Source organism: Dipteris shenzhenensis, chromosome 24, assembly GCF_047967505.1.
Source record: "Dipteris shenzhenensis isolate YYH24624 ecotype China chromosome 24, Dip_SZ_1.0, whole genome shotgun sequence".
NCBI classification, from domain to species: Eukaryota; Viridiplantae; Streptophyta; class Polypodiopsida; order Gleicheniales; family Dipteridaceae; genus Dipteris; species Dipteris shenzhenensis.
Window position 1 is genome coordinate 9,474,408 of NC_141619.1, and position 72,089 is coordinate 9,546,496.

The following is a 72,089-nucleotide window of genomic DNA, read 5'->3' on the forward strand; positions in this document are numbered from 1 at the left end:
ACAACAATCTACAATAGAGGTTGCGTATATCTCTACTAACATGTGCAGCCATTTAGTTAAGATGGCTCTTAGAGGATTGCAAATGCTTACTATCCCTAAAGTATCATCGGAGTTCCATAGTTTGCATTCAGTCTTAAGCGAGCATTTAAACTTTCAGCATTGTTGTCATCATCTCCTCCTCTCTCTCTCTCTCTCTCTCACACACACACACACACATTTTTTTTGGGGTGAAACCACTATATTTACATTAAGAAAATATTTTTACAATGTGAAGTCTTTGGAAAAGACTATTGTGAAAAATCAAAAGCAATGGAAAAACACCTCTAGACAAGAGACATCCAAATCATCCTACTGACAAGCATCATATTGTCTCAATGACACTCTGATTCCTTAGCATATGCTCCTCGTCACTTGGAACCGAATGATAGCAAGCACATGAGTTGATCCAGGCTTCATGCTTTATCACTGTGCTCTTGGCACGTCCAAATATGAGATGGGATACAATCTGGGGGCTCTAGCATTAGCATTATTCAGCCAAATCATACAATAACAACAATTCACGAAGTGAAGGAGAAATAATATTGAAAAGCACCAAAACAGACATGATCGTAAGACAATGATGAGTCAGAGACGTGCCGAAGGGAGGTGCCGTCACAAGATGGAAGAGTTTGCTCGACTAAATCGAGGCGGCAATTCGGTTGCTGCAACAACCCCCCCCCCCCCCCCAAATAAAAACGCATTCAACCACAAATATCGACCATGGAAAGGGAAGGGGACCATCTATCTCCCTTACCCTCTTTACAGCCATCTTTCTACTTTCACAAGACCGCAGTCCACACAACCTGTGTCATATTCGACTTGATGCAAATCTAGCTTTGATATCACATGACTTTGGCATTGATAGGACGTACACTACTCACACATTCTGCGATTTGTGAAATATGCAAAACGGTGGACATAAGCTTTGTTAAAAAAGAATTGCAATACGTTGCTTCCGGATGTGTGCTAGCTCCCAGCATCAAATGGTCATACAATTTGTACTCTCCATGTGATCTGCATGGGGGGGGGGGGAAAAAGCCTACAAAAAGCACAACACCCATTGCCGACCCTATCATCATAGGGATGGATGGATCAGAAATTTTAACCTCATTTAAAAAATCACCTGTGAAGCCTCCTTAAGCTGTCTATGTTATCTTTGCTGAGCTGAATTTTACCGTGGGAAACTGTTTCGGATCCCCCCATGTGTCAATAGAAAGCTTGCTGGCAGCTTCATTATCCACAAACCAACTCATAATACCATTGGATGGCCTTACTAGCTGTGCAGGTAGTGCCCCAGGAAGAGCAGGTCTTTCTAGGACCCGCTGCAAAATTTCCGCCTTATTAGACCCAACGACCACAAATGCAATCTGCTCACAAAAACACGCTTTCATCAGCAGAACATTCTTGCACACATGGTTCCTTGACTGAACTCTTAGGCATAGCAACTCTATAATTTTTTCCCTATTGACGCACTCTTAATCTATGAGACCACACAGTATAAAAGAACATAAAAGGCTCTTGCAAGGGTACCATGAGTCTCCAGGTGAAACCCATATCCAGTAAAGACTGAATGAGTGTTTCGTTTCATTCCTCTCTCTCTCTCTCTCTCTCGCGCGCGCATGCACACACAATGTGATCTCCAGGTGAAAACAGGAAGATGCAAGGACATAATCCATGAAATGAGGAGCTGCAAGTTATGCTGAGGCATTTGTCAAAGGTGAAGCGCCCCTCTTGCAGCAATATTAGAATCAAGTTTTAGAAGTATCACCTGCATCCTCCTATCCTCTGCAGCATTTTTAACCATTGGAAACTTGGAAAGCACAGAAAGCCTTTGGAAAGGAAATCATAGAGCTGCAGCAAGTAAACGATTTACTGATATGGTATCTAACTGTCCTAAAGATCCTGCTGGGTCTCCCCTGGGACATTTATACAAAATAGAATAATTAGTTTATTCCCTCTCAAGCTGTGTGGTTAACTCACATTGGCTATTTCATTAATTCCAGTGAGTCTAATAGGTCTTCAAAAAACATTTAAAAATCATTTATAGCTCCACTAAGATCTACAGTGAATGGCAAGACCCATAGAGGCTGCTTCCCATGAAAGTAATGGGCCTAACATCTTCATTGCAGTAGTGTTGAGTCTCCTAAAACAGCTATAATGATCAGACAAGCAGTCATCAACAAGAACATCATGGTGAAATAGAGGTAACTCTCTACCTCATCTTGAGTCAAGTGGAGGTAGCTTTCCACCCCAATACACTACAAGAGATTTGCTCCATTTACAAGAGCATCAGAAATTGGTGTGTCCCGCCTAATGGGCAGCATGCAAGCTACCACGTGGGTGGCATGCAGGCTTCCAGACTGCAACAGAGGCAGGAGCAGCCTGGAGCAAAGAAGCCCTTGCAAGGACAGCCAAACTGGGCCGTCAGGAACAAGTCAAAGGGCTGCAGACAGACCTGCAGACGTGCACAGGTTCCAGGAGCCAGGCAGGAAACCTGCAGAAGATAGCCAAGGCTAAGGCGTCAAGTTTTGTAGGAGTTGTCTGCAGATCTGGGTCGGGCCAGTCTGTAGACTGGTTGGGCAATTTCCAGGGGCTTCCAAGCCCTATATAAAGGGCCCCAGAGGGGGCATTACTTATTCTCTTCTTCAAGGTTTCAGGTGATGAATATTTCTCTCTTGGGAATCTGCTCATTAGAAGGTTATTGTCCTCATATTGGGCTACCTACACAGAAGCAAGGAGGTCCAGAACACCTACAGAAGGCCCTCATATCAGGCTGCCTACACAGCAGCAAGGAGGACAGGAATCAAGGGAGACTTGTGCCTCACAATCGGCTGCAGACGGAAGCAGCAAGGAGATCAAGAATCACGGAGCAAACAGCACCTCACCATTGTCTGTCCATCGGAGCAGCGAGGAAGTGTGTTTGCAGGGCATCACTATGCAACCCACTAAATATCTAGGAGACCACGCAGGCTGACTGTGTTTTGAAGGTGCCCGGCGGAGGTAGGAGAACAGTCTTGTCGTCATCACAGGGGTCCATATCTACACAGCACCTTGCTGCTAGATGGTGGCACATTGTGCACACCTTTTGTACAATGTTCTTTGTCACAATGTAAATTTACTGTTTCTACTCTCTCTCTCTCTCTCTCTCTCTCTCTCTCTCTCTCTCTCTCTGTGCACATGTACACATAAAGGAAAGAAGTGTGATTTGAATTAGCAATGTGTGGTTTCTGGGAATACGCTTTCATTATCTTCAGCAGTGAGGAGAGCGTTGGCGGCAGCAAGAAACGTCCACCTCTGTTTTCTTACATCGTATCAGAGCCCTGAGGAAGACTCACAAATGCTAGAAGCTCGAGGGTGAGAAGCTTTGAAAGGAGATATCGGTTCAAGCCTCTAGAAATTGACTTCTACATTTGAAGGACGGCTACCCTTGCGAGAAGGAGGCTGATCCAGATCCAGATAGATGTACCCCTCCTAAGCCCTTCATTGCCTCATCATGGCTGCTAGACTGCCCATTCCAAGCTTTATGGAATTGGGTAAGCTCAACGGAAGCAACTGACCTCTCTGAAAGATGAAGATCTGGAGCCACCTAGTGGTTCGCTGATCATAATGAGATGAGAACACAAAATATCAAAAATGAGCTCGGGTATTGGTGACACCAGCGGATCTAGTTGCAGTCGGGGATTGAGATGTAGAGGCGTCGGCCAAATTTATTGGCATGACTGCAGACTCAGTCCTCCGTCACATTCAACTGGCACACATGGCATTTTCAGCAGACCACCCTGAATGATATGTACAAGATCAACAACGCAGCCAGAATCCTTGACCTGGAAACGGAACCCTACAACATGAGGAAGGAGGCAGCGAACACAGTGGGGGATCACATCACCAAGATGAAGGTGGTGAGGGATCAGATAACAAACAAGGTACTGACCTCTAAGAAGATCCCGCTAGCTGAATTTGCATCTGTTCCGCTCTGGGACTTCCCTCCATTTCCACGTCGCATTTTGAGACTACCATCTCAGCCATCCGACGATCCTTAATTCGTGGACAATCTTTTCACTAATGAGGCTGAAGGCAACCAAAACACAAGCCTTCTCTCCTCGCTTTTTCTCTTTGCTCTGGGTTTAAGGGAGACTTTGACTAAGCCCGGGCTGCCATTGGCGTTACTTTCCTCTTCACTCCAATGGTGGTACTTGATTTAGGAGTTTCAACTCGTTTCGCCTGCTTGGCTTGACCACTCGGCTAAGAACCACTCCCTTTACTAATCCACTTCTTCTTAAACCCAGTTTTCTTCTGGTACCCATACTGGGTTCCGACCTGTGCAAACCCACTTGGCCTGCTGCCCTTGGCATCTTCATAGTTCAGGGCTATGGCTATTGCATCATCCAACGTGTTCGCATACATAGCCTGAACTTCCATTTTAATCCGATCATTCAATCCAAATATGAAATCTTTCACTTGGATTGATTGAGATAGGGGTTCATTAACCTTCATTACGCTCTCTCGAAACTTATCAGTGTATTCTGCCACTGACAAATTTCTCTAACGAAGGTTTCTATACTGATCCCAAGCTCGGGATGCTTCGTCATGAAGTAAGAAGTGTTTCCTAAATTCCCTTTTAAACCCCTCCCAGGTAGTGGATGCAATACCATCTTTCTGTTGTTTAATCCACCACCGATCTGCTGCCTCACTAAACATGTGGGTGGCCTCGCGGATTTTCTTGATATCATTTCTGATTTCACAAATGGCGAACGCCTCGTCCCATTTGTGTAACCAGGTCTCAATGACATCAGAACTATGGTCATTCATCCGACCAGAATACTTTTTCGGCCTATAATTGGCAATATTAGGTACTTTAGCCCTCCTAGGCTCGACTGTATGGACACTAGACTCCGGTTCCATCGGAGCCTTTCCTTTCTCATCTCGAGAAGGTCTGGCAGACATACTATGTATCATTCTTCTAAGTTCAGACTGCCCTGCATTTGCCTGTAACTGTTGCGCTAATAACTGCTGCAAGACATCCTCAAGTGATGCAATCCTGCGAGATAAGGTGTGAACTACTGGGCGCAATACCTGCTGGGTCGGCCGGACTCCTAACTCTACAAGGTCCATCCTAGAAGCTCCTTCTTCTGCTTCCATTCATGTCAATGGGTGTTTTGTTTTATTTTGTGTTTTTTTTTTTTTAAACACCGCTAGAACACTGTATTTATAAACTGACAAAATTCAGTGTACTGGCACTCTGACACAATTCCCTATTCTAGGGAATACCGACTAGGCATTTGACACAGGCATAACCCAAATACCGCTTTTCCCAATTCTAGGGAAATTCCTGCAAATCAACTCTGACTGAAGCACACAAGCATAGTCTCAAAGACTGTCCACAAATTTTTTTTGGAGAAGCCAAAAAAAATTCCCAAGTCTGCTACAACTACTAACACATCTATGGCATCTTCTCCTTCATTCAACTTGGGAACCCACGAAAACCTAATCTGTTTCTAACAAAACAGAAATGACAAAAACAAAGGGAAAAATGGGTAAAGTGCTCCCTGGTCTATGAATTCGATGTTAAGGAACCCCAATCAGATCGTGATTTCTCTGCCTCCTTATCAAACTGGTGGTTGAATGCCAAACCATTAACCATCCGTTGAATCTCTGTTTAAGCAACGATCGATGACCAACAATAAACCATAATCCGCTACTCCATCGTCTCTTGAATCGTGATCTTGCGCCGTCAACCTACTGGTACCTAGGAACACAGAAGACCATACGGGCTTCTGCTACGCCCTAATCATCCGAAGGTCTTACACCTCCACGAACTATCTACAAGCCCTTTGAACTCGTAACCTTCGAATCTCTTTATTCATGCTGCGGTGACCACCACGCTATCACAACTGGCCGAACATATATATAGCGCTCCTGCTCTTCCACTACGTAGCTCCTCGTCAATCTATTGGATGCTATTCGTCGAAATCTGCCCGCTGTATTACGAGTCGCTATATCCTAGAACTAGGGAGCAGGTCAAGCCTGCGAGCCTTCGCTGCAGCTTTGCTACGTCACTCCTGCACCACCGTCGACCAACGCAATCTGCTGACGAATTGCTATGAAGGCAGATCGCTCGACCCTTCAATTCCATTCGCTTCTCAACCCACGAACTCGTAGTCAACCTCTACGCTACTTTGATGGCGATCTGTTCTCTCAGTTGCATGCCAAGCTATTTCGATGTATCTGAGACGGACTGCTCGTCACGTCGCTCCAAGTTTCATCACAGCCTACTACGCTGGTACCGTCTCCAACGCTCTGCATCACGTCACGCTGGCCACAGTGAAGCCTCACACTATCACTTCACAAGCTCGCCTCCCCGAGCTCTGATTACCAAATATTACAGACTCTCAACTAACTACTGATAATCACGGGAGCTAGCACCATAACTTTCCACCCAGTCAACCTTGTTGGAGCGTGAGAGTACACACAGAGAAAATCAAAATCTGAAAACATACATGAAGGTCCCTTCTCATTCTCTCACTAACTCCAACAAGCCCCATCTCCCTAGATGGATCTAGATGCCACATGCCATCATTATAGGGCCTTTCCTAATGCATCTTTTTTTTTAACCCCTACTTGGGATACTTTGAAATCCTTTGCCCCTAGGCACATTTCTTGCATTAGGCCCTTAGCCTTAAATCCACCTAGTCTAGAGCTATCAGCCCTCACCTAGGACCTTGACATTAATTCCCTCCCGATCATTTACATGAAGCGCAAACACATATATTACAAACGTAGATCCTTAAGGGAAATGTCAACTGATTCTTCCGAGGTCATGCCACCTCAGCTAGAGCGTAACAGCTGTCACCAGTTGGTAAGCAGAAGCATTCAGCACGAATTGCTAGGCTTTTGCTTGGCATGCTCACCAAGAGCTATAAAGGGTTTGTAACGACCATTGTTGCAGGACAATGGTTGACACCGGTTACTTTCGAGGAGCTAGAGCCTTCACTTTTTACAAGAAGCAGCTTGGAGAGAAAGTACGACGAGTTCAACAACAAGGCCTTTGTTGCACAAGACGAGCAAGGGCACGAGGAAGGGCAAGCCTAGCAACGGCAAGCTTGACAATAAAAATGACAACCCTGATAAGGAGGAGTCGCCTTCAAGCGTTCATATCTAGGCAACACCTTCCTGCTAAATGGTGGCACATTGTGTACACCTTTTGTACAAGGTTTTTCGTCATCTTTGGAACAATACATATTTACTGTTTCTACCCTCTTGAGCATAGTTCAACAACTGTTTGCAACTCTCTCTCTCTCTCTCTCTCTTTAGTTATCTTTAGTCTCATAGACCTTCACGGTCTCCCGAAGACTTTAATAAACTTTCTTTCTTTCTTTCTTTCTGCACATTGACACATTAAGGCAAGAAGTGTGATTTGAATTAGCACTGTGTGATTTCTGGGCATACGCTTTCATTATCCTCTGCTGCAGGGAGCATTGGCTGTAGCAAGCAACCTCCACCTCTGTTTTCTAGCATAAGGAGCCTTGTAAATCCATACCTACACATGCTACAGATCTATCATGACTAACAATACTTAAAAACTACAAAACGATGATCTTCTTACTTTGATGATATAACCAGAGAAAAAAAAGGACAAAAAGGATGAAGTTACCTAAACAAAGGCAAAACAGTAATACTTGATAATGCAACACTCACATGAGAGGCTGAGTTGATACACGGTAGCGTGAATGATATTCTTTCTGGTGGGGGCTTTGGAGAGTTCGAAACAGCTACAACCCACTGCTTTTCCTCTGCCAAAGCTAAACTATTTGGAAATAAGGAGGCAACATGGCCATCTGGCCCTATTCCTAGCAGTATCTGCACAAATTTCGCTTGAGAATGGAGCAACAAAACTGAAAAAGCATTTATGGTTCTCTGTTAAAGACTAAACTGAATAACAAGAACTTGCAAACCTTAAAAGATCATTCCAAGAGGAAACAAAATCAACAATTACTATCCATTTTTATAGACTTACCAAATCAAAACAAGGGAATTTGTTTGTACTATCTAAGCTCAGTATTTGTTTTCTGGCCAACTTCCTGCCAACATTCAATCTAAATACAATTTAGCAGACATACTATATTCCCTTCTGGGATTTATCACTCTAAAAGAGACCTTTGCAAAAACTATTGAACTACTGCATCTCACGCATACCTTATCAAGTAAGCATATCTTCCAGCAACCACACTTGCATTACGAGAATATTGGACAGCATGGATTTGAGCTGTGGGTAGATTGAGCTTTGAAAGGAATGTCTCCTGTACGGCATAACACTTTGCTCCAAGCATTAATTGAGAAACTACCAAATCACACAAGAAACGGCTTCACAAAAGAGGGAATTAAATAGCATACATCAGGGAAAAAACATTAGTAGATAAGAAACTAGAAATTTCAGTAGGCATATGATTCCAAACATCAAGCAACTACTCTACCACAAGAGGCATATCTTAAGCGCAATATAATGCTGCCAGTAAAAGGATTTATGCAAAGTCTACAACAGCATAATGAAAACGAAAAATATGATTTCAGGGCCTTGTTAGCGGAATGTATCGGTTTGTTTTAAAATAACTTAACCAACATTGCCAACAAGCCCTTCAAGGAGGTTAGTCATTATTTTTCAACTGGCCACACACCTTATTACTTGGAGGTCTATCACCTATCACTTGCCTTTTTTTCTGCAGGATAAACCAAATAACTGGTCTCCTTCATCTTATAAATAATGCACTTTTGTAACATTACTTGAGATGCCCAGTTAATAAAAGCTCAAATAGAAATAGGAAAAACAGCTCCACCAATTTCCTTTACTTTATTTCTCGTTAAACACCTTTTTTTTAATAAATAAATTGGAGTACATGTAACATACCCCATTCTTTACTAACAAAAGGGATATTGCTTGATGGGATTAGGACAAAAATTATTTGGAAATGTCATTCAGGAAATGGAAAGAGAGAACAAGATGGGACTCCACATAGCTAATCTTTATGTAATTGAATGGAAGATCAAAGGAAGTTTTGATTAAAGCAAAATATGATTTTAATTTGGTTAAATTAAAGGGACTTCATTGAAACAGTTAGGCCTGATGTGTTGATTTGACCTTTGATGTACTGCAAGGTAATCAAGGCAGGCCAAGATCGAACTAAGGATGAGCGTGCATGGGTTAGTGCAAAAGGATTGGAAAAGAACCTCCATATGGACAGGAAGAAGACCATGCATTGGACCACCAGTCAGTCCGTTTTAGTGAAGCATAGGAGAAAAAGAAGGCAAAGGGAGAAAGAGAGCAGATTATTCATTCACGAATGCTGTGAATGAGACCAAAGAAGCAGACAAAGAAGAGAAAACAAGGGATATTGCTATTTCCCTGCATCCTTTGCTTGGCTGGTGTGATCCTTTTGGACCTCCTCGCTGTTATACTTTGCAGGACTGCGGCCCATGTTTTATCAGGGAGTCTGCGGATTCGCGGCGATTCATTTGTTTTTTATGATTGGGGCTGCCGTCCTTGTTTCCAGGAGCTGAGATAAGCTTGCAGTGAATTGTTCAGACAGCCAGCCTAAGGGTTAGCAACTTTCCAAAGAGTTGGAATCTTGGATCTGCTTTGAGGAGGCTACTCTCACCTGAGGGTGAGAAGACTCAAACCAGGTGAGAGTGAGAAGACTCAAACCATCATAACTCTCTGGACATGGGTCGCTAGGAGGTAGAATCCTGCCTTGGGACTTACAAGAACTGGGCAAGGCTTTCAGACAAGCTGTGATGAGCAGCCCAGTACTGAACAACGCACTGAGTGGTTCCCACATCACTAGAGTTTCATTTATTTAGTTGGTTTGTTCTATTAATATCACAATTGCATGCAATGTTTACGTAATGGAAGAACTCGTCTGAACACTCTCAGATAACTGCGAAAGCATATTGTCTGACCTAATGATTCTCTTAGGGATGAGAAAAGAGTATCATCGTTTGGGTATTAATAAGGCGTTGCATGCGGATGAAATTGCGGTACTGAATTGCATGAGGTTACTATGAATATGTTTTGAGTTTTTCGTGCAGACTAACAAACGAATTATGTAGAAAAACGAAGTTATTCTAAGTACTATGCCAAAAAGTGTATTATATGCATATCACTACTATGAATGATAGATTGATGCTATAGTATCTTATGGCAATCAAATGAATATGTTGGACATATTCTAATACGTGTTGTCCACTTTCACAAGGATCTCGAAGACGTGTAAACTCAAATCGATTCCCACTCAAAAGAGAATGTAATGAGATAAGTTAATGGAAGGGCAGTGATCTATCCATATGGAGTCCTAGACTATCAAACCATATGCGTGTACGCCCTCAGTTGAGAATCAAGATAAGGCCATCCATGGTGACCTGCATCTACTTGAGGTCGAGGAATCATAATCCCTGACTCAATAGAGATATGTAATCACCTGGAATGATGCGTAAATCTGTAGTGGAGATGCCTCAAACTCAACCAAAACTATCTGTGTGGACCAATGGCTTACTATGGATCATACGTGATGACAAGAGAACCTGAAGCCTCTTCACTCGGGCACGATCTGCCTAAATAACTAAGGCCCCAACTGTCACAAGGACATAAAAAGTGATGTAAAGTATCTTCATAACTCAACCTACTCTTAACCCAAGGTTAACCATCGTTAAGTGTTGTTGGCCGTGAGAGACTAGCTACAGGAAGTGCACACTTCTTAGAAGTTCCTAGGGGCAAAGTCTAGGTGCACCACTAGGTCCTAGGGACAAGGCAAAGGCTTTAAAAGAGGCGTTTAAAAGTTGGGCCCAAGGACAACCAGCATTGTCCTTGGTGTGGGGGTTAAGACTTTAATGAAGGGACAAATGGCAAGAAGGAGGTGCCATTTGTCATGCATGTGTATGCATGCCCTTCCCCCACCTTCCATCTCTCTCCCCTCATTCTCCTAGAGGTGCTAGACATTTCCAGTTGTTCTTGTGCAGTTTTTGAGCTGCTTCAAGCCTGTTTTCAGCTATTTTAAGCTTGTTTCAGCTGTTCCAAGGCTAGTATGCACTTCTAGGAAGTGCTAAAAGTCAATTTTTAAGTTTTTGAAAATTTTCATACAGACTATACGGACGTGTGCGGCTGCCCCCAACAGGTGCCCGAGGTCGTCTTTTTCTATTCTCGACCTTTCTGCAAATGTTTCTAGCTGCGTGGTGGCTTCTGGAGCTGTTATGGACCAGTGCAAGCTATAGGAGGAACTTTCCCTGCTGCTTTTGCCATGCTCTCTTAGGAGGACTCAAGCACAAAACCTGAGACAATCATTTCGAGGCAGATTTGTGGACCATCTTTCTTCTACACACCTTTCTTGTTCACCCTCCGCTCTCTACTTTCATTTCTCTCTTATCCTGATTGCTGGAAGTCACCTGCACCCTGCGAGGAGCCTGGACAGAGGATAGGTGCGAGGAAGGAGCTCGTCCCTCTGCCACAGATAGCGGGAATTGATTCTAAGTTCTGGCTTCTTCCTTGATTTGCACCTTTTTGCAGTGCATGTGTGTTGTTTGCAGTCCTTTCAGGACTCCTACAGGTTCTAGCAAGCACCCAGAGGCAAGAGTGTTCCTCTGGTAGGCCCAAGGATAGTGTGGATGCATGTGATAGCCTTGAGGCTGCTTGAGCTCAGTTTGCCATTGGTTTGGATGCCTGAATGCCTCTCAGTTGGGTCAGAAAGTGGATGCCTGAGTATGCCTTGCCAGTGGGAATTCTAGTGGTGCACTTGAATTAGATGCCCTGAAGACAAGTAGAGGATTTGAAGAGAGGAACAGTGCAAGGGTGAAACCCACTTGTAAAGCATTTTCATTCAGAAGCATTAAATAAATACCGTAAGGCGCGCCAAGGCCTTTGGGCCAGAGGGTGCACTGTGTACTGTATTATGTAATATTTTAGACAAAGTTTTATTGAGTGCTTAGACAAACATTTCAAGTGATCTAAGACGTGACGAACATTTTGCAGCTGCCATAGCAAACGTTTTCAACATGGTTTAGATTTCTATGAAAAAGTCCAAAAAAAGGATGAGACATACTAATATATGCCTAAATTTGACGTCACTGGGTTGTTTCTTTGTCAATAACCAATGGCTCGAAATCCTAGATGTCAAATGAAGAAAGTTGTTTTCATTTTTTCACATAAAGTAGATATATATGATGTATTTTTTTAGATAAAATCTACCCTAGGACAAAGCTTGTCATTAGAAAAAGAGGCTCATTTTGAAATTTAGGCCTTGCTCGTGCATGGAAAAGAGGCTCATTTTGAAATTTAGGCCTTGCATGAATGAGTAGAAGAAGATCACTGTCCTTTTAGTTATTGAAGGCTGGTTCCAGCGATACATGACCGTGAGGACAAACAAAACAGTCAGATAGGAGACATGGTCAGAAGATCTTGGAAATGAGAGTGAAAGGACTACCGCTTGCATCTAGCAAGCACAGCATGTCCCTGCTCAGCCGAGCCTATGTCGTTGGTCCCATTCTAAAAATCGGGCTAGAGAAAGAACCCCCAAGTATGTGTAGGATATAACAACATCCACCAGTAATCCGTCTAGCGTGAACTACTCTTTGTGCAAGGCTACTCGACCTTAGTTTTACTAAGGTTGACCTTCAAATCATGTGTCTCACAAAAGATATGCAGTGCATCCAAGTGTTGTTGGAGGCCACTCGTTGAAGATGAGAGTAAGACTAGAACATATGCATAGAGGAGAATCTAATCAAGGAGCTAGTGAGAGAGTAATCTGCTCCCCCTAGTGTCCCCATGAAAGTCTCATGATGTCCACTGTCCACCCTGTACCAATCTAAACTCCGCCCGAGACCCTCTCATAGGATGCCACAACTGCCCAAATGATCTCATGACCATACCCTAGATCCTAAAAGCATTTGATAAGGCGATCTCCCGTCACTGTGTCAAAAGCTTCGCGACAATCCACAAAGCACCAATGAACCCTCTGTCTATGTGCTCTGGCCTCTTCAATGATGATCTACAGTCGCATGATCAGTCCAAAAGCGGGCCTGTCCCTCGGCCCTAGTTCTAAAGCTCTACAAACTCGCTAAATTATGTTGAGCACTGATACATAGATCTTGGACATGACATGCCCAATCATAATGATCCTACAACTTTTCAGCTCATGGGATCCCCTACCTTGTGAATGGGAGCGATAGTACACATGTGAGGGAAACCACTTTGTTAAAAAGCTTTGCAAGAACAAGGCCATAGTACTTCTTCCATATGCAATGTATTCAATACATAAGCCTTCGTGATGTCTCGCTCGGTCGTTAATGAAGATTCAAAGCTGCATGTTTCACGCCATTGGCAGTGAAAAGTGTGTAAAACACAGGACGGGATAATTTTGAGAGGTCAAGTGATGGCTGGTACAGAATGTCATATAGTGTACATGCATAAGAGTGCCATAGTGTGGTGTCCGTGAGAGGAGAGAGGGCTCGTCACTCAAGAAACTTCTACCAAAAGTCCTAACAGTTGTTAACTAAGTAGAATGCTTATTAAGTAGTGGTTCTAACGGACCACGCTGCAATATTCATGCATCATCTATGCCTCACTTGGAAGCTGATGCTTAGTCTCAAATCGGAGTTTACGGCGTAGAGTCTTACACTCATCATCGTACAAGCAATAGCACGGTATCAAGCCAAGAGGAGGTGGGCAAGTGGAGCGGGTTGTGTGCGTGAAGGTGTGTATGGCAACCTCATGGAGAGAGTGATAGATCAAAGCGGTTCGATCTTCGACGCACGACATGTCCTCCAAATCTGCGAGTAAAGTAAAAATGTGTGCAGAGTACTCAGGGGAGAGGCTATCATCAAAGTGCATGTCATGACATGAAGTGTGTGTGTGTAGTGTCGTGATATGCATCATGAGACCGAGGATGGATATACCAAAGAGGAGACAAGTATGATCAGCTCCTGAAGGTGGAGGCAAGACGAAGAAGTCGCTGATATGTGAGGCAAAGGCAAGCGGTCCCATGAGGCAAAGTTGATGATATGCAAGGCAAAGGCAGGAGATCCCATGAGGTAGTCAACCACACTAGAGCCCCCTCTATGTGGAAAACAAGTCAATCCACCCAAAGAGGACCATCGATCCAAACCATTATAAATGATAAGATCATGTATCCTATCCATATCTAAGAGAGCATGCCTGTAAGATGTGACCAAGGCTTGCCCGTCTGCGAAGACTCGAGACATCTCCACCTCATCTAGACCAACATCTTGCAATAAGATAGAGTCATCAGAAAAAGCGATACATAAACGTACCCGTCCTCGCATTGAAGTCCCAACAAGGAGGACTTTCTTGCGTGTAATGAAGGGGACAAAGGGGCCAAGTTAGAGATCCTTTAGGTAAAAAATGTTGAGGGACTATATAAGTCCCCATCCACCCCCGGAGGAGGGGGAGATAAGAAGAGGGAGAAGGAGAGAGAAGTGTGGAAAGGGGGGAAGAGGGAGAGGAAGAGAGAGATTAGGAGAGAAAGGAGAAGGGAGGAGAGAGAGATAGAGAGAGATTGGGAGAGAGAGTGTACGGAGCACGTAGGAGGAAGGAGAAGGAAGTAGATAGGAATTAGATGTCACGTCAAAAAGTACATAGTAGGAGGTGGATGGGGACTTCGATAGTCCCTCCACATTTTCCACCTAAAGGACCTCTAACTTGGCCCCTTTGTCCCCTTCATTACAGCCATCCCTTCCAATAGAATTTTGCCCTCAAAATTTCACAACATGGCTGTCAAAAGTGCAGCAAATAGCAACTACTAATCAATCCGGTAGGAGATAGGGGTGGTCCTCGACAATGCTTTCTGGCTGCCATGAATTTTCATCCTCAGGGAGTCCCCACCACTTGATAAGATACTCTACGTAGGCCTTGTTTCGGAGTACATGGTCTCTGAAACCCACGATGCGCTCCAGAACATAGAGGATGTGGCCCTCTTCATCCATAGGTGGCAACTCTGGAAGAACATGGACATGCTGTCCAACATGTGGTTTCAGCAAAGACACATGGAAAACATAATGGAACTTGGAGGTATTGGGTAGCTCCAACTGATATGCTACATCTCCAACCTTGCGGATGATCCTGTAAGGACCGTAATACCTATGAGCAAGCTTTGTGCTCGTATTACCTTTCAGCGAGGCATAACGGTTCTTATGGAGCCGCAAATGCACATAATCTCCCTCTTTGAAAGGCAAATTTCTCCTACGTTCATCCGCATATTTCTTTTGCTTGGCATGGGCGTCCTACATATTCCTTTTTGCCAACTACAGAAGGGCATCCATCCTCTCCAAGTCATTTCGTGCTTGCTGATTTTTCACAGCCATGTCAGCAATTGAAGAAGGCATCCTGACCTTGCATCCGTACATTGCCTCAAACGGGCTCATGCCAATGGAGAGATGCTTGGTACTATTGTAGAAAATTCAGCAAGTGACAACCATTTAACCATTTATCCCAAGACTTCTGAGTATCATGACAAAAATGCCTCAAATATTCCTCCACCCATTTGTTCACCCTTTCCGACTACCCATCAGTCTCAGGATGGTAAGCAATGCTAGGTGAGAGTAAAGTTCCCATTGCTATAAATATCTCCTGCCAAAAGCGACCCCTAAACTTTGCATCTCTATCACTGACAATTTCCTAAGGGAAACCATGATTCTTAAAGACATGCTCAATGAATTGCCAAGCAACCTGTGATGCTGAATATTGGGTCTTAGTGGGTATGAAATGGGCCTGTTTTATCATTCTATCCACCACAGAAGGCAATCCTGTGATGAAATCCATTGCTATGTCCGTCCATTTTCCCTCTGGAAAGGGTAATGGCTGCAAGAGACCTGAGGGTAATTTGCTGTCCACTTTATTCTGTTGGCAAGGCAAGCATTCAGCCACGTCTTTAACCACATCTCTCCACATGCCTTCCCAGGTAAAGCTCTACTTGATTCTTTCATATGTTTTAGTGATACCTGCATGTCCAGCCATGGGAGAAGAGTGCATTTCTTGCAAAACCAGCTAGCGGTATTTTGAGTCTGGCACTAAATAAATCATGTCTTGGCACCACAACAACCCATTATGCAATTTGAAATCCGGATGACCCTGACTAGAAGGCTTTTGCAAATCTGAAAATATGGGAGATGCTTTAGAATTCTGCATATACTCTTCTTGAATGCCATGAATCCACTCTTGATATATGGTAGAGATAGCATACAAATTGCAAGCCCACATCCTAGACAAGGCATCTGCAACCACATTTTCCTTCCCTTTTCTGTACTCAATGTCAAAATCATAGGATTGGACTGCAGCCAACCACCTCTTCTGCTTATATGACAAATTTGGCTGGGTGAGGAAGAATCTGAGTGTCCCATGATCTGTTTTCACCTTAATTTTACTTCCGTACAGATAGTGGTGCCATTTCTTGAAAGCATGCAAGATAGCCAACATCTCCTGATCATAAACATAGAATCTTTGCCACTGGCATCTGCCTCCACAATGAAAGGATGCAAAAAATCAGGGCATACCAAGACAGGTACATGAGTGAGAGCAAATTTCAGGTCTTCAAAGCTGCGTTGTGCTTCCCTTGACCCACCCAAAAGCATCCTTCTTCAAGAGGTCAGTAAGAGGAGCTGCCCTCTTGGCAAATTTGCGAATAAAGCACCTGTAGAAGGAAGCAAGACCTAAAAATCCTCTCAACTGAGTGGGATTTTGTGGCTGTGGCCAATTTTTGATGCATTCCACCTTTGCAGGATCCACCCAAATACCATGTCTACTCACAATATGCCTAGATACTCAACCTCCTTTGCCATAAAAGTACATTTGCTGGCTTTTGCATAAAGCTGATACATCCTCAAAATTTCCAGCACTTGCTTCACATGCTTAATGTGCTCTTGTCTATCCTTGCTGTAATTATCTGGCGGAAAGCACTTTGGAGCATAGAGGAAAGGGCATCCAGAAACTCTATCTACGCTTCCCGAGATGCAGGAAGGAGCACCTAAGATAGTGTGTGGAAACGCAAAAAGGTCAATGGAGAGGCTCAGAAGAAAGGTCGTCAAAGAAGTTTCAACGGCGCTTGAATGAGCCAAAATAAGGCTGTGGAGAGCCCCAAAAAGAGGCTACAAATTATTGTTTTTTATTTTTTAACTTTTATTTTATAATAAGGTCCCTAAGTCACCTAGGACACTTAGGACTCCTAGCTAAAGACTGATAAGACAGTTAGGACATTGACCTAAGGTAACCTAACTTGATCATTTAACCCCTAGTTAACACTAACCTAACCGAGACCAACTAACTAAATCTAAACCTAATCAAACTAACCCCACCCCTAACTAGTTAGGCCTAGCCAGACCTACCCACTGCTCAAGGCTGTTGCCATGGTTGCAATCTTCTTACGAAGTATTACTTGACCAAGGCTATGTATGAAATGATCCTGCTCTCTCTCTCTCTCTCGTGCACGTAGGCGGTGAACCTCCATGATGATCTACTCTCAATCTCGCAATCGGATGTGCCTGACATGACAAATATGGGCAAGGCATGAATGGGGACTGAATGATAGGGATTTGAATAGAGGGCTGGGGATGGCAAAAGACTAACACTGGTGGACGATCTAAGATGTAGCTGAGGTGAGCCTAACTATAGAGAGGAATGGTGGTTGGCTAAGGGGTAAGGGTGACAACAAGGGAGGTCAAACTAGCAAGCCTTTAGGGCCAGGATTGATTCCAACACCAATATGTGATGCCGATGCCGATGCCGATGCCGAGACTGGTGTCGATGATGATGATGATGATGATGATGTTGCAACAATTGTGTGTGGATGACGTTGATGATGATGATGATGATAGTGATGATGACATTGCAGGAGCTAAAGCTGAGGCTATTGCGGCAACAGACTTCTGCACTGCCGTACTATCTTTCTGCATACCAACTGCAATTCTTGTTGATGTCATCAATCTTGTCGTTTAGCTGTTGTTTGAACTACTGACTTTTAGGCTTCTCTTTCTTCTTCTCACCTTAATCTTCTTTTGCCATACTGCTTGCTTTTTCCTTTTCCCCTTGTTTTTCTCCTAGCAAGTTTCCTTGCTAAGATTATGGGGGTGAAGAGCAAGGGCCACAATGTAGCAATGCAAGAAAAGGGCCTGAGAAGGGAATGCCAAGGGGGAGCGAGGCAGTTTTTCATATTGCCTCCCCTAAGGATAGGCTAGGACTTGAGTGACTAGTTGGAGTGATCCCCCCCCCAAAAAAAAAAAAGGGACTTCTATTAAGTATGAACAAAACCGGCCAGAATAAGCTCAAAGTGGATAGTTATAGTGATTTTTTTTTTCAAAAAAAGTACTTCATTAAGTATGAATAAAAAACGCAAAGCAAGCTCAAGTGCGGGAGTACATCATGTCAAGCATGAGAGAATTTATCAGGGTTGAGACTGCCATTCGCATCATTGACCCTTTGGAAGGCCAACCTAACCTTCATGACGTGCTCCTTACGTGTCGAGAATATACAGAAATCATCTAAAAACACCTCCAAGAAAACCCCCAAATAAGGAGCAAACACCATCTGCATAAATCTTTGAAAGGTAGCAGGAGCATTGGAGAGGCCAAATGGCATTACTTTGAATGTAAACGTCCCCCAGGGTGTGGCAAATGTGGTTTTAAGCACATCCTCCTCGGCAATGCTGATTTGATAAAACCCGGAGTAACCATCGCAAAAAGTATATATCTCATGACCACTTACCTTCTCAAGAATGAGGTCTTGAAAGGACAGAGGATGATGGTCCCTCTTGGTGGCCCCATTGAGTTTCTTATAATCGATGCAGGCCCGCCACTTGTTGTTTTTCTTTGGGGTGACTACCACTAGTGAAACCAATTTAGTATTGTGAACCGGAACAATAAACCGAGCTTCTATAAGCTTCTGCAACTCTAAGCGCAAAGCGTCGGTTTGTAGGGGCCCTAATCTCCGATACTTCTGAGCCACTAGCTTAGCATCAAGCTTCAGCTCGATCTTGTGTTCTATGGCAGTCACATGGCGAAGGTGATAGTAGCTAGTTACAAAGTGGTCAAGGAAACCTTTGAACATTTCTAGAAACTCATCTTTCTCACTCGGAGTGAGGTCTGGAGAAAGCATAGATTCAAGCTGTTGAGGACTAGCTGTTACCTTTTCCGCGGGTGGCGAGATCGAAGACAACCACCATCATGTAAACTTCTTCCTCCAAGAACTCCTCCCCCGTCTAAATCTTCCATTGACTCAGACGCCGAGAATGAGAGAGTATCACTGTCTTGCTCCTCTTTTTCTTCTAGTTCAATGACACCTAGTTGCATCGGGATCTTCTTCTTTGAAGCACCAAAAGATATGTGTCCCATCTTCCAATAACTGACTACATCACTCTTTCTCAACCACAGTCTCCGGAGTATGGCTGGGTCACTCCTGCCTGTATCTTCAATGTCCACTACATAGAAATTGACGGTGGCGATCAACCCATTGACAGTGATGGGCAAATCCTCAATGACTCCCACGGTGGCGAGTCGTTGACCATCTACTACCTTGATTCGAGTGGAGGAACGCCTTGTGCGTTTCAAATTTAATTTCTTCATGATACGACATATGTCCCGTCTTCCAATAACTGACTACATCACTCTTTCTCAACCACGGTCTCCCGAGTATGGCTGGGTAACTCCTACATGTATCTTCAATGTCCACTACATAGAAATTGATGGTGGTGGTCAACCCATTGACAGTGATGGGCAAATCCTCAATGACTCCCAAGGTGGTGAGTCGTCGACCATCTGCCTTGTGCATTTCAAATTCAATTTCTTCATGATACGGGACACCATGATATAACATGCGGCTCCTCGATCAACACACACTTTTGATACGGCAATTATCTATGATGGAATCTACTGTATGCGGGTGCCGATCAACATCTTCAGAGATAGAAGAAATCTCTCGTACCTTTCCCTTTTTCTTGCTCTTCCTTATAAGAGCCCTTGCTGCATCTCACGACTCACCTTAGGGCTTAATGCTATTAGTCGAGGAAGCGTGATGCTCAAAGACCGATGAGCAAGGTCCTGAACGACCGAATAGTCTTCTTGCCCTGAGCCGATAGGAAAATCCGAGGGCGACTACTTACTCTTGCGAGATCTTTTAGCCTTCTCTGTTAGCATCTGGGGACTCTGAGAAGGACACCTTCTTCTTGGGGAGGCCTGGTGCACGGTTTGGAGAGGGGTCCGCATTCAGTGTGATAATGACCCTTTTGATGACACTCGTAGCACATAACATTAGCACATTCTCTTGGAGGGCGATTGGCTTAATTTCTAATGCCCACCATCTCAAGCCGAAGGTCATTCAGAGCCTTGGCAAGGTCATTGACTCCGGGTTCTTTAGTAGGAGGGACTGAGGGAGTAGCAAGGAGGGAGGCTCGTGGGCGACGCTGGGGAAATCTTCCAGGCGGAGGGTGAGGATATACACCTTGTTGAGGATAAGCATCTAAGGGAGGACCATACATTTCAGGTGGAGGCAGTGGATACATCCTTGACGGAGGGTGGGGGTATGCCTCTGAGTTGGACCCCCCAGGTGGTTGTTGCAAGAATTGAGGGCGTTGCGAAGGGACAACTGTCTTCTTTGAAGCGGGATCAGACTGAACTTTGTCAAACTTTTGAGCAATCTCTTGCGCTCGCACCATGGTCTCTAGATTCTCTCATTTAAGCTTGCACTTGCTCCTGCTACGAGGTAGCCCAGCATATGCTGAGTCATTCCAGCTCGAAATCCGACATTGTCCTCCTACGTGGTAATTAAATGGTCCAAGAGCACGGCCGCTCGATCCACATATCGACGCGCCGTCTCACCTTCTGACTGCTTCAGATTTGCCACCTGCAAGTACACATTCTTCGGCTCCTCTTCTTTGCCGAAATACTTAATCATAGCCGCCGTCAATCTGGCTAACTTTGGCGGACGTCCTTGGCCTGCTTCTCATATCGCACTTGAGCCAAACCCTCTAGAAATGTAGAAAGAACCAACAACCATCTATCTTCAGTAAGAAAATTGAGAGAAACACAACGGCGCTTGAAGGCCACAAGATACTCATTTGGATTTTCTTCAATCCGACCACAGAACACAGGAATATCAACCATGCTTGGAAATCGAAGAATACAGTGGAGGAGGTAAGAAAATACAAATGTCTGCAAAAACAATTGTACATTCAAAATCTGATCGTAAGGTTTGCCAACATAGAAGACCATCCAAATGGGCATTGCCTCTCATGATCTCACCCTAAATGAAAACATCTATGTAAGAGATTGACCAATGAAAATACGAGTTTACCATAGGAGAAGACGTAACTCCTCCGAACATATGCCACTTAAAAGCATATGCTCCTAGAGCATGAGAATAATATATACCTTCATGAATCATAAGACAATCCAATCTTACAAATTAAATTTTTTATAAAACAAGTAAAAGAACAAAGAAAAGAATAAAGTTTGTAACTAAATTCTAACAAGACTATGAGTAAATGAGAAAAATAAAAAATAACTAATAACTAATAAGCATAACCCCAACCTACCAACTAGGACCCATTTTAGGTGCTTCCTAAGGATCACCTCTAGGACTATTGTATCTTACATGAAGCCTTCTTTAAGATGAGTGATTAGCAAACAAGCCTTCTTGAAGCTCAAGGCATATCTTGGGTCTTTTCAATTTGAAGAACTTAAAATGAGTTTGTGTTAGAACATGTGCCGACCCCTTCGTCAAGCATGAAATTGAGAGGGATAAAAGACCCCTTGTGTGCACTTGAGGCAATCTGAAACCGGCCTTCGATAAACAAAAGGGTAGTGATCTTCTTCTACTCAGTCATAAACTTCATAAATAGCCACAATGCAAGCTTCAGTCACTTAAATCACTTAGCACAACTTAGAAACAAGCTTCAACAACAACAAAGGTGAGGCTAGAATGCCCCTGCTCGATGAAAATAGTACACAGTGCACCCACTAGTCCCAAATGCCTTGGCGCCCCTTACGGTATTTATTTAATGCTTCTGAATGGAAATGCTTTACAACAAGGGTTCAACCTTGCACTATTCCTCTCTGCAATCCTTTACTTGTCTTCAAGGCATCTAATCCCAGTGCACCACTAGAATTTCCACTGGCAAGGCATACTTAGGCATTCACTTTTGATCTGACACAACTTAGAGGCATTCAGGCATCCAAACCACTGGCAAACTGAGCTCAAGGCAGCCTCAAGGCTATCACATGCATCCACACTGTCCTTAGGCCTTCCACAGGATCACCCTGGCCTTTGGGTGCTTACTAGAACCTGTTGGGGTCCTGAAAGGACTGCACACAACACGCATGCACTGCAAAAAGCTGCAAAGCAAGAAAGAACAAGGAAAAACCAAACCTGGAACCAACTCCCGCTGTCTGTGGCAGAGGGGTGAGCTCCTTCCTCGCACCTATCCTCTGTCCAAGCTCCTTGCAAGGTGCAGGTGTCTTCCAGCAATCAGGAGAGGAGAGAAATGAAGGTAGAGAGCGGAGGGTGAACAAGAAAGAGCTGTAGAGAAAAGATGGTTCACAAATCTGCCTCGAAACGATTGTCTCGGGATATGTGCCTGAGTCCTCCTAAGAGAAGGTGCCAAAAGCAACAGGGAAAGTTTCTCCTGCAGCCTGCACACCTCCAGAACAGCTCCAGAAGCCACCACGCAGCCAAAAACATATGCACAAAGGTCCAGCACAGCAAAAGATAACCCCGGGCACCTGTTGGAGGCAACTGGACACGTCTGTACGGATTTCGTACAGCCGTACGGACGTCCGTACAGTTCAAAAATGAGTTATGGCACTTCCTAGAAGTGCGTATTAGCCTTGGAACAGTCAAAATAGTGTTAAAAAGGCTGAACAAGCTCGAAACAGCTCAAACAGCTCAAAAACTGCACAAGAACAACTGAAAACGTCGTGAGGGGAGAGAGATGGAAGGTGGGGGAAAGGCATGCATACACATGCTTGACAAATGGCACCTCCTCCTTGCCATTTGTCCCTTCATTAAAGTCCTAACCCCCATACCAAGGACAACATTGGTTGTCCTTAGGCCCAACTTTTAGACCCCTCTTTAAAAGCCTTTGCCTTGCCCCTAGGACCTAGTGATGCACCTAGACTTTGCCCTTAGGAACTTCTAGGAAGTGTGCACTTCCTCTAGCCAGTCCCTCACGGCCAAACCATTACAACACTTAACCATGGTTAACCCCGAGTTAAGCGTAGGTTGAGTTACAAAGATACTTTACATCACTTTTCACGTCCTCGTGATAGATCAATAGAGCGAGTGAGAAAATGCGAGCGAACCCAAAAAAGCGAGCGACAATTAGTTGAAGTGGTTCGAAAATCAAGCAAGAAAATAAAGAATCTAAGTTTTTTATAAAATAATTGCTTGAAGTACAAAGTACTCAAAAGGGTGGTTGTGTCACAAAATTCATATTCTGCTACGCATAATTTTTTTAGATGGTGCAGAAAGGCATGGTATTCATCTAAATCATGCCTTGTCATTTGATTTGATATGTAGCATTATGCCTTTTTGCAAAAATAGAGGGATGTGAAAATGTCGTCTTTTGGGCCATGCAAGGAGTCGTTGGAAACACCCCACTTGTGTGGAAAGTTGCATTGATGATATCAATTACTCTAGTGGAAAGAGAGAACTTGATTGGGTTTGTTTTTGATACAAACAATGACTTGGAATTAAACATACAAACTGTCTCATGGATGATGTGAAATTAGTGTTAGTGGCTTTAAAGTTATATGCGCATTTAACCTTCTAGCATTGAGGACTCTACTCGAAACGGGCTGGAATGAGAGGCAAAATAGGAAGAGGGAATAATATCAAAGGCAAGATCAAGAGAGTAGGCAAGGAAAGAAGAAAGGCTTTAGGGGAATGGGGAAAGGGAGAATGAGCAAAGATTTGAGGGCTGCTAGGCTGATCTGAGCTGCTAGAGGCAACATGGCTGCCAATGGGCAGCAAAGAAGAGGCAAGCAAGAGAGGGCTGAGAAAGGGACCTTGGAGGGGCCTGGCCATACAAAGGGGGCCGCAAAAGCCCCTAGAAGAGCTGTGAGAAGAAGAAAACAGCATAGAAGGGAAGGGCGTGTGAACTAGTTGTTGGTTGAATACGTCAAATGTGCAGCTATGCAGCAAGGGCTTTAAAAGTAAATTACTTTGCTGTCCACTTTTAGACATGGAGCAGCCTGGTTCTTCCAATCCTATCCTCACATGCTCATTGGCTGACATATAGGCTGCTGCTGTTTCTGCTGTTGCTCCATGAGGCTGAAGGACTGACTCTATGCTGCTGAGTGGTGCAGGGCCAATTATAGGCCTGGTAACCCTTCGTGCTTGCTGGGCTGCTGGTCAGCTGACAATTTAGCTAAAATGTAGCCGACTGCAAGCCGGGCCTGGCCAATCAAGCCTGGTCAGTAGCTGGCCCTTTAACAAATCCATGACTAGCCTCTGTATGGAGGCAATGTTTGCGTAAATGGTATCCACTGTGCTTGCCTACCACCTACCTCCCTTTGAATGAGGGAATCGTGTTGGGCATTGACAATTATACATCTGGTCTTTATAGGAATCGTAGAGATGATGCATGTGACATCTCTCAAACAGATGTACGTAAAACCAGTTCTTTAGATAGGCTCATAAATTCCCAAAAGGCTAGAAATCAGCACAAACATTGAGCCAATCTTAATACAGCTTGTGTTTTAGGACCACTGGTTAGTTCATTATCTAAACACTTGAAATTTTTTGGAAAGTACTGTGAACAGCAACTCACCATTGCAAGTTTATAGTTACTATCTCCATGAGTTAAAGGTACCACCCGTTCATCAACCCAAAAAACATGCCATTTACTCCAATCAACACCATGGATCAATGCTTCATCAGCCAGTTTGCCCAGTGTCTGCACAAAAAATATTACACAATTTTATGGCCCATGTTGATAATGCATACCTTGATGAAATTTCAAGAAACCTGAACTTCAAATTCATTTACGATGTATCACAGAATCATATTAATTTGCTGCATTTGTGGCAAGTAAAATATATGCGTACTATGCATAATTCAACACAGCTAGACATTAACATCTGGTGTAAATTTTCTGGCAAACATAAGGAACTTTTGATACGTTTACAATCTGAAAGAGCTGAAATCCTTTTGCTTTGCTGGTAAATATGGCTTAGTTACATTACTCTTCTATTTATTGCACCTCAAATGTGCATGTACACTACACAAATCAATTTAAGGAAAATTTGTAGTCAAGACATCCTTTTATTCCAAAATGCTCCAATTTCTTTTGAATAACAGGAACTTCTCTGGCATTCTATAGCCAACTACATCTTAATGTCTGCTCTAATGATATTTGGCTCAGGCTCTCAAGGTCTTCAGTGTACATGCCTCCTATTTTGCACCTCCCTTGCACGTTTACAGCAATATTCTCACCAATCGCATTCTCAAGTCTCTCCTTAACCTGATCTCCATGATGAAATCCCTTAAAAAAATGGGAGCAAACCAGTTGAGCAAGAAAACGATTCTTAATCTGCAAACAAAATGCTTCATAATTCTTAATAATTCCATAACCTGAGTGCAGAAAGCACCTTCACGAGTGAGCCTCCAGACAGTGCTATGGTGAACCAGCCTTTAGAATCAATTGAGTCCTTTGACAACTGAACTATGTGGGTCACAAGAGCGGATGAAACTCCCTCCTCATCTTCAAACTGCTGAAATGAAACTTCGGGAACCACCTCTGAGTACTTGAACAGATGCCCTTCACGTGTTTCACATACTGTATGCCTCTCTTCCTGTGTTTGCACTCCCACAGTCTTCTCTCGTTTTTTTTTCCGAGACAAAGTCTCTGTACCAACTCCAGCTGTATTTTTCCTTGGTCTTCCTCTTTTTGGTTTTGCCTTTTGCAAATCAGTCTCAATCTGGCTTTCCTCAGACACTACAGCAGTTGCAGAATAAACAAGCAATCTGTGGCCTCTGCCTGTTTCCCTGATGGCATGCCAGCCAATCGATGCTTTACGAACAACACAAACAAGCCTTTTCACATTAAAGAACTTGCCTCTTAACTCGTCAGACAAGCAAGCTGATGAAACCCACATACCCTGCAAAAAAATGTTTGCAGTCTAGACTTAGTACATCTTGTTGACTCGATTTAAATGCGACACCTGGCTCCTTAAGTGCATCAATGATTAAAACAGCAGCAACATACCCATGTGCAACCATCATAAGGAAATGTGGTCAATGAGATAGCCAGAAAACTAGATTATAGGAAACCATCTGCTGGAGGCACTATCTTTTTCTAAAGTACAAATCAAGGGAAAAGATCAAAACACCATTATTTAATTAATGCAAAATAATCACCTTAGTGGAAATCCAATCATGCTTGTGACAATACCAGACCATGCCCGATGAATGTTTTGCATGCATGATTCAGAAACAAACTGATTGTCACGCATATCCTATCATAGTTGTCTATACAGCCCATGGCATGGCTGGCCATATGTCAGACCCCCAGTCAGCCACCAGGACCGAGAGGGCCACCATCAGGTCACAAAGGAGGCATCATACATCACTATGGGCTGCCATGCATGCAGCTGTACGCCCGTACAACTTCCAGGAGCAGCAGACATGCCTTGGGATTGTTAGAGGAGCTGAACTGCCACAGACAGTTCAGAGCCCTGTAGTCCATCCAGAGGACACATAGCGGCCTGCAGCACTACATATAATGCCCAGATCTGGTCAGTTCTGTCACAGTTTGTAAAGGGGCCAATGGCCCTAATTCAGGTCAGCCAAGCAGCAGTACCAGTCAGCCAGGCAGCAGTACAGGTCACTAGCAGTACCAGTCAGCCAGTTCAGGGGCTGATCCAGCGTATGAAAGAGCCCAATCCCTTCATTCATTCAGCCTCTGCAATACCTACAGTTCAGTACCAGCAGAAGAGCTTCAAGACTCTAAAGTGACAATGAGGACTTCAGCAAGAGTGCACCCCATTCTCCAGTTGTAAAGGAAGTTGATTGCATCTCTCCACTCTTCTGCTTCAGGAAGGCTCCCACAGTTGCATTCTCAGTGTTTTGTCTTTCCTATCAACAGAACAAAACAGCTATGGCAGGAGACCCACTGAGGATCTCCACACATTATCACTCACATGTATTACAGTTCAGTCACACTTCCACTTTGTGAAAGTCCTATATGCTAGTGAGAGAGTAGCTTAGCTTAGCTCACGTACCTGCTACATTAGTATCAGAGCTTCAGATATCACGTGCCTGCTACATTGGCATCAGAGCTTCAGATTTCTTTTGAGTTGTGAGGTAGGGTTAGGGAGGCTTGTACAGTGTATGGTAAGACAAGCTCCGGCAATTTGGACATCACACGAGATGCCTTCAAACTCCAGCCAGGATGAAAAGGTGGTGTCTACATTACATGGACCTGGACCCCAGAAGCACCGCCCATACACCACCTGCTATGTTGGCTGTGGTGCAGACCATGATGCAGATGCAAGCTCTGTAGTAAGACACCCTGATGACATAGGACTTAAAATTTATCACAGCCACAGATAAGCGTCAAAATTGGGAGGCAAGAGAAGAACGAACCAGCCCGCACTCGACCTAAAAAAGAATTGACTCGAGGCTTGGGAAGCAAAAGAAGAATGGGATCAAACACTACTTCTATCTCTAGTCAAACCGTAGGTACTGTTCCAACGAAACTCGAGGTACTACGAAAAAAATTTAACCTTTGATTCTTATTGCATGTCTTAATCCATTTGAAAGTTATTCTCCATGGCCCACACAAAGGAAATGAGAAGCGTATTTTGGCTTCTCTGCATCTTTCAAATGAAGCAAGTGGCGAGCAGATCACTAAAATGCTCAAAATATCCAAAGTTCAAACACAAGTGATTGGAGTTCCTACACCACCGTATTTTGACAGTTTTGAGACACAGTTTTTAGAGCTGTCCAAAAGCCCCTGTGAGTCAATCAACCATTTAGCCAACTGGTTCATGCAGGTCATACAGTTTCAAGAGAAGAAACATGACAAGACCGTAAAGTTTCTACATGGCCTTTGCTTAGACATTCATTCATAGTTTCAAGCACAAAGATTATGACACTACCTACAAGCCAGCTCAAAACCTTGAGCTCATGAGCAAAGGGAGAAGGAATGAAGGATAACATTGCTTCGGTGCATTCCTGGATTCAAAGGTACATGCCGGGTACAACAACAAAGAGATCATTTTTAGTATTGTCATATGCAAGGCCACAAAAAGCAAGATTGTCCTCACTACAAAAAGCTCCACGAGGAGATGGCCATAGCAGTTGGTCCAATTCCACCTTCAACTCCTGCCAAAACAACTTTCATCATCATCGAGGAGACTGAGGACCAGCAGAAGGGGGAATTTCATTTGTTTCCTCCAATTTTTACGGCTAGATTGGGAATCTCATTTGTTTCCTTCGTAGATTCCAAGAGATCAGGGGACATCAACTCCACCAGTGCAATAGAGTTAGTAGCCTTGAACGGAGCATAAGTTCAAGTCCTTGACGTTCTTGCTAGCCATTGATTTTAGCCATCCAATGGACTCCGGCAAGTTTATACGATCTATGTCAGAGAGCCATTATCCCTAACCATACTGCTAGTATAGCTACAGGATCACAAAATAGAACTTCTACCACAACTTCAGCACCAGCTCAATAAGGCCATGGTGGAGAAAGGGAGAGATGCTTGGAAGAATTGCTCAAAACAAGCTTCATTCAGCCCAACAGTTCCCCATATGCAGCCCGACCCTTTTTGTCAAGAACATACAACCAAGATGTGTATGGATGACCGCACACGAAACAAAAACTTACAGTGTACAATAAGTTTCCTATGCCCAAAATCGGCTACGTCTTGGAAAATATCAATGGCACACACATGTTCCCTAAGAGAGATGTGGGTATTATCCAATCCAAATCCACAAAGCAAACGTCCACAAATAGCTTTTCTGCACAAAGAAGGTTTAGTATGGTTTTGTGGTCATGTCCTTTAGTTTCTTAAGTGCGCAGCCAACATCTGACAAATAACCTTTCAGGTTTGAAGAACCTCATCAGTAAATGTGTCTTCGTATTTCTCAATGGCATTACGATTTTCTCAAAAAATCGTGCACAGCATGAACATCACTTCGAGCAGGTCATCTTTATTTGGGCGCCAATGCCAAGAAGTCCAATTCTTTTTTGAGAAGGTGCACTATCTCCGGTGCATTATCATTCCCACTAGTCTATTAGGTCCCACAAAGGTCAAGGACATTGTTGAGAGGGATGTGCCCACAAATGCAAAAGAGATACATATATTTATGAGTATTCTTAAAACTTACCAAAAGCATATCAAAGACTTGGCAAAGAAACCGCAATTCCCATAACTAAATCTTTGTAGGGAGTGAAGAAATTAAAGCAGCCCATAAGCACTTTCATCTTTTATTTATTGGAGAAAGTGGTAGCGAAAAAATGTGCTTCGCTTTGGCATTGTTTAGGCAAGGGTCCACAGTCCAAACCGATCATCAAGCATTTCGTATGCTCGTAGCAAAAAGGGTATGGTGACTACGATTTAGGTTGATACAGAGTTCAAGTTCTTTGATAGGAAGAACTAGGAGCAAGGTTCTCAAAAGTCCAACAAGTATCATACAAAGTAATGTTGGATGACCAACCCAATGCCTAAGCCATTCAAGTTAATCGGTTATTCTACAAACACAGACTTTGTGTGCTCTCTTAGTTCTGGCCAACGCTTTCGACGATTGGCAAACATCAAGGTATTCGATTTGTCATGTGTGCCAGAAGGTAGGTGTTCCTCCTTAGAATTTGCTAGTTTTTACTCTATCTCACTAAGCTTCTTAGGTAGCTCTTTCAATAGATCAGCGTGGACTTCGTCACAAACTTACCACCAACCCTTGGGACCAAGAACATGTTGAGCCCCATCTATCCTACTCACCGATCATGAGGCAAATCACGTAATCAAGGAAGATCTCCTTAGCTCCACATGCACAAGACTTGGTTAATGCCCTATGAGCTTTCGGCGATGTCAAAGACTATTACTTGCAGAGAACGTGCTGTTTGGGCTCGCATTTGGAGTGCTGGATACACTCGGATCCACCTCCCACATGCCTTTAGGATTTTGGTAGGGCAATCTTGGGTGTCCAAGTTCTTGGGGCTGTCCAAAGCGTGTCAGATTCTTTCCTTCTCAATAATCTGGCGCTTTTTGGATCAATCTAGATACGAAACAGGTCAACCCTTCAGATCACGGAACTTCAGCCACCAATAAATCTCCAAGAATAATGATGAAATTTTAAAAAACATCAAAATAAAGTTTTGAAAATTCGATAATGGCATTATCATACCTTAATAGGTTGGACACTCTTTGTTTTTTAACTGAACAGCATCAAGTTGATCTGAATCCTAAAATAAAATGACAATGTTTTAAAAGATATGAAGAATATATGGAATTGTCATGTTGATTCTACGCTGGAATGTTCTACCAAAACGTCCAAGGAGGAAAGCAAACCTGAGGAGGGAGCTGAGAGGGGTTGTTGATGGAGAGGATGGGCAAGAGGAGCTCCCAACAAGGAGTAGCAAGGAATAAGACGTGGGATTTTGGAAAGGATGGAAATGAATGGAAGAGGACCATGGGAACTTATGTAGGAAAAGAGGAGCTGAGGTGGATGGAGGGACCATCCATTTGTCCCCCATGTACATGAATGTAGGACATGTGTCTTACACACTAAGTGGTTCCAAAAACCACCAAACTCTTATCCTCATGAGCTATAGAAGCAGATCGTTTCGCAAGTCTCATACCTTGCCTAGATGGTTTTATGAAATTTTTAAAGAGGGCCAAGTCATAGATAAACTCTTTATGATGAGGATAAACTCAAAAGATCTACTAGGATAGGAAGGGTCTCTGACAAGCTTAATGTGAGTCATGCTTAAATGATCACCATTAAAGCTATATCTACGTCTGAAAGATATGAGGAGGCCAAAGACAATCCCAAGTGGGAGGAAGCCATGAAAAAAGAGTATTACAACATCATTAAAAACAGATAGTAGAATTACCATCAAGTAAAGCACCATTGCTAATAAACGGGTCTACTAGATTAAAGCCAAGAGTAATGGAAGTATTACAAATTATAAAGCCAGACTGGTTGCAAAGGGTTATGTCTACAAAGTTATAATGAGACCTTTACAATTTTTGTCCAACATAATGAGAGTAAACCTAGCTACATATTATGGTTGGCCTCTTTATCAAATGGATGTTTAAACCACAGTTATTAATGGTGATTTGAAAGAGGAAGTATATTAATGGTGGTTTGAAAGAGGAAGTATATATGGAACCTCCACTTGGTTTTGAGGTTAAAGACAAGAAGAAAAAGGTCTACAAGTACTTTGTATGATTGAAACAATCACCTCATGCGTGATATTCAAAATAGATCGACACTTTTTAGAGAGAGGATTTGATAGAAGTTTATTTGATTATAAACTTGATTATAATCTGTGCATAAAACATGATGACAAAGGGAGCATAGTTCTCTTCGTATTATACAAGTGATTACTCCTAGCACTCTCGCCTAACATATGATTCATGCATTGAGCAACATCGTTTTGTTGGGGTGTATGAGAAGTTATGCGTTGTCTTCTTGTTCCCTTCTCTCTACAAAATTCAATGAGTTCTATTGACTTCTATTCTCCACCTTTATCTAATCTAAGAGCTTTTACTCATTTACCGTGTGGTTTTCAACCATGGCAACAAAATCCTTAAAATATATAAGGATCTCAGATTTCTCTTTGTGGAAGTACACCCATGCATTCTTTGAATAGTCATCAATGAAGATCAAGAAGTATACTTTACCTCGTATGGACTGATATTCAATGGGCCACAAAGATTTGAGTGTATCAAATTCAAGGATACCACTTTCGTTTGAGAACTTTTCACAACTATGTTTGTAGAGGAAGACTTGCCCACGATAGAAAGCTCACATAATATGCACTAGACAAGTTCGATTTTTGCAAACGATCAGAGAACAAGCATCACAAAGGCGCCACTCGTTCAGCGACCAACTTGAAGCATGCCCCGGTCCTCGAAAACTGGCCTATCCACCGTGGCCACTTATCTGCAACACCCCATTTTCAGTGGCTTTCGCCAGGCCTCTGGCTGCGTCGATCTCCTCAATCTTGTGCCTTGCTTCTCTCATATGTGATAGTGCTCCTTGACGCAGCCGACCCCACCATGTGCGCATGCGTCCCCTTGATTGTCTCACAGACTAGCAGTTGGCCAGTCCAGGGGCTCTTCCAGCCCCTATATAAGCCTCTCCGCCCCCACCTCCAGTGCCTCTGTTCTTGCCTCCTCTGGCCTACCTAAACCTCTCCCTGAGGTGTGAAGCAGTAACCTTGTAGTGAATGTTGTTCTGAGGTTCACTATTTTGTTGCTGCAATATATTTCACAGGTTTTACTGTGACCGAAGGCTGACCTTCGTTTAAGAGTCTATGATCTAAGGAGGTTGTCTCTGATACATAAGGCATTTCTAGTGGCATACGAACGGTATGGCGGAGACCCCGTACATTACACCGTCGGCCGTACGCTCACTTCAAATTTAGGGCAAAGCAATGCACCTTCATAATATCATCGAGAAGGTGGGGGCTATCCTAGGCTAAACAATACCAAAGTCACTCTGCCAAAAGAACACGGCAATTTCGACGTTAGCTCCTTAACCAACAAAAACAGTCGTGTCCAAAAAGAGAAAACCAAGCACCTGCTTGGACCATCAGTAGAAGAGCCAGAAGAGGAGACACCCTGCTCATTTTATCATGTTCAAAGTCCAGTTCTAAACAAAAGCTAGCTTCCAAGCCAGCCTTAAAATGTTTCATCTTCCTCCTCCGCTCAAGCTCACTTAGCCCTCCACAGTGGCATTTCATAGTTCCAGATGCCTCGGCCTCCTTGAAACTTCTGAGCAGTTTTCATGTGACGTATTCTTCTTCACCCAACTTTTCAACTTTGTCATACACCAAAAACTAACGATTATTTACGGTCTGCTTATCGATTGATTCGTTCAACTCTGCTTCTACGATTGACAAGAGCGGTGAGATGATATGTTCCTTCTTGCAAGCTACTGGGGCTGCCCAATGTGATTCCCGGTTTCCTACAGTGATAAATGCGAAGGAACATCTGGGCCTTGAATGCGGGCAACAGAGCGGGTAGAACTATATCTCTAATGAAGAATGAAAAGGTGATGCATTCCTTCGGAATCGGGGAGCATGCAAGAGGGAAACGAATGCTAATTCTACAGATGAGGAGAGCGCTGAAATCTCCCTGTATCTGGTAAAAGCATTGATGAAAGCAAAGCAGGAGAGCAAAAGAGATGAGGATGCAGGAGCAAGTGCGAAAAGTTTGTGGAAATGCAAGAAATGCGAGAGGGAGAGAGAGAGAAGAAACCTGCGAGTGCGAGGGTTGAGAAGATAAGAGCGCCTTGGTAAAGATAGCCATAGCTCTCAATTATTTGAATGCTGAAAGAGACCGCTTGGAAATTATATAGAGCTTCCAATACGCATGCACGTGCCCCAACACAAGCACTCCCATTCCTGCCCGCTTCCCCCTTCCCGTCGGTTCGCCCGCCCGTTTCCCGTGCAGACACCACACCACACATTCTCTCAACAGGTGAGATGTCTGATGGGTGTAAGTGCCTCACATAGCAAAGCTGGCTCTCAAAACAAGTGAGTACAAGTACTCGTTAGCACTGCCTTCAAGTTGGTTCTGTCAAAGGAAAACAATTGTCAAGATGAATAAATGATTAATTTGCAACACATGTGATGGAAGCCGTGTATAGGAAAGTTCGAATGATTTGCAAACTCCGTGTGCGTGCACGCGCGCGTGCGTGTGTGTGTGTGTGAGAGAGAGAGAGAGAGAGAGAGAGAGGAAGAGAGAGAGTTCTTAAAAAAAGAAAGTGTGTGTGAGTGAGTGTGTGTGGGAGAGAGAAAGAACCAAAATAGAAGGGGCCACATGGCAACAAAGTGTGTGGGAGTGTCTCAATACACTTGTTGGAGTCTTAAGGTATTGCCTAGCAAAATGATCAATTTGCTTGCATTTGTAGCAAGGATTAGAAATCGAAGCAAGAGGTTAATTGCCCACTCTTTCCCACCTACTCTTGTGTTATGTCAATAAAGCTTACCATAACTAGTTTAGTTACATCAATTAACTATGCAAGATAGGCAACCGCATATCAATGTTTTGGGCTACTTGGTTTTGATAGCAAAGCATGATCATAGGAAGGGAGAGGGGAGCGAGGGATTAGGGGGGCTTTTTCCAATTTTCAAGATTTAAACCCATAACTAATTCCGTTCATAGTCCTTTGCTTTCTCCACTAGCCCATTCGATGATTCACTATCCTATCTTCTCTCTTCTTTAAATTATTCTCTGTGTGTGACATTTTTGTCATTGAGTTCATAGATGATCAAGATAAGGGAACCATCTCGAGATTCATATGGATGAGGACCTCACACCCCTACATCTAGAGGAGAAGTTTCCTCCTACAGCAACGAGACATTGCCCACAAGGAGGAGAAGTGGGGCAGTGGCTCGAGATGGGCATCTCCCCTTGATGGGCATTTGGAGGTCCCCTTGCTCAAAGGGTCTATTAGGTTCAGGGAATTTCTTGACATTATTGTGTCATTGAGTTTGTGGAAGTTACTTAAATATGAGCCACATGAAAAATTAGAGTTATGCTTTACACATCGCCACAGTTGGTATTTCTATCTTTGCCATGCCCGTGGCGCTTTTGCACTTGGTTGTCCAAGTTTGGAGGCTATAGCAAATCGTTCTTTACTGTGGAGGTCCACATCTTCCTTGAAGTTCCTACCAATCTCACAACCAATGAAGATTTCCTATTTAAATATAAACAACTTTTTTTGCTTGCAAAGAAAACAAAAAGACAAACCCTTCCAAGTAGAAGGGAATGACAAAGTGCAAGAGCAAGTTAGATGAGGTTTTGAGGTTGAGAATACCAAAGCCAATAGGAAGCACAAGATAGACTTTACCGTATTTCAACTACGGTAAACCCGTTTTGCTGGGGACTGCTAGAGCAAGAAGACATGTCTAGGATGAAGTGGCTCCCAAAATGCCAAACCATAGCTTAATCTACAAACCAGACAGGTGGCCATGATCATCAAGTAGTGCAATCTTCCATTCTGGTTCAATAAACACGTTTCTATGCACCAACCATTGAAAAGTGAACCACCAAAGAGGCCTGATGAAGAGGAAACTCCAACAAATGGGAATGAGACTCAATAGCTACTTGGTAGAAGGGGAACAATGGAGGGACGCCAGTGCAACACTTAGGCAATCGCTCTCTAGTGGGAAACTTAGCAATTAGAAGGCGCCACAAAGCAAAGTTCAGAGAGCATGAATAAGTAGAGCCCTAGAGTCATCGCAGTCGCATCTCCCAAATAGATATGGAGTCCCTCGATGCAAAAACATGCCAGAAAGACCACAGTTCATGATCAAGACAGTGCTCGGTTGGGTTGAAGTTACATATGATCCTTTATTATAATGAAAAGTGATGTACCCACATCCTTGGGTAATAACAGAGCTAGGACAAACTATCCTCTACATGAAGAAATGTGGTCCCCTCCTCTAAACCCCCTTCTCCTTTGGCCCTGTATCCCTCCCACATTGTCCCTCCTTCCACTTGGCCCTACAGCCCTCCACCTCTCCCTTGGACCCCATTGATGCCATCCTTCCCCTCAATGATTCTAGGTGCACCCCCCCCCATCTCACCTCATTGTCTTAACCTCCCAAATCATAGTAAATCCTCATTGAGCTAAGCCTTTGAATCATATCTAGGACATCATAGAGGGATCTTCATTTCCTATCTTTGCTATCTCTATTTCTTCTAAAAGAAACCAATCAATGCATTCATTCTCTAGTGAGTGACATCATCCCTTCCATAAATCAATCCTTCATGTTCCACCATAGGATTCACATCATCATCCTCTTCATTGACTCCCACTCCACCAGTCTTACATTCTTCTTTAAATCCCAGGATTGCCATGCTACCTCCACTTCCTATGTTTGCAGACCCTTGGTAGCCCTCACTTAGATCTCCCTCACTGCCCTCATCACACCCCCCATCTCACCTCATTATCTTACCCTCCCCAATCATAGTAAATCCTAATTGAGCTAACCCTTTGAATCATATCTAGGACATCATGGAGGGATCCTCACATGTCTTGTCTCCACTATCTCTACTTCTTCTGAAAGAAACCAATCAATGCGTTCATTCTTTTGCCGAGTGACATCATCCCTCCCATAAATCGATCCTTCATTTTTCACCATGGTATTCATTTCATCATCCTCTTCATTGACTCCCCCTCCACCACCCTCTTCTTTAAATCATAGGATTGCCATGCTAGCTTCACTCATCATCCTTGCCATAGTCTCCACTTAGAGTGTCTACCATCTGACTATCCTCACATCAACTCCCCCTCTTATCACTATACCTTTGCAATCATCTTTGCCATCATCTCCCCTTCCAATATCCACCATGGCTACCTCTTTCCTTATACAGGTACATCTAAGCTTGAGAGAGGAAGAGGTCACATTGTCTCAATAGAAGCATCTTTGACTATCTCGCCCATCATGGCCATCTAAATCATGGTAGCCCTCACTTAGATCTCCCTCACTACCCTCATCACACCCCCCATCTCACCTCATTATCTTACCCTCCCCGATCGTAGTAAATCCTAATTGAGCTAACCCTTTGAATCATATATAGGACATCATGGAGGGATCCTCACATTTCTTGTCTCTACTATCTCTACTTCTTCTGAAAGAAACCAATCAATGCGTTCATTCTTTTGCAGAGTGACATCATCCCTCCCATAAATCGATCCTTCATTTTTCACCATGGTATTCATTTCATCATCCTCTTCATTGACTCCCCCTCCACCACCCTCTTCTTTAAATCATAGGATTGCCATGCTAGCTTCACTCATCATCCTTGCCATCTCCTTGCCATAGTCTCCACTTAGAGTGTCTACCATCTGACTATCCTCACATCAACTCCCCCTCTTATCACTATACCTTTGCAATCATATTTGCCATTATCTTCCCTTCCAATATCCACCATGGCTACCTCTTTCCTTATACAAGTACATCTAAGCTTGAGAGAGGAAGAGGTCACATTGTCTCAATAGAAGCATCTTTGACTATCTTGCCCATCATGGCCATCTAAGTCATGGTAGCCCTCACTTAGATCTCCCTCACTGCCCTCATCACACCCCCCATCTCACCTCATTATCTTACCCTCCCCAATCATAGTAAATCCTAATTGAGCTAACCCTTTGAATCATATCTAGGACATCATGGAGGGATCCTCACATTTCTTGTCTCTGCTATCTCTACTTCTTCTGAAAGAAACCAATCAATGCGTTCATTCTTTTGCCGAGTGACATCATCCCTCCCACAAATCGATCCTTCATTTTTCACCATGGTATTCATTTCATCATCCTCTTCATTGACTCCCCCTCCACCACCCTCTTCTTTAAATCATAGGATTGCCATGCTAGTTTCACTCATCATCCTTGCCATAGTCTCCACTTAGAGTGTCTACCATCTCACTATCCTCACCATCAACTCCCCCTCTTATCACTATACCTTTGCAATCATCTTTGCCTTCCAATATCCACCATGGCTACCTCTTTCCTTATATAGGTACATCTAAGCTTGAGAGAGGAAGAGGTCACATTGTGTCAATAGAAGCATCTTTGACTATCTCGCCCATCATGGCCATCTAAGTCATGGGCCTCTATTTTTTATTCAACTACCATTGATCCTTTGAGTTTATAACTTTTTGATTCCTCACCTTCCTAGAGTGATGAGCATGATTGCCTTACTTTTACTTCTATTACGACACCCCTATTCCCCTCACATGTCACTTTTGTATTCCACTTGTCCCCACCACCTTCTTGCTATCCTATTTTGGGGAGGTCTAGCCCAATTCCAAACCTAGAGATCAACATAGATTATAAATAAATAAATTCAAGTTTGATCCCCTCCTTTTGGTTCTCTTCTAATACCTTAGTCATAGACCCATTGATCCCAATCCCTCCTATTAATCCCATAGGCACCTCATCCACTACCTCTACTCTCCCATCATTCCATCCCCTTCCATTCCACACCCTACATCTCATAGGCTTGCCCTCCATCCTTCATCACCATAGAAGAGGCCTCTGAAAGACTCCCATCCCCCTTTCTTCTTCTTGAGAGCCACCCTTGTCTTCTACACTGCCATCATCCTCTTCCTCTCCAAAATCTTCCATACTTCCTCATCTCATCCTCCTTCTCCACCACCCATTACACCTTCATACTCTATGCCATGAGAACATTCATGACACCAAGTGAGGGTGGACAAATCCACTCTCAAAATTGTGGACACACTCAACTATTTTGCATCTACCTTTTCCCGTAGTCCTCCATTTGGCATCTCTTCCACCAAACCCTATGTCATACCATGCCCCCTGATCCTCCACATGTGCCAATCATGTACGCCTCTTCTTCCTCTGCCTTTAGCTCCATCCATGTGTAAGTGTATTTTGGTGAGGCAAGATCTTATGCTTTCTACTTTTGGAGAAAGATTAGTAGTAAGAATTTTGGTGGCTACTGCTATGGGGACTACAATAGGTGTTTACAATGCCACACAAATTGTACAAACCTTCACATAGCCCATTGTCTTGGCACCACAAAGGAGAGAAGCAACATTGCAAAAAGTAGAGGAGGCGAAGCAAGAAAAAATCTTATAAAGTAAAATTATATTGTAATGAAGAATACCAAAAACATTGTATATATGTAGTGAAATCTAATATATTTTTCCCTTTTTTCCAAGAGGTTGGTAATTTGCAATGCCATTAAATTTGATGTGATCAAATTATATTTATCTAATGTAAACAAATTTAAAGGTTTTTTTTAAAAATGTGTCAGTGATTGTAATGAATTTTCAAAAACTTTAGATGTAAGTCAACTGAAGTAAGTGATAAGGGTAGCTCTAAGAGTTGTAACTCCTAGAAAAGGGTTGTGGACGAGTGGGCGAATTGGCAAAGAGAAAAGCACAATTTGAAGCACTATCCTAATCCTTAATAAGATAATTCTGTTGTTTTTAATTTTTGTAGAGAAAACATTCAATCAGATGTTTTTAAATGAATGGTCATTTGGCCATATAAATTTTCACTATAAAATTTGTCATTATGAAATTATTGTATATTGCTCAAATTTGGCAACATGTAAGGCACTTGCCCTAAAACATTTTCACAAAAAAAGGGCATGTGGCCCTATGTAAGGCATTAGCCCCAAATATCAAATTCTAAGGCAATTGTTCTTGAAATTTTGTTATGAATTGGCCTCCCATGGTACCAAATAGCATTTATGCCATAAAATTTAAGAGAAATAAGCCATTTGGACACACAAAAAACATCAATAGGCATTCGTCCCACCTATCAACACTACGATTTGGATTTACCATGCTACCATGGAGGATTGCCCTAAAAAACGTTTGTCATAATTGGAATTTTTTTGGGAGCAATCCTCCGTGGAGGTTCAAATCACAATAAACGTGAAACAAAAGTGCCTATTGATGCCCATTTTTAGGGGAAATGTCTATAGATGCTTTTTTGGAGGCCCAAATGTGGGGAAAATGCCAATGATGCCTTCTTTGGGGTTAAAATGGCCAATTTATTTTTGAATACAGCCCCCATGGCTACCACAGTCGTCCAAATCACTACAAACATGAAATTATTGATGCTTGTTAATACTATTTTTGAGGCAAATGCCTATTGATGCTTTTTTAGGGGCCCAAACATGAGAAAAATGCCTATTGATGCATTCTTTGGGGTCTAAATGGCCAATTTGTTTGTGAATATAGCTCCCATGGATGCCATGGAGGGATTCCCTAAAGAAATTTTGCCGAATTGGAAGATATCCTGATTTTCCTGAGAGTTATGTCTCTTTGGATAGCTTTGCATTCCCTTCATGTGGACCCATGCACGAGAGAAGAGCTTCGACCCTTGCAACACATGGTGTCACTCTCTCTTTTGGTTTCATGTTCCATGCAAATGCAATGTGCAAAGTAAAGCAACTTATCAATGGGCCGCATCTTGGCATGCAACACCAAAAAAATCACTCCTTGTCATGGGATGTGTAAATTGAATCCCATTTTTCATTAATTGCATCTTTGTTAGGTACAACATCCTGATCGTAGCTTATTACTCCATTGCTCGCAAACATCTGTTTGTTAGCATTATCATCTACCATGTCACTCATCACATCTTTACATTCCCAAAGAATTTTCTTTTTTATAACCCTTTCCCTCTATGTTTTCCTATGCTCATGTCATTACTCACTTGAGCTTGTTGTGAGTGCATTTAAAAAGGGCACGGAGATGTCACATTTGCACTCAATTCCATTCCAAACATACATTTAAATGTTTGAAGGTCTCCTAACATGTGCCATTCAACTTTTAAGGTCCAAATCCTTCAACTTGAAGCAACTCTCCTTTGGTTTAGGCATCTATGACACTTGGAATAGGGGATCTATTAAAGACCCATTTCAAGAATGAGTGTATCTCTTTAGGAAGTTCACATGTAGCAAGCCACCAAATGTGCTCAAAGATGCTTGGTCCCTACTTTTCCACCTTGGTAGCTTGTCCACCCTTCTTTTTGCTCTATTAGCCTTTCACCTTGTTCATGCCTTCCAATGTCATGCTTCCTAAAATGTGTGTAAATCCACCTAACAGATCTTGGATAGCTAAATCTATTTTTTCCTTGCATTTCTAACATGTACTAGTCTCGACAACAAAGGACTCATTACACGTTTATCTCAAAGAGCATTTACAAAGACATTATATATATATCTAATTACCCTTGCCTCTACTAATGTCAGCAACATCACATCCTCATCACATGCATGGAAAACTTTTAATGGGTCTAACACTGACGAGAATCCCTTAGAATAGAAATGAATTCTCTCTTCTTCACTACACTCTTTATAGCATAAATTTGTTGTATGATTCTTTTCCAATAACTTTCTTCATGAAATTCTTGCAAAAAGCATGATAACATTAGAAAAATACACAACTATGTCATTATAAGTAATTCTTCGCTACAAAATATTGCAAAGATGCATATCATGTAGCTTGCACCCTATGATTCCTTGGCTCCCCCACCATATGCCAAGCTCTCCATTGGTTGCATAGGATTGATCCTATGCTTGTAATATAGAGAGGTTCTATTATTTTTCTAATCTCCTAGTAAATGTAGTAAGTTGTTGTTGGAGGGTCCAAGTCTCTTTCGACAATTTGTTCTTATTACCAATTGATCTTGTAATTATCTCCTATGACTCGTGTTTTGCAATTTTAGAATCAAAAAGTATTTTTTGCTCTTGGGTTAGTTGTTCATGAAGATTATGCATGGTAGTTGTAAGTCTTTTAATCTCTGATTCCATCCTCAACAAGTGAACGTTGGCAAATTGGGCTTCAACACACTAGACAGTAGCCAGTTAAGCCTTGAAGACCATCTTCTACTTATTCAATCCAACTTGTCACATCTCAAACATAAGAGGAGCACATGTGAAAGGCCCCACTATCATACGTCGACATGCTTGCTCCTTGCTATCGCAGTTACAATAATGTTTTTTTGTCGACAATCTTATGGCCATGACATTGACGAGCACTAGTGTACTCCATGCAACTTCAATATGCAAGGTGCTTTCTTGTATCTTGTGGGTATGATCTTCTAATGAAGCCACGAGAGGATTTCAAAAAACATTATTGGACCAGAGATTAGTATAGGGTAGAATATGATCAATGGAAGAAATTTTGAGATTATAACAAGCCAAAATGGTGAGAACAAATCAGATTTAGAGGTTGAAAGTTGATTATGGTGAGAAGGAGTACAATTTAGGGATCAAAAGGTAATTATGGTGAGAGAGTAGGATTTACTTGTTAGAAATGCGACAAGATTTTTTGCTTGAGAATTCCTACATTTAATAATCTCACAGGGAGACTCTCTTGGAGATGAGAACCACTATGTGTTTCAAGGTTGTTCTTCATTGAATTAATTGGTGCTACCTTGATAGGTATATGTATGTTAAGGTGGACCACTTTTTTTGCTAAATAGTGGGTGGTTGCTAGTGGTTGGCACTAGTAACTAAAGTCCAAATCTTGTTGGAGTGATATGAGTGTGGAGGTAATTCTCCATACGAGTAGAAAAACTATATAACTAGAGTTAGGGTGATGCCCCAAAAAATTAGGTACCTATAGCATGCATGTACAAGAGCACAAGCTCAATTGAATCCTACAAAGTAGAATGCCCAATCTGCATCATCATTGGCTACAATCTCTAGTTCTAGTTTTGATTTTGAGCTGTCATGGTCGTCTTATACTCAATTACTATAAGTCTTGGTTGTACAAATGCACCAGCAAGTTTTCAACATTTCATGAGCTAGGTATTTGCACCCTACTTGGGAAAGTTCATAAGAGTGTTTTTGGATGATTTTTGCATTTATTCAAGCCATGTGGATCACTTGGAAAAGTTGAGGATTGCATTGAAAAGTATTGATGATGCAAAAGGTTGCCTTACTCCTACAAAATGCCATTTGGCCAGGAAGAAGGTGGCTCTATTAGGACATGTTATCCTAGAGGAAGGTATGGAAATGGATCCTGAGAAGGTACAAGCAATCATGGCCCTTCCACCACCTAGTAATGTCGGAGAGGTGAGGGGCATTTTTGGTAAACAAAGTATTACCAGTGCTTTATTGATATGTTTTCTGAAAAGATGTATCCTATAAATTTATTTACAAAGAAAAATGTATCTTTCCAATGGGGACTAGAGCAAGATGAGGCATTTTGTTTGCTTAAGGAATGCATGAGCCAAAGGCCAATTATGTAGCCTCCTAGGTGGGAGGATGATTTCTATGTGAATCCAAGTGTGTCAACTCATTCAGTGGGAGCTATACTACTTTAGAAGGGTGAGCAAGGACGCATGCAACCAGTGTATTATGCAAGTGGGCAACTCAGGGAGGCTGAGGAGAGGTATGGTGAAATGGAGAAAGAAGGTTTATCTTTGGTCTTTGTAGAGTGAAGAAGTTTAGGTCATACTTGGTGACTCGCCCTTTTTTTCTTCCTTACGTCTCAACCTGCTTTACAATTTTTGGTTCGCAAATCCAATCCTGTTGCAAAGTTTGCTAAGTGGATTCGTGAGCCTCAAGATTCTCTCTCACTTTTATTACAGAAGGCACCACTAGAGCTTCTCTTACAGATTTGCTTACAGGAAAGGAGGAAGAAGTAACAAAGGTAAAGGAAGACTTAGATGAAGAGTTAGAGACCCCGCCAATAGCTTTCAAGCTACATTTTGATGGAGCCTTTAGCCCTTCTAGGAAATGTGGGGCTGAGGGGATAATTCTATTTGATCCAGAAGGAAAAGAGGTATGGGCCAAGGGTAGGCAATTTCTTGAAGCAATATCAAATAATGTGGCTGAGTACAATGCATTGATATGTGGATAAGAAGATTGCCTAAAGGAAGGAGTGAAAGAGGTAGAGGTTAAAGGAGACTCTCAACTGGTCATGAGGCGAATGAAAGGTGTTTATGAGGCATGGAGTCCTAATCTACAAGATCTTTATAAAAGAGCGATGGAGTTAAAGGAAGCTTTTGAGTTTTGCAAGTTTGTGCCTATTCAAAGAAAAGATAATCATCAAGCTGATGAGATGGCTACTAAAGCTATGGCTTCTTTCACTGAAGCTACTCTTGCATTGATAGATACAGGTTGGCCAGAGCTCCAAGATGTTCAATATTACTTGGATGAAGGACATTTTCCTCATGGATTGACCCCTCAACAAAAGCAGAGGCTCACAAGGAAGGCTCATCCTTATACAATCCTTGGGGATGTTCTATACAAGCAAGGTAAAGATAAGGTTCTTAGAATGGTAGTGAGCTCGGAAGAATCTAAAAGGATTATGGAGTTGTGTCATGAATGTTCAGGTCACTTTGCTTCAGCTAGCACTACTCGAAAGATCCTTAACACAGGGTATTATTGGCCCCAACTCAACAAAGATGTCCATGAGTGGTGCCAAAGTGGAGGTATGCCAAGCATATGGATGCAAGCAATTGGTTCCTGGGCCCTTGAATCCCATTCCAGCATATGGCCCATTTGAGAGGTGGGGTTTGGATTTTGTTGGCCCCCTTCCTCGTTTCTCACAAGGGAAGTATTATATATTAGTTACAACTGATTATGCAACTAGATGGGTAGAAGCAAAAGCTACTATCAACAACAAAGCAACAACGGTGGCATCATTTCTCAAGGAGTTTATATGTGCCCGTTTTAGTTGCCCTTTGGAAATCCTTATAGATGGAGGGAGGTCTTTTAGGAATGACTTGATTGAATCTTTGGTGCACAAATTGAAAATAAATCATGTCATGTCAACTCCATATTATCCCCAATGCAATGGTCTTGTGGAAAAAACTAATGGTTTGCTTTATGGGTCCTTGTTTAAGCTAGTAAACACCATGAAAAGGAAGTGGGATGTGCATATACCAGAGGTTTTGTGGGCTTATAGAACCACTCATAAGCTCTTCCTTGGTTTAACACCTTTTCAGCTAGTTTATGGAGTGGAGGCCATCTTGCCAATAGAATTGGAAATCTCAAGCCTTCGCACGTCTTTTTCTTGATTGTGCAATGAAGAAGAAACACATGCCCAATGTTTAGTACAGCTGGAGACCTTGGATGAGAAGCGGCTTCAAGCACTTCAACATTTGGAGGTAGCACAACAACATCGCAAAGCAAGGTATGATGCTCTTACCAAGAAGAAGAAGAAGCCATAACTCAAAGAAGGAAGCTTGGTCATGAAGTTTGATGGTCGTGTGGAGAAGCAGCTAGACAAGAAACTCCTTCGAGGCTGGGAAGGTCCCTTCAGGGTGAAGAAAAAGTTCAAAAATAGCACTTATCTTTTGGAAGATGCAAATGGTCAAGAGGCCCCTGGACGCACCAATGAGTACCGATTAAAAGTGTTTTATTCGTGGATAGCATGGCCAGCAGACCCCCATGCCAAGCACGGGGATCTGCTAGGGGGGGAAGATGTGACAACAAAAAATGATATTTTGTTTTGAAACCTGTGGGAGGATTTGTGGGGCCCGCAAGGTGACAAAAGCTAGCCATGGAGACAAAGAACCAAGAAGCGTGACGGAGAAGGTGGTGGGAGACGGCTCTTTGTGGCTACTCTCATTGCGGCTTGTCAATCTTTTGATGTCGACTACTTTATTTCATGTAATCATTAATGTGGGTTTGACACTAATTAGAATAATTAGTGAAAACGATTGCAAATGTGATTATGAGTGGAGTGCATCATTGTAAATACCACGGGTATGAATTATAAATACCTTGGTACAGGGATAGAATGGTTTGAGAAATATATTATTTGCTTTGTAATTGGGAAAATAGAAATGAGTCATGTATTTTGAGTGGGCCAGATGATTGCATGGCCTCCATAATGTACTAAAATAATATGGAGAGCACATGCCAAGCACATGGAGGGCATGTGGAGGAGTGCGGAAGAGTGTAAAGTCAAGAGGAATCCTTCTAGAATTCCCAGGTGGTATGTGGAGGATGTTGACATATGGAAAAGAGAGGGTCCCTATGGGCTCCAAGGGGAAAGACTCTTGACTTTCTCAATTTTTAAAGAGTCATGAGGATCTTGTGATGGGACACATGTCAAAATATGCCCAAAAGGACATTTGATGGTGACCCATGTCCTTATGTCACCAGGGGGTGAATGAATCTACTGGCTGGAAATGTAACAAGGTGAAGGAGGGTGAGAATTGCTTTATAAAAGAGACCTCTCTCTTCCCTCTCCAGCATCTGGTTCTTCCCTTCATAGGCTCTCACTTCCAGCTTTGCCTATCTTTTCCCTTCTCTCTAGAGCATTAGGCTCTCACTTTGTACCCCTCTTCTTGCTGTTGATGTTTTGAAGAAAGTTCATGCTTCCTTTTCCTCATCCTTCTTCCATCTCCTCTCTCCTTGCTCTAAAGCTTAGTGTACCCACATGAGTGAGTCATTTCTAGATCTATGTTAAGGGTATTCTCTACTCCCCTAGGCAACCTCAATTTGCCATGTATCTGGGAAGCTACTTCTTTGCTGAAGGAGATCGTTGCCCTTTCCATAACTGCAGTCGGGTATGGATAGTTTTGACAGTCTTCCGTAAAATGGTCATAACTTTCTTCTCCAAGCTCCGTTTTGAATGAAACTTACATCAGAATCTTCATCTTTTCAAGATCTATCTATTGATGTATTCATATATTTGTTCCATTTAGCAAAATAAAAGTTATTGTTGTCTGAGTGGTCGGGTCTGTTGTTCGGAGCAGTTTTGAGAACCTTTCGTAAAACCATCATAATTTTCTGTTCCAAGCTCCGTTTTGAATGAATTTGATATCAGAATCTTCATCTTTTTGAGATCTATGTTTCGTCCCCAACCGTCCCATTCAACCAAATCAGCCCTATCAATTCACGCCTTTCACATCAGTTCACATTGTGTTGAGTCAAAAGATGTTCTTCTAACAATGGCTCGCTCTTACTTTTGGGGCTGACCGATTATCTCAAATCAATGCTTCCCCTCAGCCTTTCTTATTTCCAATGCTAGAGTACAACCGCACCTTTGACGTCTATATCTTTGTTTTGATTTGAGAAGATAGAGAGTGAGTGTCTCTTGAAGCTTCATCTAATGCCCAAATCTCTTCTTTCTTCTTCAATTTGTGGGTTGAGACGTGACTAAAACCAAACCCCCAGTTTTGTGCCACAATATCACATAGTTTCTTGCATCCATAGATCCTAATATATCGCAAGCTTGGCATAACAAGGATGATGATCGCTTCATTGGCGAGGTTCCCCAAGGAAAAGGGATTGAAAGAAAGAAGAGCAAAGAGAAAATGGAGAAATTCAATAAGTTTTGTATCCTCAATAGCAAGACCATATCCACAGGATCTCGCCCTTCTCCCCAAAGAAATGTCACTTGATTAGCTACAACTGGCTCAATGTAAAGCCAAACAATTGAGCGAGAGTTTTCATTTGGATATATGATGCATGTAAGTTTCTTACCTCTTGACATAATTAAGTCATTTGTAGCAATATACGGTATAAAATATATGCATCCTTATTGTTTTAATGATGCTCTTTTGTAGTAAAAAAAGTACAGTGCATTATGGTCATATCGACAACATTTTTTCCTGGAATGCATCGATTAAAAGAGAGCCACATATGACTGTGGAGTCATGGCTAACTTCACACAAGATAGCTGAGCAAATGCTTTGGATAGCAATCTTCTCTCCTCACAGTTGGATTATTGTGGGACCATACACGAAATCTATGAAATTGAATTTAGATGATTTAGTATTTTCATTCTTGATGTAAAATGGTTTAGAACTATTTACAATGGTCCCCATGCTATAGTGAGGAAAGACAATAGTGGTTTCTTTGCAATACACTTCACCAACTTTGGACCAATGAAAGTGATACTTTTGTTCTTCCCAAGCATTGTGAGCAAGTGTGTACTTATGATTTAATTAATCAAATGCTTTCATTTTTTAAGATCAATTGGTACATGTTCGTATCTACTTAAGCAAAATTTCATATAATTGATGGCATTTAACACCCATATTCAATATAGGTGGTTTTTTATTTGGATCTCATTCTGATCCAAGATGGTGGTATGTGATCCAAGTTGCACCACAAAGTAAACAGATTTTTGAAGATAGAGATGTGGATATGGAGATGCCACTACCAATGCCAGATCCAATTGATCCAAATGGATCTAGGGAAGAAGATGAGGATCACAATATGAGCCAAGAAGAAGATGCACATAATGACATCGTACAGGAGGAAGATGGAGACCATGATATTGAGGAAGAAGATGATGATTAAGAATCACCTGACTTTATTGAAGAAAGGGAATTACAAGATCAAGTCTTAGGTAAACTTACAATGCCAGAGTACGATGATGATATAGGAGATCAACTGGGTATAGAGTTGGAAATAGTCTTGTTTTTAACACGTAGGACTTGGCTCAGGGCATTGATGTAAATGCTCTTGATTGATGTTTTTCATCTCAAACTTGGACATAAATATATGAGCTTTTTGATCTCAAACTTGCGGTACATGCTCTTGTATTTTTATTATTTCAAAGGATCAAATATGTATGAAAAGATTTTTTTTTGTCATTGGAAAACACTCTCTATTAAAGGTCAGTATAGGGAAAATATTTTCTGCTAAAGGTTGGTATAGAAAGCTTCATAGAGTCACTATATACTGACCATTACCTTTCTGCTATTAATCGATATATACCATCCTTATGAGTGGGTATATACCGACCATTAACACTTCTATCATTGGTTGTTATATACCGACCTTATTAATCTTGCCATATGTATCGATGATTAGCGCACTGCGCATGCTAAATGTTGGCGCTTAATTGTCGAAACAAGGCCCATGTGTAGTAGTGTAAAGTAGAGAGGAGAAACATATATGATTGTAATACCATTAAAGGGACACAAAGTTTTCACATCATATGGAGCTTTTAGACAACCACCTTTGTCTCAAAACATGATAGGCTCATTCCTGTTTTTGCATGCACGTGCAACATGGGATATGATGATGAGTGTGAGGACATTGTAACTATGAAACAATGGAAGCTATGAAAAATTTATCCCATTATACATGATGACTGTATCAAAAAGATAGAGAATGGACCACAGTTTGAAGAGGAATAGTGATGCACCAAAAGACTCATGATAACTTTGCAGTTAAAACTTGCATCAGAGGAAAATGAGGAAGATGACCCATATTTTGTGTTGTAGTATACCAAACCCAAACATAAGATGATAGAAGCATTTATAGATCATTGGGGTCTACTAACCTATGAGAAGTGGGTAGTGGTTTGAGTATTTGGTACATGAAGACATCCAAGAAAGACCACAAATAGAGACTCTTAGATAGTGATTCGAGTATTTGGTATGAGAAGACATCTAAGAAAGGCCACAGATAGAGACTCTTAGATAAGAAGCTGGAGACATTTATTATCTCTCATATAGTTAGAACTATTAACTTTCAAAGGCAAGTTGTGGCCTAAAAAAAGAAGGTACAAACGCTATCCCCTTTTGAAGCATGGCACAAGTTAGACATATTGTTTGGTGCTAGCTCTCATACTTCCAAATTAAATCTGAAAATTAAGTTCTTTGAACTTAAAATGGAGAGAGATAATGTTGCTACCCATGTCAACACTATGAGAAATATTATGACACAACTAGCTTCAATTAATTCCCCTGTCACTGAGGATGATGCTATGGCAGTGCTTTTAAAGAGCATGCCTCAGGATTTTGACAATGTGGTTACTACTTTGAAGAATCTTCCTCAACCCTCATTAGAAGGCATCATCAGTTCCTTACAAGAAGAGGAAAGAAAGAACACTTCAAGAATGGGCAAAATGCATACAGAGGCACTTGCAGTGAAGTTTTCAAAGAGCAAGTACAAGTCTTGTAAACACTGTGGGAAAAACAATCACCTTGAGAAGGATTGTTATAGAATCAACCCTTGCTCATATTGTTAGATATCAATGCTCCACTCTCGTGTAACTACGCAGGAACCAGCTAACTCTACTTGTAAGCCCCCCATATGAGGAGAAGGCATTTGAGTAGCTCGATTTTCCGGTAGGTTTTGGTTTGAGCTGTGGCATGAGAGGTCTGGTCATCTAAACTTTAGTTCTTAAAGGAGATGCATAAAAGTGGAATGATTGCAGACCTACCAAAAATTACAGATCTGTCCAATGTATGTGAAGCTTGTATGATGGGCAAACAGCATCAGCAGCCCTTTCCTAAAGAGGCTAGCAGGGCAAAGGCTCCTCTAGAGCTCGTTCACACGGACCTCTGCGAAAAGATGGAGACGAAAGCTTTGGATGGTTCCTACTACTTCATGACACTGATCGACGACTACAGTAGAAGGATATGGATATACTTCCTGAAGACTAAAGATGAGGCTTTTAGTAAGTTCAAAGAATGGCATGTAATGGTCGAGAAAGAAACGGGGAGGAAGGTGAAGAAGTTGAGATCAGATAGAGGGAGTGAGTTCACATCAAGTGAATTCAAAAGTTATTGCAAAAGTCACGGGATCAAGAGGCAGAAACCCTTGCCACATACGTCACGATAAAATGGAGTAGCAGAGCGCAAGATGCGCGTCATCTACGAAATGGGCAGGAGAATGATAAAAGGGAGAGATTTGCCAAAGACTTTCTGGGCTGAAGCATGTAACACAATAGTTTACATTATGAATCGTAGCTACACGAAGGTTGTGAATGGGATGACTCCACTACAAGCCTTTTTTGGTAAGAAACCTTCAGTTGCACATTTCATAGTTTTTAGATGTGACTATTTTGTGCATGTCCCTGATGCTAATAGGACCAAATGGGAACCGAAGTGCCGGAAGTGTATTTTCTTGGGCTACAGTGAAGAGGTGAAGGGTTACCATCTCTATAATCCTATTACCAAGAAGGTAATAGTAAGTCACGATGTGGTCTTCTCTAAACAGCTGCATCAATTGGAGGAGGATGCTTCCTTCCCAGACAACTAGGACCAGGATATCCATCCAGTACAACCACCAATAGCAAACCAAACTCCCCCAACAATGCTTGGGAGGATTCAAGATAAAGAAGAGGAAGAAGAGCCTACAGAACAACAACGGCAACAGCCATTCCCGAAGTGGGTAAAGCAGCTTTTGGATGGCAGAGAACCTCCAGCCATTGAGGAGGAACCATCCGAACACCGCCGGTCCAAAAGATTAGAGGAGCAAAGAAGGCGCAGGAACACTTGGTCAACTACGCTTTGATGACAGAGGTGATCCGTGCTGAAGAACCTAAGTGTCTTGAAGAGGCACAGGGTAATGATAGGTGGATGGAGGCTATGCAGTCGGAGTATGGCTCCATAATGAAGAACAACACTTGGGACCTTGTGAATCAACCACCAAAACGCAAGGTAATCGACACCAAGTGGGTGTACCAGACCAAGTACATGACGGCACGTTGGATAAGTACAAGGCTTGGCTCGTGGTAAAAGGATTCGTACAGATACATGGTTTTGATTATCAGGATACTTTTGCTCCAACAGCTCGACTAACCACAATTCGCAGTGTTTTGGCTTTAGCAGCACAGGAAAGTTGGCCCGTGTTTCAGATGGATGTAAAATCTGCCTTTCTAAATGGAGATCTCAAGGAGGAGGTATACGTGGAACAACCACCAAGTTTTGTGACCCCCAGTTCAGAAAGTAAAGTCTGTAAACTAAAGAAGGCACTTTACGGGTTGAAACAGGCCCCACGAGAGTGGTACCAATGGATTGATGCCTACTTTCTGCAAAACGGGTTCAAGAGGAGCCCATCTGATGCAAATTTGTATATCTACAGAGAAGGAGGCAAGTGTATGATCGTGATCCTTTATGTGGACGACCTTGTCATAATAGGGAACCATGAAGAAAAGATCTCGTAGAGAAAGCAGTTGCTAGGAAGAGAGTTTGAAATGACAGACCTCGAACTGATGCATTTCTGTTTGGGGATTGAAGTTTGGTAAGAGCCAAAACAGATCTTCATTTCACAACTAAAGTATGCTGGAGAGATACTGAAGGCATTTGGCATGGCTGATGAGTGCAAGACAATTGGTACCCCTATAAAGGTTGACGTGAAGCTCTCAAACGAGGACTCATAACCACTGGTGGATGAAGCGAAGTATAGAAGGCTTGTGGGCAGTTTGATTTACTTGTGCAACATGGCCAGACATCAGTTTTGTGATTGGTGTACTAAGCAGGTTTTCCAATAAGCCCCGGGAGAACCATTGGAGGGCAGGGATGTGGGTGCTGAAATACATCAAAGGCACACTTGATTATGGCATCACCTATACCAAGGGCAACATCTTGATCAGATTTTGTGACTCGGATTGGGCAGGAGACGTGGATGCATGAGATCAGTGACATGTTACTGTTTCTCACTTGGATCTGGAGCTATGTCATGGGTCAGCAAGAAGCAACCCACAGTTGCTCTTTCTTCTACCGAGGCTGAGTACAAATCAGCATGTTTTGCCTCTTGTGAGGCAGTGTGGTTGAGGAGGATTTTAGGGGACATGGGTGCAGTGCAATCCTACGCAGTTATCATGTGACAATCAAAGTTGCATGGCAATTGCAAAGAACCCTATGTTCCACGCTTGCAAAAAACACATTGAGATTCAATATCACTTCGTACGTGAGCTCATCATGGATGGAGAGGTCGACTTGGTATACTGTCCGACTACAGAGAATGCTGCGGACATCTTCACAAAGGCTCTTGGAAGAGACTTGCTGGAGAGGCATCTTCATCAACTTGGCATTGGGCTGAAAAAGTAAGTTCACTTGCGGGCGGACTTTGAGGGGAGGTATTAGATATCAATGCTCCACTCTCGTATAACTACGCGGGAACCAGCTAACTCTACTATAAGCCCCCCATATGAGAAGAAGGCATTTGAGTAGCTAGGTTATCCGATAGGTCCTGGTTTGGACACCAAATGGGGGCCATGTGTGGCCTAATAGCTGGACGGCTTCAAAAAGAGTTGGCACACTGCCAACTAGGCTACATGCAAGTGCGGGAAGGCATCCCATGACTGGCTACATTGAGGGTAGATGGAGCATTTCCCGAGGTAGCCCACTCTCGGGTTGCAGGGCCCGTTTGGAGCCCCAGATGATCCCGGATGGCTTTGAATGGCAATCGTAGGTCAGTTGCTCTATTTTGCACCATGGTTCTATCATATGGTCGGTGGCCTATTTCGAGACCGAGCCGTTTTGGGCGGACTAGGTCGGTCACCCAATTGGGTCTAACCGACTACATTTGGTGGCTATATAAGAGCAAGCACGTGAAGCCCATCATCATCACTGGCTACAGCAACCCTGCTTTCTTAGCATCCAGCCTCCGTCCTCTACTGTTTCCAGCATTCCATCAAAGCTTCTCACACAGGAGCGCATGGTTGGGAGGCAGCGCCATCTATTGTATCAGTTTTACAGTAATCAAATTTTTGATTCTCCATACTATGTGCTTTTCTCTCTTGCATATGAGATCCTATTATCTGTTAAGCATAGACGTTTTATTGTTTTCTTACACATATTGTGGTAAGAATAATCACTCTGAAAAGTTTTGCAATGAGAAGAAGAGGACTATGCAAATCTGGTTGAAGAGAGAACTCCATCAGCAAATAAAGCTTCCAACTTTGTGGTAGAAGACAAGGACTTTGACTTTCGAGCAACTTGTCTTGAGGTTCTCTGCCTAGAGTAGTACTCCAAAAAGAATGTCATATGTTTTGTCTTTTGTAAATCACCTTTGGTCACCATATGATGTAGGCCATGTGATATGTGTTTGGTCTATCCCATTTTTGTAAACCTTGACCATTGGGCACCTTTGCTAGCATGAGATCCTAGACATAGATTTATCCTTGACCACCATGAGATGGCCATGTGCGACCACCATGAGATGGCATGAGAAACTATGAGTCTAGATGTATCCTTGACATTGCAAGAGGCAAACCCTTGAGGGGGGGTATGTTGGGATAAGTATGGTCAAGGGGTTGCTGTAAGGTGCATGTGTGCATCTAGGGGAGTCACATGTGTGTGTATGTGTGTTGTAGAGGCACATCTAGTGCTATGATGTGTCTAGTGTGTGACCTAAGTGATGATGTAAGCCAAAGGCCCCCACATGGGTGGTTCCTTTGATTTAGGCCAGTCCCACTGATGTAGGGGCTGATTGCCATTGATATAGGGGAGTGCCTACACCATCCTCTCTTTCTATAAAATGGAGGTCATTCCTTCATTCTAATACAATGGATTTTGCCTCACTTGTGCTCTCACTCTTTGTGCCATGATCCATCTCTTCTATTCCACACTCTTCTACAACACTCACCCCATGTGTCCATGTAGCTCTTCATATACCATGATATCCACTAGGTTATCAAGGATGACTTTTTGGCAAGTGTACATTTTAACAGGCATGGGTCTTCTCAGTGCGACCACTTGATATTAGGATGGCATTCGATAGAGATCCCTTCGCCTTATTGATGATAGTTTCATTCAATCATCGATGTACATGTAGCTTGATCTCTCACATGTCGTTTGGATTGCCATAACACATCTTTGTGTCTTGAAGCACCCACACCCAGTTCGAGGTCAAGCTAGGATGGAGACTTTGGCCACACAAAGACATACTCTGCACATTATGCCACATGTAAGAGGTAGACATACTGATGGGATGTCTCGAATACTATGATATCATGTCAGTATGAGACATGTCACTAACTAGAAAGACCAGAATTTTGTATCTTTTTTAGGTAACTAGATGCAACTATAGACTCCCAAGGCTCGTTACTCGATGGAACCTCAACAGTTGAGGATCATATGCTTTTCCAGAGAGAGCCCTAATACCATAGACATCACAATGTGGATGTAGACTCACTGATGCACGAAACCCACATACACACGGACATTGAGAGCTCAATGCCTTCAACCCATACAAGATAGTTGCATAGTAGCATCACTACGCCTATGCACTGAGTGACTAATACGAGTAGAGCATGTCAACAAAGGATTGATAAGGTAGTAGTGCTCATTTCACTCTCCACAGTCTTAGGAATGCACTAAGTATATCTAGCTTTCCCAATGATGTTGTGTTTAAAAAAATTAGAAAACATGATGGAGTGTCAGGCTCACACTAGTGTCTACCTCTTCATCTCATAGGATCTTTTGGCCTTTTGTGGGTATTAAAAAACATTTGTTCGTTTATTGCATTCTCAATGACAACCTATAATCAAGGAACTTATTATATTCTCATCATATTACGAGATGCACATAGATTTTGGCCAAATAAATCACTGTGTAGTAATCTTCAAATTAATCAGTGTCTAGTAATTTATTTGGTCTAGTAATTTTCAAATAAATCAATGATGTAATCTTCAAAGAATGTCTCCCTTGTCTTGTAGAAACAATAGTAAATTTTATTGCCAAGATATCTGCACACACTGGTCTTAGGTTTAAAGGAAATAGTATAGTTAATATTTTCGACTGGTGAACATATTTTCGAGGCACCACTGGTTTTAGGTGGGCCAATAAAAGAAGTGGTCCCACCGACTCGCTACACAATATGCTCTTAGTCTTAGGTCTAAGATAGCTGAAACTCTTATGAGTCCCCTCATCTGCACATCATTGTATTTTAAATGACATGTCCCTCGCCTCAAAGTTGGACCTCTGATGCTATCCTATGCAAAATCAAATGCATTATTTTGTAAGGTAGATAGAACCTGGCTGCCAACATCTTTCACTTTTGCTAATAGTAGAGATTCCACTCAGGAAAGCCTCTAACATCCCTTTGTTGCTCCAACCTTCTTTTTTCAATTACAGTACACAAATCAAGTACTTTCCGACTCATATGGAAAATTGCCTCGCTTTGCATCAACTTGATTTTGGGAGGCATTGAGCAAGGATAAAGGTAGGATGACACGACATGTCCTTAATCAGACCTTCAGCCTTATGTAGCGTTGCCCTTCCAAGCAAGTCAATCATGCAGTCATAATGATCTACAACATGAGTGATTCCATAGTCACAAAACATGGAAACAAATTACGAGCAGCCTTCATCAACCAGATGAGCATTTTTTCCATGACCTTGATTTATTGACTACTTTTGGTCACACAGTTGGATGATTGCGATTTCAAGCAAGAGGAATGTTACGAGAATTGTAATGATTAATTTAATCCTTCAGTATTTAGTTGAGCGAGATCCAATATTTTGTTACGCAGTTAATGCATGTGTACTCACCGTTCGTAGTGATGCATGTGCACTCCTACATGGCTTATGATATGATGATATGTGCGGCACGGGCATGTGTCACATGTGTGGACCATCTATCTGTGATTTATTGATTTTGTGATGTTGAAATACTGAAAGGTTGATTAATTGTGGCGATAAATTCCAAGGTTATTCTATGCTTGAAATAATTCATTATTATTGATTTTGTGAATTCAAGGGATTCGAGAATAATTGATCGGGCAATGGCATTTGACGAGCATAATTCCCCATATTTTCGACACATAAGCACAACTCTAGTGATGCGGTGATGAACTAGGCTAAAGCCTAATTTTGACATTACAAATGCCCATGTACATATTTAACTCTTTGGACATTAGAGGCTTAGCCTAAGCGCATTAACTATAGTGGAAAAAACAAGCTTATTTTTAGAGAAAGCAAGCTATTTTGAACTTGACTTGTGGGCCTTTTTCCCACTTTCGAGATGTATATAGAGCTGATATGATTTTTTCTCGAAAGCTATTCAATCAATCGAAAAAATCCAATACATAGGAGGTGGAAAGGAGGGCACCACTCCTATGGGGGGGGGGGGGGGGGGAGATTGCACGCAGCACATTTGTTCAGTCTCTTCTATTTGTGAGTTTTGAAAGTTCATGCGCATTTTCATATAGTGTTTTTGCTGTGTTTTCGAAAAGGATTTGCAAGTTCCACGAGCATTTCCTGACGCATCATCAGCACCCAACAGTGGGTGTAGACCATAGTATAAACATATGCTCTCATACACACAAACCCACACATACTTGAGCATCCATTTATACAACAGTCTTCCTACCGAGTTTCTGTCGGCACTCCGGAGGTGAAGGGAAAACTCAGCTGTGACAAAGGCTAGCACTGAAGGGGATTAGAAACAGTTTTTGATTCCACTCAGGAAAGCCTCCAACAGCCCTTTGTTGCTCCAACCTTCTTTCTACCCAAATCAAGTACTTTTCGAATCATGTGAAACCATTGCCATGACACAGCTCATGATAGCTGAAAAGCTCATTCAAACTTACAGATGCATTTTCCCTTCTTCCGTTTTCTTTAAAAATTTCTCATATGTCCAACTTACCATTCACGAGCCTAGCTTGTGGTAGCATAGATGTTTGATAGCAATACATAGGGAGCAGCATTTTCCGGATCCAGCATAGATACACACTCCGCAGCATACTTGCCTCGCTCTACATCAACTTGATTTTTGGAGGCACTGAGCAAGGACATAAAGGATTGAAGTGTAGGGTGACATGGCATGTCCTTGATCAGACCTTCTGCCTCATCTAGCCGCCCTGCCCTTCCAAGCAAGTCAATCATGCAGTCATAATGATCTACAACAGGAGTGATTCCATAGTCACGAAACATGGAAACAAAGTACAAGCAGCCTTCATCAACCAGACCAGTACGATTACATGCAGAAAGAATGCTAATAAAGGTCACATCATTTGGCACAATGATCCCTTGCTTCATTTGTTCAAAGAGAAGGAGAGCTTCCTTGTCCTTCCCATGCTGGGCATATGCTGCAATCATAGAATTCCATGATATCAGGTTCTTCTCAGGCATTTTATCAAATACTCTTCTTGCATCAATCAGGCTACCACACTTTCCGTACATATTCAGAAGGGAATTGCCAACACTGACATCTGACTCAAATCCACCGTTCACAATGTCAGCATGCATGCACTCACCTTCAGCTAAGTCTGCCGTATCTGCACATGCCAATAGAATGGTCGCAAATGTAATTTTGTCTGGCATTACACCTCCTTGTAGCATTGTAACAAAGAGGCACAAAGCCTCCTTGACCTGTGCATCATGCACATATGCTGCAATAATCACATTCCATGATATCACATTGCGATTAGGCATCTTGTCAAACATCCTGCGAGCATCCTTTGGACTTCCACACTTGCCATACATGTTAGCAAGGGCATTTCCCACAATCATGTCCAATTCAAGTCCACTAGACACAATGCGGGCATGCATGTGCTCACCTTCAGCTAAGGCTCCTTGATCAGCACATGAAGAAAGAATGCTGACAAAGGTCACTTTTACCGGTAAAATTCCTTCACACAACATTTGATCAAAAAATTGGAGTCCATCCTTGCCTTGGCCACACTGAGCATATGCGGAAATCAAACCATTCCAGGAAACCACATCACGTTCATACATTTCATTGAATATGCCACGTGCGCTCCCCAGGCTACCCTGCTTCCCATACATATTTACAAGGGCATTACATGTGAAAATATCTAGCCGCAATTCATTACATACAATCCTAGCGTGCATTCTGTGACAGACAGCAATGGCTACTGTGCCAGAAGATGCAGAGAGGACGGTCACAAGAGTGATCTTGTCTGGCAACACTCCTTCAGACAGCATTTGATCAAAGAATTCGAGAGCCCGAAGACCATCATGCTGGGCAAATGCTGCAGTCATGGAATTCCAAGAGACAAGGTCTCTATCAAGAATTTCATTAAACATCTTCTGTGCCATCTTCACATTGCCGCACTTGCCATACATGTTGACGAGTGCATTCTTTACAAATGCATCTGATTCAAATCCAGATCCCAGGATAAGGCTGTGCACGTGCACCCCTTTAGATAGGACTGCCATATTCCCACATGCAGAAAGAATGCTGGCAAAGGTGAATTTATCAGCTAGCACCCCTTCCTGCTGCATTTGATCAAAAAGTTTGACAGCTTTCTGGCCCTCTCCATGCTGGACGTACGCTGCCATCACAGCATTCCATGAGATTGTATTCCGCATGGGCATCTTCTCAAAAGTTTTGACAGCATTTTCTAGGCTGCCACGCTTGCGATACATGTTTACCAGAGCATTTCCAACAGCAACATCAGAGTCCAATCCGCTGACCTTTATAAGATAATGCAACTGCTGACATTCAATTGGAGCTCCCCCCTCAGCACAAGCAGAAAGCATACAAATGAAGCTGACCTTGTCTGGCATTACTCCTTCTTGCTTCATGCAGTAAAACAGGTGAACCGCCTCCTTACCCTGCCCATGCTGAGCATGGGCTGCAATAATGGCATTCCAAGAGACTATGTTTCTCTCAGGCATGGCATCAAATATCCTCCTTGCATAGCTCAGGCTGCTGCATTTGCTGTACATGTGAACAATGGCGTTTCCAATAACAAGGTTTGTATCAAATCTGCTGCCAACAACCTGAGCATGTAATCTCATGCCTTCAGCTAAAGCTGCCTGACTTGTACACGCAGAGATAGTGCCAGTAAATGTGAATGTGTCTGGTAGTAATCCCTCGTTTTGCATTTGCTCGAACAGGGCCCCGTTGCCCTTCCCTTGGTGAGCATATAGCACGATCATAGTGTTCCAAGAAACCACATTTTTCTCAGGTATCTTCTCAAACACATACCGTGCATTCCTCAGACTGCCACATTTGCCATACATGTTGACCAAGGCATTCCCTAAAATGACATCTGACTCGAATTCCATATTGACAATGCGTGCATGGATCTGTTTGCCTTTGACTATGGATGCCTTGCTAGCACAAGCAGACGTGATGCAGACATATGTAACCTTGTCAGGCATTATCCCTTCGTGTAGCATTTCGTAGAAGAGTTGAAAGGCTTCTTCGCCCTGTCTGTGTCGAATAAGTTCTTTCATCATGAAATTCCAGGAGAACACATTTTGCTGGTTCTTTTCGGAAAACAACGTCCAGGATGCTGCCTCTTCAATTCTATCATTCGCATTTCTTTGTGAAGAGAGACTAGTATCACCGTGGAAGCGCTTGCCATTCCACGGGGCCTTTGCATTCCTATACTGCCATAAAAAAGCTGCATATGGAGCTGCATGGATGCCATGTCGATCATATCCATGCAGAGAAACCCTTGGACCCAGACAATTACCTCTTGAGAATTGGAATGTGAAATATATGCTACCCTTCCCCATTTGTTCTGTCCCAATTTGCGGTCGATCATTGTGACACCGGCAACACGAAGGAACACAAGTACGTTGCTGCGGTTGCGACGATTAAAAACGTGACTAATCCAAAGAGCCCAGATTGGGTTCGTGTGCACCATGCCTGATATGCTGATCTTACGCACATCGAAGGGGAGATTATTGGGCAGTCTCAAAGCAGAATAACAAATTTAATTACGTAAGGTTCCAGCCCTCGAAGCAGAAGTACTCAGAACCTCTACCCATTGCCTCAAAGTTCACGTATCCATCCCTAACTGATGATGCAGGGTGTGGAAAGCTTGTTCCTTGCTTCGCTTTGAGCACTATCAAGCTCCTCTGCACATTCACAAACCGATGTGCATACGATTTGAAGAAGCCAAAGTGACAATGTAAACGTTACAGTGCAATGCCATTTGGCTAAACTGCAGACCTTTTTGACTCCCGTCACGCTCTCATTCCTTCTATAGCCGCATGGGAATGCTTCATCCTAGGGGCGCGTTCACACCACCGGTGCCCGTATAATGCTCGCCGGCAAATGGCCATCAGGTACTCCATTCACACCACCTGGCGTCCATGCTTTATATTGAAGACTGCCTTTAATTGTCACCTAAGCATGACTGCAACAATGGTTGAGTCGGAACGTTCAGGATCTTCAACATGAGTTCCATACCCAAGCAACACGGTTCATAGGGAGTTATGTTAGCCGCCCATGGAGTTGGGTGGCCTTCAAGACCTATGTTATGTCAACCGCCCATGGAGTTGGGCGACCTTGAGGAGTGTCAGGCCTCTTGGGCTAAGTACCCTTCACACCACCTTTTTGAAAATGTGGTGTCAACCCGACCTATGTTTGCTACCAACATGCGGTTTTCACCGAATTCAGCCAAAAATGCAAAAGGCAAAGTGACTTCCCTTAAAATCTAGAATTGAGGCTATGGGTGGGTTGAGAACAACGAAAGGCCTAGGATGTCTCAATTTGTGAGGAGAGCAGCACCATCCCCTCGCCCAAGCACCAACTAACTAGCCTGCCCAAGCATCCTTCCATGAATCAAAAAGATTCATGGGCATACAGTTGTCAATGCAGAAACTAGAACACTGGCAATCATCCAATACCAATCACGTCGCATTTATGGCAGATTTGTGACCACTTGGTGGAGGTGGTAGCGAAGTTGTCTTTTGGGAGGATGGCTAGCGGGTCATTAGAACCCATCCTATGTCAAGTCTCAAGCATCATTTCAGGGCTTCAGTGCCTTACCTTGCAAATGGATTTGTGCAACCCAGTCATTCTTGTAGGTGGGATCCAAAAACATCTAACCATGGCTCTAGAATAGGAACAAGCCATTAAAAAAGTTTTTGTTCTCTACTAGAGAGTTTGATGGGTGGCCTCCCTGGGCCACACGAGGTGTAGACATCTGAAAAAGTGGCCATTGAACCAAGAATCCTTTATTGAAAAAGTGGCCATTGAGCCAAGAATCCATTGAACGATGGCCACACTGTGTCAAGAAGAATATGCCCCAAAGGCTACAACGTTTGGAGGATGTGCCCACATTTGTGAATCCTTCCTCTCCTAAAGTTAAGCTCAAGGGGTGGGAAGGTGCTGTCAAGTACATGGTTTTAGTCGAAAGTTAGCGCTTGCAAAATAGGGGGCACTATAAAGGGCCTTATGTCACGGAGGGAGAAAGAGCTTTCTTTGGTGAGCATTTTCAACATTCCCCGAGCTTTTAAATTGCGATGATATGAAATTCCTCTCTTTAATTTTACTATTTCTTTAATATAGCATTTTATATAAAGAGCGTTAATATAAATGTACCAATCTCATATACTTTCCTATTCATTTATAGGATAAGAGCTCAGGGAGGAGGGAAGGATTGTACTTGAACAAGTGTAAAAAGAGACCTTGTCTGAAACTACTCAATTTTGCAACATTTATTGAATCCCTCCTCCGCTCTTCCTCCTCCTCTCCCTTGCCGCCCCCCTCCCCTCCGCATCTTCCTAACTGCCCCCTCCTACTCCTTCTCCTCCTCCTCTCCCTCCCTCCCTCCCTTCCCTCTCCTCTCCCTCTCCTTTGCCACTCCTCTCTCCTCTTTGCTCCCTCTCCCTCTGTCCTCTCGATTGCCTAGCCCCCCCCTTCCCTTCTCTCTCTCTCTCTAGCTCGTGTGCGTCATGGGATGGCAGTTCGACGATGGGGCAAGATGCACCAAACATGGCGCTTCAATGGCAAGACGTGGCAAGTGGGGATTCCCTCCCGGTGCCACCCAACCTCTTGTGGATGCAGGTTGGGTAGGGGCGATACCTCCCCTCCCCTAGCGACTTTTGTCACCGCCCCCCCTTCTCACTTTTGGTAGCGCGTGCACCTGGGCGGCTTCTCCCGCTCGCCCATTGCAAGGGCTTATGGCAATGCCCCCTACGGCTTCTCCCCCCACCCTCTGGCCTCTGACGGTGCCCCCTCGAGCCTTCTCGCCCCTCCGCTCGCTTCCCCTGTTGTGCTTTTAAAAAAGATTCCTTCATTTTTTTAAAATTTAACGTATTTTAATATTTTGAATTTAACTAAAATTTTTAATTAAAAAATGTAATTTGAAATTTAAATTTGGTTTAAATTTTAAAAATTAAGTTTAGCTTGGTTTAAATTTCATTTTTTTTTCAAACTTAAACTACAAGAGAATACTATAAATGGAATTTAAACTTAATATTAAACCAGACTAAATTTAGTTTGGTTTAATATAAAGTTTAAATTCCATTTATAATATTCTTTTAATAGTTAAAGTTTTATAAATGGAGTTTCATAAATTCTTTAAAGAATTCTATAAATGAAAATTTTATCAAGAATTTTACATTTAAATTTAAAGAACTTTACCAAAATTTTATATTTAAATAACTTTATCAAAATTTGACTATTTAAAAAACTTCATAATATAGCTTTTGGAAAAAATTAACATATGTCTTTGAGCTCTACTTGCCTTTGTCTAATCCGCTCTCATCGTTTGATCCTTTTCACTCTACACTTTGGCTTCCCCTTATTGCAACCCTACTCTCATCACTGCCCCCTTCCTCCCTTGCCTTAATGATATATAAGTTTTAATTTAAAAGTCAATTTTATTTAAATGTAAAAATAAAACAAAGAGTAGATATTAAATTCTTTTTTTCTATGGTAAGACTTATAACACATCTAAATATTTAATTTATTAAAAAATAAAATTTCATTAATGTAAATAGTTATTCCGCTTAAGTTAGTCATTGGCTAAGGAGGGATTACCAAGTCCTAAAAACTTAAATAGTTAGACAATGTTTTTTACAAAGCTAGGCACGTGCTTGTGTATACCTTCAATGAAGTGATTTCCAATGTAACCAAATATAAATCTGTAGGAAATCATGGCAATGTCTCAAGCTCGTAAGGTCATTGAGAAACATGTTGATCATGGTTGCTACTTTTTGGAGCAAAATTCAGAGTTTTTTTAGTAATCACTTTTGAAAATGTTCGAGCTCTAAATACATTTTCAAGATAGTAAAAAAGGTTGGACCAATCACAAGGATAAATGTTCAAGACAATTGTTTCATGGAAGTTGGGTGCAAAAAAGCAGGAGTGTGAAGATTTAGTGTATAAGTTACGTATTAGTGACAAGAAGTACTTCTTGAATGCTATACAATAAAAGGATCTCATGAAGTACTTGATTCTTGGACCTTTTGGATAAAATATGGGCTAGATTATCAAGCATTATTGTACTTGTAGCGTCTTAGGTTCTACTTGTTCAAACTCTAGCAAGGTTGCCACCCATAGCATCTGGCTTTGAGGTTGTATCCGTTTAAACTCTAGCAAGTGTGCCACCCATAGCATCTCGCTTTGAGGTTGTACCACCTGTAACATCTCTAGCTATAACACAGTAATGCAAAGGGAGTTATCCAAGGATGGGTTTGACTGGCATGGCTATTCCGAGAAAAAAAGCTAATACAACACTAGCTCCATGTGGAGACCGCTCAAGTGCAACTCAGGCAAGGAGTTAGATTGTAAAGAGGATGTACATAAAGAAGATGCACTTGTAGATTCCCTACTATCTAAGATTTCTAAGAGTGTGATAGACTTCCATCCTTTTGAAGAAAAGGGGTAGATTTGGGAAACGTATCAATTCAACCTGGCCACAGTGTAGATTGATTGATCATCCTTGTTCACCAATCAACAGAAGCTAGATGAGTGTCTTTCATTGAAACTTTATGAAGATATGAGGATAACCAAAACACAATTCATAGGCAATATCACTCTACATACCATGATGTCCAAGAGAGCTCAAGAAGATGATCCTGAATTACGTGATGTCACATTTCAAAAGCACTGAGACTTCTCCAAGCCTTTGAAGACTTCCAAAAGAACAACATAGTTCATGCAACTTGTTGTACCAGAGAAGATATGGGAGTAATGTGGGAAAGAGATTTATGCTAGAAAAGAACAAGTTTTTTGACAAATGTAAATTTGAGCCAAACATTTTTGTTAAGCGTGCAAGAGTGTCTATGATGAGGCATGAAAAGGAAAGTTGACACTTGATGATTACATGGGAAAGTTTGAATCAGTCATCACTTACATGTGCATATTTAAAGATGACTCTAAGTACATTCTTGAATCAAAAGGTTGAATTTCCTTTCATATACAATGAAGAAAATCTCAACTCGTTTCCTAAATTGGATTGGGTGTGGCAAGCCACAAGTACCAAAGGGTTTAAGCTTATTGTTTTTATTTTTGCCTTACATTGGTGAAAAGAGAAATGTGACTAGAAATAGTCCAAGAAAATGAGAATGTGGGAATCTCATGTTTATAGAGAAAATTTTCTATTTTTAGAAATTTCTCTATGCTTAAAACCCTAAACCTAACCTTGACTTTTATGGTCAGGCATATAATTTCCACCTTTTTGGGGCATCCCCTTTGAAGCTTGCCAAATTTCTACATGGGAGGTTCGTTCGACACTACGTCTATCTCAATTTCTTCTTCTCATAGTTCCAAGGGTGCTTCCTTTGCTACATTGGATGTATCTTGTACTAGTGGTGGAACCTCTTTTGCCACCTTGGATGTGTCTCCTACTCCTTCACTTTAGCATGATGGTGGACATAGAAGCCCACGTACTCAAATCCATGGACCTAATATTCCCATTGAAGAGAATGAAATAATAGATGTCAAAGCAAGCAAGAGAGGTCAACAAGTGTTATTAAGTATGTGGTCCATGTCTAAGTTCATTCAATGGCTCTCTTTGTTTTATTTTTGAAGCTAGAAATTATTTCTTACAAGGGACATCTAATTCAGATGGATGTCAACAACTGTCTCGGCTATCACAAAAGGGGAAGTGGAATTCAATCTCATCTATTGAGGAGAGACTAAAGGGAAGACCAATGAATGTGGACCTCAAAAAGTCTAGCTACACAAGAGGGAGAGCTCGTATAATGCAAGACACCGCACATTTGAAAGAGACCTGCAATACTCTTTGTTGTAGCAGAATGTCCTTGGTTATTTTTGGGGTTGCAAAGTTAAGGGTGTTACGGCAGAATTATGTTGAAATGAATAAAGATGATCAAATTTTTTATTTAGCATGGTCTGTAAGACCTAGGGAAAACAATATGAACAAAATTGTGTTTGAGTACTCATTCAATCCAAGGATTGTTTATCGCAAAGCATATAGACTTGCACTCTTGGCAACAAAAGGCTTAAAAGATTACAAACCCACCTCTATAAAGACCCCCGCATCTGTACAATAGGACAAATGAGAGTGCCTAGACCACATGGCAATATGATATGCACTTGGTTGCAAGACTTTGTGCAAAAACATGCCGAGGCTCTTCCAAATAGTTACCGGTTGCACCTATCGGATAATTTTTCCAAGCATGAGATCCATTCCTTGTACAAGCATGCCATGGTTTACTGCAAGTGATGAGTACATGACATACCAGCATTTTTATAGGCTTTGGAAGAATGAATTTAACAACATGAAGATACCAAAGCTTTGTCTCTTTGGATCTTAATTGGCTTTAAACATACATGCATTACAAGTCTTAAGTATAAACAAATTAAGTGGTCTTTACTACAACACGTGGGGATCTTACTGATGCTTCCTCTTCTCGCAGGTGTGGGCACAAAAATGGTTAACATGCCTTGCAGGCGAGGGGAGGCATCATTATCAAGGATAGTGACAAAGTCAATGCATGAATTGGTATATTTGTTGGTATGGGCATCGCTATATACCGATGCCTATATCGACTAAATCAGGGACACCTGTACCAACTTTGTTACCGTCATTTATATCGACTTTGGGTCGAATTTTCCACATCAATTTTTTTATAGAATGTCGTTTCCAAGGGGACCCAAAATAATTTTTGACCACAAGTTTGGTCATTTGAAAGATAAAAAATATAAGAGTATGTACATGACAATAACAAGTCAGGAAAGCATCGTGTGGTTTACTTATGCACCTCCCTTGCTTTGTATACGTCGATCCAAGTGCAATATTTTTTGGAGGGCCAAGTGGATTTTCAATGAGAGGGGAAATGGGGGTTTTAGAGCTTTAAAGTAAGAGGAGGGAAGGACTAAAGAGTACTATAGGAAGGAGAAGGGAAGAGGAGCATAGGAAGAAGAAGGAGGAGTGCGTTTTGGGTTTAGCTAAGCATAAAGACACTAGCAATAGTGATGACCGTACAAATATAATTATCCATGTTATATATATCTATAGTATATATATACTTAAAGTATATAGCAGGATAAAAGACAACTTGACACAAAAGAGAAAAAAATGGGAGAAAAAGACCAACTATAGTCATCGCCAACCAGTTAGTAGAGAGGAGCAACATAACGATAGCAAGCGAGGAGCCACAGTGAAAATAAAGCACCATCAAAAGGTCATGAAGTCACGAAGTAAGTGAGCCAAGCATAGAGGGGACAACCGTGCATGTAGCGCTACACAACACTACCAACAACACTACCAATTGACTATGTGCATGCACATAGTTGCATTGTTGGTGGAAAGGTGGTCCAAAACTAGTTATGTAAAAGGTATAAGGAATGCAAATGTGCAAGCGTCTACAAGCATCTTCACAGGAAAGTATAAGGAATGCGAACGGGCAGTAACTACACAGGTAAACAAGCAAGCGTATTTTCAAAATATGCGATACGTGAGTGCAAAACAAGCTCATAAAAGCTACGCACACATAATCAAAGATAGGAAAAAGGCAGGAGCATAGGATAGAGAAGGGAAGGACTAAGGAGTAGTGTAGAAAGGAGAAGGGATGAGGAGCGTAGGAAGGAGAAGGAGGAGCTTAGGGGGAGGAGCATAGGAGGAGCATAGGAAAGAGAAGGGAGGAGGAGCATAAGAGGAGGAGTCTCAATGGGAAAAGAAGGGAGATGTCAAAGAAAGGAGGAGGAGCATAGAAGAAGGAGTGCAGGCAAGAGAAGGTAGGAGCAACGTAGGATGGAGAAGGAATGGCGAGCGTATGGTGAGACCAACAGCAGGAGATAAGAAGGAGGAAGAATTCCAAGCAGAGGAGAGGGAAGTTACGCTAGTGAGAGCAACCAAAAAGACTACGTAGATTGAGTCTTAGAGTTCAAAGCATGAAGAAAGACAATGTTAGAAGTAGGGAAAACCTGATTTGTGACCATAAGAGCAGATGGAGGTAGCAAGTCATAAAGAGAGCTTGAAGCAAGAGTAAGTGGATAAGGGGAGTATGATAGGAGAGGTATGAGGGGGTTCCCTTAGTCATATGCTATAGGGCTCACTAAATGCATCGAGAAATTAGATGGGTGACTTGAGATAAGGATTGGTTTAGTATATATTTAGCAAGATTCATTACCCTATAATGAGCAAAGACCTTTTGAAACATATGAGAATCCAATGCTAATTCATAGCATTATTAACACACTTTATGATGATTATGAGCAAAGTGCCCAGTGAGTAATTCTAATATTGATGATGCTCCTACGTTTGCGAGTGAACCATAATGTGAAAAGAGAGTAAAAATATTTCTGAGATGCTAACCCAATAGTAAAAAAAAGGGGAAGGTTTTTATTGCTCTAGTAATATACCGAAGTACAAATGTTCCCGCAAGAAACTACAAGCTATATCAACCACTACCAACGGGAGGGGAAACTTCCAAGGAGTACATTAAGTGCTCTCGGAGAACTACCATGCTCAGTAATGGGACACAGGAGAAGTCCATGGTGTAAGATACAGGACTATGTGTGTGTGTAAAGGGGTAAGGAATGAATTAGAGAAGAGGGATAGAAGAGTGTGTGTGTGTGTGTGTGTGTGTGTGTGTGTGTGTGTGTTATTAACTAGAAAAGAAATCAATGCATGAGGCTAGATGCTAGGCATGGCGACGCTCGAGGGCCATGGAGGAAAAGGGAACGTGAGGGAAGAAGCATTAACATAGGTGGGGAAAAGGGATTAAGAGGGGTGGGAATGAAGAGGGGGACTATGGCACAAGGGGGGAGGAAGAGGGGGAAGAGGAGCATGTACGTGATGGGAGGTGGAATGTAGAGATGAAGACATCAAGGGAAGAGAGTAATAGGGAGATGAAAATTTGTGAACTATTTGTAGCAGGTGAACTAGTGCAGCAATGGTGCTTTATTGGAAAGGAAGGATGGGGGGGGGGAAATCAAAGTACTAGCTAGGTGGCTTTACAAGAATGAGCGTGTCCCATCAAGGAGTAGCCCCCTCCTTTTATAGCCAAGAGAGGGGGTCTCTCCTAATAGATGCATCCTCCCACATGCATGGTGTGGGTGGAAGAGTCTCCCATGTGGGCTAGGCAGTTACGCGCTCTCAATTGTGTGCAACAACCCTTGGCCTCATTTTTCCACATAAATCAACCCCGATATCCCAAGTCTAAGATACTCCCTTGGTCTCTTCCCAATTTTATAGTACGTTCAAACATCTAGGAGGACAAGTGGAGGGTTGGCACAAGGAATCTTGCCACCTCATCCTACTTTCCCATTATTTAACTTGCATTCTTGGACTTTCTACACACCCCCCCCACATGGGCCTATTCTACATGGAGGGAATAATCCAATATAATATCCATCTCCACCTATTTTATATTACTTCTCCCATGGTCCTTGGGCCATATCTCACTAAATGAAGGTGTGGGACCACCTAGGTGGAGGGGTGGTACATGGAGGACCCATGCCACCTTATCATTTTATATTATTACTACCATGGATTATGTACAACACACCTTATGGGTCCTCTTACGTGGAAGGGTGGCACATGGTCATGTCCTGCCACTGCAACCCTGGGCCTTATGCACACCACATTTTATTATACTATTGCCATGCATTCAAGCACACACACATATTTATGCCTTTTACTTTGGTCAAATTTATCCATAACTCTGTGTGTGTGTGTGTGTGTGTGTTTGGATTTAATAATCACATCACTAAATCAACCATACAATCGATTCAGTCCTAGCACAGCTTAAAGACATTAATATAAATAATTCACACATGGAGAATAAACATAGCATTCAAATTGAGTTTGATATCAAATGGCCAAACCCCGATAGGGTTTCAAAAATACGTATACAAGTGTCGAATCCATTAGGTAGTGCAGGCTATATCACGAATGAACAGGACCTAGAGTTTTATAACAAGAGTCTTCCAGCTATTGTCAACAAGCTCCTCTTAGTAAACAACCTTCCCTTGATCTCTCTCTCGGCTTTGATTGCTTGGAGCCCTCTCAATCCCGTGGTTGATGTTAAAAGGACTAGACACAGAAGAGAAAGAGGCTCTAGCCAACCTAACCCAAGCCTTTTCCTCTGGTGAAGCCAACTCTGACAATCCTCTTTCTGAATTTGCTTCCTTTATCCCCCTTCTGCCCCCTAGACAGTTGGAATTGGACTCTCTTGGGATTTCTCATAAGCTTTGCGCTTTTGAGACCTTAAATCATCGGGCCCCCTTTACCTTGGATTCCCTCATTACTTTATGCAACCTTTCTTTGGAGGCTATGGACCAATGTAAGGTGTGTGTTTGGCAAGGGAAAGTGTATCTTTCTGCTGATTTGAACTTTACTCTTCCACTCTTTGCTCTACACACCTTTGATCCATCTAAATGTTCCAGTCACACAGTGTCTACTTTAGAACCAAAGCCATTCCTATAGAAAAAACTGGAAAGAAATATCTTAAGACATTATGGAACATCCATAGACCTTACATTAAGTGTCGATGCTCTTCTCGGGATGGGGATCTGGTTGCACTTCTTCGACCATATGGGATGATCAAGTGCTATGGTTTATGATACACAACCTCCACTCCCTCTTTAAGGTTGATTCTCCTAAAGCTAAGTTCTATGCATTCATAGCATGGGTGGCTTCCCTCCCTCTTGAGGTAAGGACTTCACTTATTGCCTTTTACATTTTTCAAGAGCAGCTACTTGAAGGGGCAAAAAACTTATCTCGAGCTACTCTAAACTCCCCACTTCTTCCCAAGATCAACCATACTCCTCTTGCAATAGAGTGATTGAACAGATTCTGAAACCTAGCCTTGCTATTGACTCATCCAAAGGCTTAGGCAAAAAATCTAGGTTTTCCACTCCACATGGATCCTCGTCTGCTATCTACTCCAAACAGCCTATGCGTGGATCAAAGTGCTACAACGACTTTGGGGACACAATCAAGCAAATTTCTTTTGAGTGATGTTCCTCAAAGATCCTTGGATACTCAAGTGAATGGATTGAAAAGGTTGGTGGTGAATAGAAAACGCTTGAAAAGGTTTATTCATGTTTGCTTTTGTTCAAAGGCCTTTGAATTCATCAAACCACGATGGATCTTTATGGAAGTTACTAAATGCTTTGATCCTTCAAAGCTCTACTTTTTTAATAACATTGCTTTTTCTTGGAAGTACACTTCTAGTACCCACCTTTATTTGGAAAAGATTATGCCAAATGTTAGCAAAGAAAAGGGTATCTAGCTTGGAATTTGAAGAATGCTCTTTGACAGAATGTGAGATTACAACATGCATCAAAGAGAGAATTAATCTATTTGGACTTGTGGAAACTAATATTGGAACTCTACCTTATCTTATGTGCAACTATAAATCCCATAAGAACAATTTTAGGTGGATTACAAATGCTCATTCATGTTTTTTCTCACATATTACTACTATAATTGATTTTGGACTTTCTAACATGATGCTTGGAATTAAAGAGATCACAAACACTATTCACGTAGATGCATGGAAAATTTGCAAGAAAAAAATAAATGCCTTTTCGATAATTAATAGCTCAAATGATTTTTTGGTTAATGTTCCCGTGCAAATCTTCTCTATGCAAACCTTTGACATTACTACTTATGAAGCAATCCCTCATCTAGGGGATGATAGTCTAATGTTTTCTCTTTGCTTCTTTGTTGATCTCTTAAAGAAGAAAGGTTATTCTGGTTTTAGGATACTCAAGCAAGAACTTTTACTCCCCAAATTGAAGAAACCTAACGTCTCCTTTGATGAATTCCTACACATGAACCTCTATGTACTTACTAATGACTTTGTTAAGGTTGGTGAGTCTATTGTCAAACAGATTCTGGGTATCCCCATGGGATATTCTTATTCTCCTTCCTGGTGCAATCTATACCTCCTTAAGTTTGAGATTGCTTTCATTAAAAGACTTATGGGACTAAATCAATGGGAGCTCACTGAGGACTTTCTATTGTCTTTTAGATTTATCGACAACCTTAATTTCTGCAATAATCAATTTGTCCTAAAATGTCTTGATCCTTCTAAAGAAAGGTCACCTAAGAATCCATGGTGGATTTATCCCCTAAATATTATATCATTGAAACCTACTTTTGAATACATTGGATCTATCACCCATCATACCACCTTTCTCAATACCTCTTTTACCATTCTTAGACCTTTTATCAGCGGAGAAAATTTCTCATCAATTGCTTGGAAGAAAAACAAACTACCGGTTCCTAATGTTGCCTTTATTCATCTTCATAGCAATAGACCTAGAATTAATTGCTATAAGGTGTCTCTCTCAAGTTGTACCTATTATCTATGCAGCTTCATCCCATGACATTGCTTGGCTTGATATTAATAAATTAATGAAATTATTTTGCAATAATGGCTTTTTGTTACAAATGATAAAAAAACTCATCATCAATTTCATTAGGAAAAATGACTTTCCTAGTAGTAGGATCGATACTTCCTCTTTACTTACTCTTCTAGGA

At 42.2% G+C, this 72,089-nt stretch overlaps 2 protein-coding genes across 7 annotated transcripts; both read right to left on the reverse strand.

Annotated features, from left to right (window-relative positions):
* Positions 1-393: 393 nt before the first annotated feature.
* LOC147886189 (putative 6-phosphogluconolactonase 1) lies at positions 394-33,606 on the reverse strand. 5 transcript variants are annotated; one of them, XR_015543360.1, is made up of 8 exons: positions 33,513-33,606; positions 25,669-26,178; positions 24,849-24,974; positions 8,233-8,351; positions 8,054-8,117; positions 7,735-7,896; positions 921-1,406; positions 394-701 (listed from the first exon to the last, which is right to left on the reverse strand). XR_015543360.1 is itself a non-coding variant. In XM_087395988.1 (8 exons), the coding sequence occupies exons 1-7, from the start codon at positions 33,561-33,563 to the stop codon at positions 1,185-1,187; spliced, it is 1,254 nt and encodes a 417-aa protein (XP_087252114.1). In that variant the 5' UTR covers positions 33,564-33,606; the 3' UTR covers positions 727-1,078; positions 1,163-1,184. The 5 variants fall into 5 exon arrangements, 4 of the variants coding, with proteins under 4 accessions (XP_087252114.1, XP_087252115.1, XP_087252113.1 ...); XM_087395988.1 differs by lacking the exon at positions 394-701 and having other exon boundaries at positions 727-1,078; positions 1,163-1,406; XM_087395989.1 differs by lacking the exon at positions 394-701 and having other exon boundaries at positions 727-1,406; positions 8,233-8,336.
* Positions 33,607-56,549: 22,943 nt separating this feature from the next.
* LOC147886190 (pentatricopeptide repeat-containing protein At2g13600-like) lies at positions 56,550-60,408 on the reverse strand. 2 transcript variants are annotated; one of them, XM_087395985.1, is made up of 3 exons: positions 57,669-60,408; positions 56,875-57,500; positions 56,550-56,789 (listed from the first exon to the last, which is right to left on the reverse strand). In XM_087395985.1, exons 1-2 carry the CDS (start codon positions 59,902-59,904, stop codon positions 57,070-57,072), a joined length of 2,667 nt encoding a protein of 888 aa, XP_087252111.1. In that variant the 5' UTR covers positions 59,905-60,408; the 3' UTR covers positions 56,550-56,789; positions 56,875-57,069. The 2 variants fall into 2 exon arrangements, with proteins under 2 accessions (XP_087252111.1, XP_087252109.1); XM_087395983.1 differs by having other exon boundaries at positions 56,875-60,408.
* Positions 60,409-72,089: the final 11,681 nt, after the last annotated feature.

Coding starts and splice junctions, on each gene's coding strand:
- LOC147886189 (XM_087395988.1), bottom strand. CDS start 33,563: ATGGCTATCTTTACCAAGGCGCTCTTATCTTCTCAACCCTCGCACTCG. Junction 24,975..25,668: donor CTGGAGGCTCACTCGTGAAG/GTGCTTTCTGCA, acceptor TTTTTTGTGCAG/ACACTGGGCAAACTGGCTGA. Junction 7,897..8,053: donor AATTCCCTTGTTTTGATTTG/GTAAGTCTATAA, acceptor AAATTTGTGCAG/ATACTGCTAGGAATAGGGCC.
- LOC147886190 (XM_087395983.1), bottom strand. CDS start 59,904: ATGGGGAAGGGTAGCATATATTTCACATTCCAATTCTCAAGAGGTAAT.